The sequence below is a fragment of the Gavia stellata genome, chromosome 31 (genome assembly GCF_030936135.1).
Source record: "Gavia stellata isolate bGavSte3 chromosome 31, bGavSte3.hap2, whole genome shotgun sequence".
In the NCBI taxonomy this organism is placed as follows: Eukaryota; Metazoa; Chordata; class Aves; order Gaviiformes; family Gaviidae; genus Gavia; species Gavia stellata.
This window is the reverse complement of record NC_082624.1, coordinates 3,758,803-3,828,947: the sequence shown is the minus strand read 5'-3', so window position 1 is coordinate 3,828,947 and position 70,145 is coordinate 3,758,803. Positions and strand designations below refer to the sequence as shown.

General features: G+C 48.4%; 3 protein-coding genes across 6 annotated transcripts in view; 1 reads left to right on the top strand and 2 right to left on the bottom strand.

Annotated features, from left to right (window-relative positions):
- Window positions 1-13,603, bottom strand: part of LOXL2 (lysyl oxidase like 2) — a 41,559-nt gene extending 27,956 nt beyond the window's left edge. The window contains exons 1-2 of one of the 2 annotated variants that reach the window (XM_059831435.1): window positions 13,224-13,603; window positions 10,541-10,722 (exon numbers count right to left, since the gene is read on the bottom strand). In XM_059831435.1, the coding sequence (XP_059687418.1) occupies window positions 10,541-10,722; window positions 13,224-13,584 (543 nt within the window). In that variant the 5' untranslated portion in view covers window positions 13,585-13,603. The remainder of the gene's footprint in view (window positions 1-10,540; window positions 10,723-13,223) is intronic. The other variant, XM_009819242.2, reaches the window with a different exon arrangement.
- A 21,633-nt stretch (window positions 13,604-35,236) lies between these two features.
- Window positions 35,237-43,191, bottom strand: ENTPD4 (ectonucleoside triphosphate diphosphohydrolase 4). Of its 3 annotated transcripts, XR_009484540.1 has the most exons (13): window positions 43,083-43,191; window positions 42,613-42,810; window positions 41,956-42,161; window positions 41,275-41,425; window positions 41,085-41,188; window positions 40,401-40,460; window positions 39,992-40,146; window positions 38,258-38,424; window positions 37,704-38,028; window positions 36,902-36,987; window positions 36,516-36,677; window positions 35,717-36,228; window positions 35,608-35,622 (listed from the first exon to the last, which is right to left on the bottom strand). XR_009484540.1 is itself a non-coding variant. In XM_009819243.2 (12 exons), exons 1-12 carry the CDS (start codon window positions 43,088-43,090, stop codon window positions 36,000-36,002), a joined length of 1,851 nt encoding a protein of 616 aa, XP_009817545.1. In that variant the 5' UTR covers window positions 43,091-43,191; the 3' UTR covers window positions 35,237-35,999. The 3 variants fall into 3 exon arrangements, 2 of the variants coding, with proteins under 2 accessions (XP_009817545.1, XP_009817546.1); XM_009819243.2 differs by having other exon boundaries at window positions 35,237-36,228; XM_009819244.2 differs by having other exon boundaries at window positions 35,237-36,228; window positions 40,016-40,146.
- Window positions 43,192-54,227: 11,036 nt separating this feature from the next.
- On the top strand, window positions 54,228-66,209 carry SLC25A37 (solute carrier family 25 member 37). The gene is made up of 4 exons (XM_059831462.1): window positions 54,228-54,437; window positions 62,102-62,330; window positions 64,201-64,257; window positions 65,443-66,209. The coding sequence occupies exons 1-4, from the start codon at window positions 54,228-54,230 to the stop codon at window positions 65,961-65,963; spliced, it is 1,017 nt and encodes a 338-aa protein (XP_059687445.1). The 3' UTR covers window positions 65,964-66,209.
- Window positions 66,210-70,145: the final 3,936 nt, after the last annotated feature.

The window sequence follows — 70,145 nt, the reverse complement described above, 5'->3', positions numbered from 1 at the left end:
AAGAAGAAAGGACTGCTAAGAGCTTTCTCCTGAGAACTCTTTACAGATTTTAATGGTTTCCCTTTCATTACAGAGTTTTTGTCACACTTTGAGTATTCAATAATGCAAATACCCGCAGACTTATATTTTATCTTCCAACACCAACATGTAGAGGAGCTGGGCTAATGGTGAAAGCAGACTCCACATAAAAATCAGAAGCAAACAATACTTAATAGCTAGAGCAGACCTTTTAAAATCACCCTCTCCATATTCTATGTACACGTGGAGACAAACGCCTACAACAAGCTGTCATATCAACAAGGAAACCTCATCTCTGTAAGCTTTACTTCTTCTCCCTTTGTAGCCACACACTGAAGCTACAGGTTAGACCTGGTAGATCCTCTGAAGGATATTTGAGGACCACAGAGCAGGTATCCAACCAACTCAGAAACTGAATGCATATCTGCCAAGCTCCCTCCTCAGGTACCAACCATAAAGCAGAGCCTTCAGCCATATTTCAGGAGCCAAGCAGCCATTCACCAAAGAGCAATGCTACCTCTAGGAAATAAAACTGGGTTGGCTGCACCCCACATCATAGGAAGGAAAATAGAGGCCCAAGCCCCAAAGCCAACGGGATACAGCTTGCTCAGCCTAAGGCTGAGGAACACAAAGCAGGGAGGGACAAAACCGTGCACAAACCCACATTTCAGCTTCCTCAATACAAGGGAAGAATGCTGCTGAGGATTTCTACCCACAAAGCAAGAGGAGATACCAAGCCCAGAAAGAGTTAACTCTCATGGCTCAGGCATGACAGTCCTCCCCTTCTCAGCTAGCCTTGCGCAATTTCCACCTATTTAGGCCAACAGCTGGGGAGATGTATGTGCCAGCCCTTTTCTTTTTTTATTTTTTCTCCCCCTAAACTCCAAGTCTTAGAATTCAGCTACTAGCATAATTCAGACCTGGATCTCCAACCTCTCCTTTGCTTATGAAACAATTCCACCCACATACTTGAGGTTGAATTGGCTCTTGCCTTTGCTTTCTGCTCTCCAGAACGCTGCTAGTTCAGAGGACAGCGCATCTTGCATTGCTGACCCCGTGCACAGAGTTTGCGGGTCTGCTGCGTCGCCTCATTCGTCAAGCCGCAGCTTCGCTTTCATCGAAGTCATCCATTCTGGCACAGACAAACTCCATTAAGGGAGTAAGCACATAAGCAATAAGAAATCCCACGGCATTTTTCTCCTGCTTGAGTTAAGCCTCCTTAGCCTTGAAAGGTGTGAAGAAACAGAAAGCGAGATAAAGCTGGGTATGGAGGGCAGGGGAGGAAGCGTAGGACGTCTATTCCTAGATTCGATGCTCTGGCTTCCACATCAACCTGCTTTTCACTGGAGCCACTTGACTGCGTATAGCGATACAAAAATCAGACCGAAGCTAAAATAACTCCGCAGTCTGAGGCTGAAGAGATCCTGCTCAGGTCTGCCACAGATCTCCCATGTGAGTTCAGCCACACCAACTCACTTCCCCACCTCCTTGCTCTTGCTCGCAGTTCCTCACCCCTTTGGAAAGGGAAGGCAACGCTACGCTCATCTCACCCGCTCTGAATGGCAAAGTCTCCACAGCAAGGGCTTCACATCTGTATTTGCCCGAAGCAAAGATGTGATTTCTGTTGGGACTGCCAACGTTACCACAATACAAATTAGTATAAAAACGAGGGGGGAAAGAAAAAAGTGTCAAACTATTCTGGGTTGGGCCACATTCCCCTCCACCCCGCTCCTTCCCTCGCACCAAGAGCCACGTCCGAGAGCCGCACTGCTGCTCCTCTTCAGTCCCGGCCACAAAAGCCCACCGCAAACCAACACGCTGCGCTCTGTTATGAAACCAATGAATCTCAGCTTCAGAAAGCCGGGGCCTGCCCGGAGACAGCGAAAAGAAAGGGGTTTGTTTTTGAGCTTTCACAAAAGGATTCCTGGCTCGGAAAGTTTTCACATGAGCCTCAGCTGCTTTTGTTTCCACTCTCTGAACCAAATGCTTCCCCACAGCTTCGGATCTGATTGCAAAAACCGACACAACTTTCATAACATTTTCTTTCACCTTTTGCCATCTGTTTTGTGTTGGCAGAACGATTATGCCCAGGACAGCATGCTTGTGCCCTCCTCCACTGCCCAAGCTCGGTGATACCCTTTCTTCTTGCAACAGCCCTGAGGATGCAGAGTAATCCATACAGGGAAGAAGATCCCATTCCTAGAAACCCGACTGCTACTTCGCAGACTGCAGACACTACCCTGGTTCTGAATCACCGGCTCCTGGCTGAGAGCAAGCCACAGAGCTGGGATTTCAGAGGGGCTTTTCTGAAGAGCGTCTCAACACTCACTCTAAACACATGCCCACTTAGCAACGACACTAAGAAAGCAGCTAGAGAACTGCATGGCGCAAGCAGGTCTGAACAGCTATGGCTGTGCGTCTCTCCCCTACGGCCAGCGAAACTGCTCAAATGCAGGCAGAAAGGGAACCGGAATGAAATTTTGCTTCTGTGTATTTTCCTTTTTTTTTAAAAAAAAAACCAAACAAAACCAAAAAACCTCACCAGGAGTGATGCTAAGGATTGTGGAGCAAGAGAGTGGAGGTATTCAGTACTGGCTTTGGCAGCTCTCTGGTCGCCAGGTGATCGTACGAGCTGACAGCTTAGGCAAAGGTGCACTTCTTGCCACAAATCCTTGATTTAACAAATGCGAGGAGCCTGTCTCCTATCTCTGGCTAGTCCAGTCCACATTCATTGCTCTTCTGCTTTAGGATTCCCCGTAATCCGCTCCTTCCCTATATGCCTGACCTATCCCACTGCCCCTTAGATGCACAAACCTATTCATATCGTCATTTTTCATTTACAGTGGAGCCCCGGAATTTCTTGGCTTCCCAAACACCAAGACACTAAGGCTGCAACTTGGACAAGAAATGAATTCATTTTTTTTCTATTATGAACATAACACGAAATCTTCCCACGTAGATTTTGTTCATCCCAGAGGCATCTTCTCTCCTGCATTTAAACCCTTCACTTACTTCCACTGAAGTCTCAGCTACCAAGCCTTTTCCCCTGAAGATGACTTTTTAGAAAGCTATCTCTTCACATACATAAGAACGGGCAAAATCTGTTTTGATTTAAACATCTGGAGCTGTGCTTCTGAGTCACTAACAAGGTCGTGGCTGTTAAATAAACACGGTGAAATAGATGCTGCAAGACAAAGACGGGTTGCCCATGGGGGACAGCAGTCCCCTGGGAACATTACGCCGTATTGGACTGCAAGCACTTTTTGTTCTGGGTTTGCACAGTACAAAAGGGTAAGGGACGAGAGTGCAATTCAGGATTAGGGTCCAGGAGCAAACACAGTGCAGATTATAAATGACAAAAGCCGAGGCCTTTGCTAAGCCATGAAACGCTTCAGTGGCAGCCTTATGATTGCCAATGCAAAGCAGGCTAATGAAAAGCAGTAGAGAACAGAAACGCTGGTGACAGAAGCGAGCGAGAGAAGGCAGGGGCACTGAACCCTGGAGGTACTTTGGCACGGGTGGGAGGCTCAGCTTAGGATAGGATGCTGCTTGGTGCTGCGCGCATTGTGGCATGAGGATTTCATGATGAGCAAAGCTTTTACATTCTCCATTTCCTTTCTACTAAGCTATTTTAAAGACAATCTGGATCAGATGCTGCAAGCTAGCCAAATTTATTACCCAACCTCTGCACTGCAAAACAGAACAAGATCATACTCTGTTCTCAGGCTTGGTTAAATATTGCCTTGTGTAACAGAGAAACGGTATCACATCCAGCACAACGGCTGTCAGCTACTCAGGCCCTGGATGCAGTCGGTGCAAGGAGACAAACAGATTAACTCTGTTCCTCAAGGAACCGCAGCAAACCCAAGCCAGCCTTGGTGCCTTCTCAGCCCTCCCAGCTCTCACCTCCCGCTAGATGACAAGCGCCAGCTCTCTGCCCAGCAAACCCAGCACCCCAACGTGCCACAAGCCATCACAAAGAAACCATTGAGGCAAGCAGTTAGAAACTATCGCACGCACGCACTTTAAAATTATAGCACTAAAGAAAACACGGCAGCTTACCCCAATGGCAGCTTAGTATTTGTTTGGAGTTAGCTCCAGAAGAGATGCTGAGACCCCTTCCAGACACACAAAGTATCTGCATTTATGTTACACACAGGCTTATGTTTAGAGAAGTAAATATTTACACCAAGGGGAAAGAAATTAAAACACTGTTGTCATAACAAACAAGCAAAAAACCTTTTATTGTCAAACATTCTTGAGAACTGGACATTGAGAGACAGAGCTGAAGTCTCAGATGGTGGTGACCTAAGTTGCAGCTCCCCATGGTACGGAGAGAGTCTCCACTGATTTGCATGGCAAAAAACTAAGTAAGAGGAAGAATCATCTGCATGCCAAGCACAAACAATGACCCTGTCCTCCTCCCCTCCTTGCACCTTCCAGTTAGAAGCAGCTCAGCATACGAGAGCATTTTATATGGCCTTATCCACAGAGCCCAATTTAACTGAAAGCTCCTGAGCAGGACTTAGCAATGCTCTTTCCCACCGGTTAAGAAACTTGGACAATATAGTTCAACCCACTTTTAACCTGGCATAACCAGAGCCTTTGAGCCACTGGGCTTTGAAGGGAGATTTTTTTTTTTTTTTTTTTTTTTTTTAATACTTCACATACATCCGGAAGGGAAAAGAAGGACAGAAATAGCAGCACAGCCTGGTATGTTTAGCTAGACCTTGTCTGCCCACCGTCTGGCCAAAGCTACGGTCTAGGCTTGGGCACCAGATCTATTTGTGAACTTGTAATGGCTGCAGCCATTTGATATATTTAGAGTATGTCCTATTTGAAGGCTGTGTGTGTGCACACAGAGGAAGAGGGTGGACAACAAATATTTTGTTAAGGATGTTTTGGGGGATAGGTTAAAAAAAAATACCTATCGTGCATTTATTTAAGAAATATATTAAGGGTAGGAGTTAGTTACTGTGGTCTTAAAATTGCTGGTCAACCCAGTAAGGCAGTTGCAGGTGGGCATGTGCTGCCTTGGGACAACACGAAGCGGCTACATGTACTGTTTGAAATGCCTGCAGTCCCTGCTCATGGTTTTGTGAACACACATTAAATCATTTTGATTTCAGAGCTTCTGGCATCCTGCGAAGACTTAGGAAAACATTTGAGACCGTGCACACATTTAAGCTGCAGGCTTTGGCACCCTATGAAAGAACCTTAAAGCAGGTCCACGCTGCCCACCCGACCACTTTCAGACACTTGTGACCTGCAAGACAAGAAACAACCAACAGTCACAGTGCACCTTCCGCACCAATTTTATCCTGCTCTTTGCACCTTTTGCCATAGTGTATCAGCAGAAGGAGGAGTGCAGTTCAGAACAGTCTAGATGCACAGATTCTGCTCCCAGCTTTTTTCCTCCACTCAGCTCCTAGAGCCTGGTCCTTCCCCTTGCTGGCTTCCCCCGCCCCACCTGCAGAACAGACACAGAGCTTACTTAGGGCAAGCAGACAGCACAAGGTCCCACGTGCTCAGAGATCTTTGGCTGAAGCAGCAGATTCCACATGTTATATTTTACAAAGCTTGAATTATTGCAGTTCACTGTATATATTCATAGCACTTACTGCCCGTCCCTCCCAAACTCCATCAAAGAGTCAGCAAGCAGCTTCTGTGTTCTCAGATATGCTTCGAGCACTTAAAACCAACGTGATTAAACTTTTCTTTTCCTTTGAGCTCCCAAGACACCACTCACAATGTGCCGGCCACACTGTAATGCCTACAAGAGTTACCATTATGAATAAAGTGGGTAACGTGCTCTGCCATCATGGTTAGACTCAAGTTGTACATCAAGCCACTAATGTGAATTAGAGTACGCAAACCAGAGCTTTTACTCTGGGCTGTGGCTAAAAAAGAAGGAATGCAAGCAAAATCAAACTCCGAGTTAAACAATGGTGCAAGCGCGGATGCCTCAGCGGAGGATCACAGCAAGCAGGTTTAGCATCAACTTCCTCGTGTTCCCAACCATCCGTACAGGTTGTGGGCAGCCTTAATGTTCACATACAATTACTGGGTTAAGCCATGCTCATCCACGCACTTGCAGTGCTTCCAAGCACAGCTACTGCTTTTCTTAACCCTTTCGGCATGTGCGGCTTACTCTCACAGAGCTGGAGTCTGCAGGAGGGGAGAGAGGATGCGATCCTGGTGGTACCTGCCTTTCCCCTCCTAATGCTCCCAGAGGCAAACAGGTAATAACAAAGTCAAACCACAACCCCTGCTCTCTCCATCAACAAGACACTGAGTAAGTAGTCTACACGCTAAAGAGGAGGGGGAAAAGCCCCTGTGTAAAATGCATTCAGTGTCATCACGCTCACGCCAGCATGGAACAAACACTGCTCTCCTAGCTTTGAAAAGGTGAGCAACCTTCAGCGTGTACGCAGCCACTGAGCTAACGGGCTATCGGGCTAATTCTGACCAGCCAGCAGCCCATGAAAGGGCCATCCTGCTATGCACATTCATCACTCTCCAAGAAATAATCCTTTGAACAAGTCCCAAGGCTAAAAAGCTGCAGTGGCTGCGGAAAATAGCAAGCAAAAGCGATGGGAGTTTCTCTGCCCTTTAGCAACAGCCTGATGGATTTCAGACCTGCCCAACCTCGGTCCTGTTAGAAGAGTTAACCTCTTCCTGCTTGTCTCCCGTCTTCTTATCGCAGATCTTCCATCACCCACCCGAGACTGAAACGTTTCCCTTCGGCCTCTGACTGGCAACTCGTCTCACAGAAGCAAGGGTCAGGCACTGCCCCTTCCCAACAGGGCAGGGAATGGAAAGGCTCAGGGACAGGAAGAGATATGATGTAACCCTCAAAATACGAGCTGTGACGGGAAAAGAGCCGTCTGAGCATATATATATAAGCCAAGTGGTTTATGGTGATGGAAAACTTCATCCTATACTACTTATCTGCAGCATTTCCAAACTGGGAAATGGAGGTACGTACGTTGTCCAACAAAAATAAACTCTGCTCGAGGGCTATCGTGTTGCTTTTAAAAGAGTGTGAACTCTTTGCCTGTCAGGTTTTAGGAAGCAAGGCCAGATTTCAGCAAATGTCAATTTGCACAGCCCCTCCGAGCTGGAGCCCCGTCAAAATGAAGTCAGATGTTGTCTTATACCGGCTGGCTTTCCACGTTAAATCTGAGCTGCACTTGGCAGCCCCAGAGAATGTAGCACTAAAGGGTCTTGAAGACACTTCCTAAATGATGAATTTAAGACGGTCCATCTGTCCCCAGCAGTGGGAACACACAGAGCTCCCTATTACAGGCAAGGGAGATCAAGTGCGACGGCATGCGTTTGGCGACGGGTTAACCGGGCTGCGCAAGGCACGTATTTCCCCCGAACGCTTGCGACAGGAACGCAGAACAAAACCGCGGCTCCCACCCCGCCGCAGCTTACACCCTGACGCGTGAACGTACACTGAAGCCAGCGCTTGCTCCTGTTAATCTGCTGGCTGTCGAAAGATCAGCTTGCAGATAGTCGGATCCGGTTGGGAATCGTTACAGTTGTTACTGAGTACTGTGGGAAAGCATCACTGGAAGGTGCAATTGAATACATAAGCTCTGTGCATCATCTTAAACCAGGCCTATTTTGAGTAAAGCTTGGTTTTAAAAGCAGCTTAAGGGCAAACTGAAATATCTTCCACTGGAAATCTCGGTGGGAAACCTGTACTGGTTTAGCTCTCGGTGCAATAGCTGAAGCCAGTGGGACTGGTGGAGAGACCCGACCACAGCATTGCTGCTCAGCAGAAAATTCCAGGCCCCTCAACCCCTGATCTCATTCCAGAGAGAAAACATCACTTGGGCAAGCTTTGGGCTACAGACTAAAGAACCCAGCAGCTTACAAAACGATGATGTTTCCTCTGATGAATGCGAGGTTTGACACGCAGAATTCCCAGGCATGTTAGAGAGGGCAAAGACTTTCAACTTGCGTTCACACAAGCCTTTTGACCTCCCTGTTTTGGAGTTTATGACCCTATGAGTAACCCCGCTCATCATCTTTGACTCAAACTATGTCACGCCAGCTGCTAATGAGATAAAGCAAAGATTAAGAAAAGGAGGAAAGCTGAGAGAGGGGGAAAGAGTTTAAACATTTGACAGCTGGCTGTCACTGAAAAGTGCTTCCACAATGGCATCTTAAAAATTTATAGCACATCGCCTTAATCCTGCTGCAATGAGACCACCAGAAAAAGAACCCTTCAGCTGCCAGTGATCTTATAGGGAAATAAGAAAAATGAGCTTGGTTTTGCAGAGTAGAAGCAACAGTACAGTACTAAGCTGTTCGTAAAATTCAGGCAGCGATAGGGAGGAGAGAAGCACGCACACATAGAGCTGGGGTTGACAGTGGCCACTGCCCAGAAAAATGCAACACTGTTTTCTGCCACCAGGACAAAGTCACAGGGACAGCCAGGCTGACAGCTCTCAAATTAGTGCAGGTACTTAAAAATAAAGCTATTCTTCTATTTTACTTCCCCCCCCAAAAAAAAAAACTCAGTGTCTTCAGTCAACAGTGCCCCTTAGCAATTTCTGTGAATGCTGTTACTTGTCACATCAGCGGATGCCTTCATCCATACATAGCTCCCAAGAGCTGCCAGGAGATGGGGAATATGACTTCTCTTATACCTATTTTTCCTGAGTGATCCTGTTGGTGAGTCAGGCTTCTGCTACGTGAACTGCTTCAATATCATGATTCATTTTACTTATTACATGTAAAGGTTCAGCACCCACACAGCACCAGCACAAGCTAGCTCTCAATTACCTAATGTGTTCTACTCATTAGTCAATCTCCAGCGCTTAGCTAATGGAAAAGCAAAGCCCTCCAAAGCTTTTATGATTAATATCTGAAGCATCTCAGAGTGAAGTGACCTCCGTCTAGACTAAAGCATCTTTTCTTCCAGGCCTCTGTTTTGAGGATTCACTGTGGCTTTGGGGAAGCACGCGTCTGCCAAAGCCATCAGTGATGTTCCATGATCTCGCCTTACTCCCTGAGCAACAACAGTGCCATTGACAGAGGCAGCTTGGGATCCCTCCGGAAAGCCTCCTTCCCCTCCTTAGCCTAGAAGCAAGGTCAAGGCAAGGAAGAGACTTTCAGCTCTCCTATCCTTTATCCACACCCTTGCAGAGGAGCCTTCCATGAAAGTGCTGGATGCTGCCTGCTCACCCATACCATGTTCCTCCTAAAGCCTCAGCAGGGCAATGAAGGGTTTGACTGAGTGTATTATCCTCCCTTGTCCAATGTGCTGCACTGCATTAACCTCCAATGGAAAAATATGGTAGAAGAAAACGCTGGGAGACCCTTTCTAAATCAGCAGCTATGAAGCAACTGCGAGAATAATTTTCATTTAAAGCAATAAAGACAACTGTATCTATTGTTTCAGATCACAAACAAAGCCAAGATTCAGCCATGGAAACTGCATTGTGGTATGCAATACATCCTGGATTCCCTGTCTGCTTAAAATAAGGTTCAACTGTAGTTACTGGATAGGCTCTTTCGATAAATTTTTACCAAGGGCAACCACTGAATTCCTGAAACACCAGAGCATCCAAAACAAGGGAGACGTTAGCTGAGTCACCACAAATACTTTCCAACCTGAAAAGCTGAAGGGAAGGAAAAAAAAAAAAAAAATCATCACATTTCTTTTCTTTGAAGAGCTCAGCTCAACTTCTTTCCTGCCCAGCATTCCCCCGGCTCTTTATTCCACAGAAATCTAACAAGTCCACTGGAAGGCGATTCAAGCATTTTGCTTCTGTCATTTCCCCAAGTCTCAACCTCAGCCTAGCAGTCTAACCCAGTCACAATCCAGAACCTTTCCCCCAGCGACCAGCCCACGTTTTCCTCTCTTCAATTCCTTTCATTGCTTCCAGCACTAATCCCCCATTCCTGCAAATATTTCCATACGGTTATCATGGATACTTTGTCATTGCTTAGCCAAACTGTGCAAAAATCTCTTTAGATCTTTCCTTATAAATCGACCCATTTTGAGCCATGGTTGTAAGCCTGATTCACCTCCAAATCCAAGCCTACCTGCTGACGCCCACTGTTATACTAGAGCCCTCCAAATTGCTCCCAGGCCCGAAAGGGAGGCATCAGGGGACGAAAACTCAGTAGTTTAGTACTGTGAACAAAGTCACCCAGGTGTAAGGTCTATGAGCACAGCACACATTCTGTCTCTCCAAATTCATTCTTAGAAATAGAATAAACCAGTTTTCCATTATGAAAATTGATTGCTGAACAGGAGCAATGTATTTTCTCCTTACTTATTCTTACACTATTAAAAAAACCTTTCAAATTGTTATTATACATATAATGCTCTGAACAGCTGAAATTCAAATCTGAAAAGTGGCGTCTTTAGCCAGCATCTGGAAGCACTGGCAAGAGCTTGCTTTAACCATAGCGTGCACCTGGGATAACCTATAACATGTAGCAGCAGACACCCCTGTCCGCAGAAAGCTCTTGATCAGCAGCTTGCCATTGTAAGTACGTTTACCTCTATTTGGTTAAGCAATGAGTTGTCAAACTTGAAGCCAGGGATTCTCTTTTCACTGCAGACCACTCCCACGTCTTCGGTGTGTTTGCAGTCAGTTACTCCCCAGCCATTTGAAGTGCACGCTGCCAGGGTGGTCTCCTTGCCATTACAGTGGACATTGTCCATCCAAATTTTCCCTGAAGGGGAAAGAAAACAGAACTGAGACTCACAAAGAGGGTAAATCTAGACCGTATCGATAGCTGACAGGAAAGCAAGTAAGGCTGCTGTGCTCTTAACTATGTCAGGGGAAGAGATTACTGCCAAAATAAGCTTGAATCAACAACTAAGGAACATCAACGATCCACCTCAAGTACTTACTAACTGCAAACAGCTCTGCCCCACAGCTTTCCCTTTCCCTTATCTGCATGGTAATAAAAGAATAGCACCAGCCTGAAGCAGCTCTCCGCTGCAGTCCTGCTCACAGTGATAACTGACCTGCTCTGATGACAGCCACTTCAAAGCACACAGTGTCACCAGGTCCCCTCGGTTTGGCTGATTAGACCCTGCCCTCTAATCATACTCACCAAATCATTCCTTCTGTATTTAAAGCTTCTCTTTACATCATTTCTCATTTGTCAAATCCTCGTTAAATCTTTTGTAGGAGACAGCTCCAAATTTTGATTAAATGCCCTAACTTTTCAAAAGCAGGTTTTTACAAAAGCCTTAACAGACCACTATTGATTGGAACCTCCTGTTATTTGGGTGCTCTTTGAAAACCAGTTGCCAAATCCAGTTTCCAGACTGCAGTTACCACTTTCCCTCCAGCAAAAACTGCACGCATATGCACATGAGCATGCATGTGTACATGCATATATACATGTTATATTTTTAGCAAATTGGGTCCCTCAGAACTCACTTCTAAGCTGAGCAGACAAAAAGCAGTAGGTGTCACCTCCAAACTTTAGGTCGTGTTTTCCCAGGAGCAGCTGAGAGCAAAAGACCCAACAGCATCTCCAAGATTCACCTTTACAAAGTGCCCATTTTCCCTTTGGAAATGTGCTGGGCACAGGCTGCTCCCTGTGATTTGCCCTCTAAATTGCAGGGAGCAAGGGCCAACAAGCAATTCCCATATTTTGGGATCCCAAATGCTTTTGCTTGTCTGAAGAATAACACATCCTTTGGACAGAAAGGACTGCCTGACCTTCAGAGCCTTCAGGAGATCCCGTAGCTGTTTTTCTTGGCCGTCCCAGCTTTGTTCCAGCAGCCCCAAGGGGTTCAGCTGGTGGATCACCAGACGACGGATCTGCCAGCCCTCTCCTCGCTCCCCAAAAAGGAGAGCAGAGAGAGGTCCTGCAAAGCCTGGCTCTACGGTTTGAGGAAGGCACGATCCCTGCTGCATGGGCTCGCTGCATCCGGATTTACCCAGTGCTATTCTGGCGTGCAGAGAACACTCGCTCCAGTTAAATCACCTGGCAATCAGTTTCTGGTTTGTTTTCAAATGTCATGGCCTCTTTCACGCTCGGAAATCTCCTACTCTACCCCAGGAGCCAAAATCCACAGCTTGGGACAACATTGAAGGTTTTGCATTTCAGTCAAGTCACTGTTAAGGCCTGCTTGCTCTTTTACGGGCAAGTTTATAGGTGCGAGCACTAACGAGTGGTGCTAAGTAACAGACACACAGCACGCTTAGCCCCGCTGCAGTGGAAGTAATCTGTCTGTGAGTTACATCAACAGTGTGCCAGGCTTCAATGCTTGCAGAAAAAATTCTCCATAGGTCAACATTTAACCAACAGCATATCAAAAGACAGCAATTAAATCTGTTAATTTATATACTATTACAGAGCTATTCTCTCTCAAGCATTGTGATTTTAAGAATTTGTTGCCGTAACACACAAACATCCACCTTTCCAAGTCTTTGTTCAGCACATATTTGGGAATGAGGTGCAATCCGCAATCATCCACACATCCATCACGTACAATTTCAAAGAGCAAGAAAGGATGTACAAGCTGGGGTGAGGGTGAATAGCTTTTCCCCACCAGAAACAGCCTGAGAGCGAGCAAGAGGATTATTATAAATACAGTCCTATATAGGACACGAAGCGTGCAGGCCCCTTTGGGGTTTTATAGGCTAGTCTGCATTGCAGAATGCGACGCACGTGTTTCTAGAGAGGCTAACAGGGCAAAGGAAAGATTTGCGTAGCATCGCATAGGCAGTCTGTTTAGAGCCTGAACAGTTCAGAGGGAAAAAAGCATAGGAGGAAGGAGTGCTGAGAGGCCCTATTTGACCCACTGCAAGGCAATGGAAGCATGAATAGGGAAATGGACAATCTATACGTTACACTTGTGGGTGCAGCTGCCCTTTTGACCAGCCATACCAGCTGGTGAAGAGCCTCCTGCTCTTACCCACCGCCAGCTACTCCCAAGCATCCCCTGCCAGAGCTCACACATCGTGATCTGGTCCTTCAGCTCTTTATCTCATCATTCCTTAATTTGTTTCAGTCAAAACAAGCAAACACCTATTATTTAAACTGTTGAATCCAATAGAACCCTGATTTAAAGAGGCACTGCTTCACCTGGAAGCTATTTCAGTTACATCCATAGGAAATATCACTACATCTTCAATTCAACTGACAGGTCAAGAAGTATTGGGGGTTGGAGAGACAGCTGGTACACCACCACTGCTCCCGAGCTACCTTACCTTCTCCTTTTCCATACTTGGAGCTGGGTAGCCAAGACACTGCCTCCACGTAGCCCAGCTCCCTGCAGACCACGTGCGCGGCATGGATGGAGAAGTCGTCGTCGCACACCGTGCCCCACTCGCCGCTGTAAAACACCTCCACTCTGCCTTCGTTGTGCTTCCTCTTCTGCCCTGCAAGCCGCAGCTGGATCTTGGGAACGTTTGCGGGTCTCTGGGGGGGCTGGTACACTTGTGGGGGTGGCTCAGGGTAACCGGGGAGGTAGGGCCAGTGTTCATACTGAGCAAAGCCCAGCGGGCTCAGGGAGATGAAGAACAGCGTGACGAAACAGTGGTTATGGGTAAAACCCAGGAATCTTTCCATTTTCAATGCTCACAGTTCTCAGAGCCAAGGCCTCTGCTAGCAGCTGCCAATCAGTGCAGGTAGGTACCGTGGGGCTGTCCTGAAAGGGAAGGAAAGTTTGAGTAAGGCTTGGTAACGACACGGACTTTATATCTATTGCTTCAGCAGGGGATAAACCTATGGAAGAGACTATGTCCAACGCCGCCTGTAAAAACCAAAGTCAAGAAAACTATTTCTTGGGGGGTGGAAGAATAAACTGAAAAAAACACCCATAAAAATAATTTGTAAGTTTAGGACAACTCGCCAAATAGCTTCAGCCGGAAAACACTTCTTTCCAGGGCATAACTCTACAGGTCACAAGTGCTAGCAATTGATTTTCCTGTTTCTCTGCAAAGCCAGTGGTTCGGTGGTTTCAGCAAGCTACAGCAAATCTTAGTTCAAATCCTACCAGGACAAAACCGAAACATTTTTCTCCCATACCTCCTTCAATAAAGAAACCAAAACCATCACTTAAACAGTGAAAAACCAGAAGGGTAATGAAATGTATTATAATATGGTCAGAAGGGAGGTATTTATATTGAAGTCTGTTTTCCCAATACGACGACAGAAGACTTACTTCTGTCACTGCATGTCCGGTTTCATCTGTAGAGAATCAACTGACATTACCGTACACAGACACTTTGCAGAAGTAGCCTTGGCTAGCCTTGTCTGTCCCATGGAGTAGTGGCTAACGGTCTCCAATTCTTGGTTCCCACGTCTGGATAGGGACTGACTTATCATACAACTGCTACATCATTGTATAAGCCAGTCGTTTAAGGTACGAATCAGCAACTTTTCGACTGAGGAGAGGAATTTCATCCAGATGCTGTGCAGCATTTAAATCCTGGTCCTTTTCCGCCCGCTTCCCGCTCACGTACTCCCCAGCCTTCACTCAGGCACCCAACACACGCAGCGGTCAAGCAGCACACGTGGGGGTTGATGACTGAATAGTTTCCAAATGAAGGAATGCCAGAGCACAGTGGGAAAAGGCTCCCCAGCCCTTTAAAGCTCCATTCCTTCCTGGCATCCACCAAAGGGGAGGGAGAAGGGGAAAGGCTTAGCTCCAAAAACAGATGTCTAGAAGCTAAAATCCTCCAGTTTTTTTGCCAGGTCTTAGCTATCCCTAAAAAATGACCAGAAGATCACATACACGTATGAAGACACAGCAAAACACGTTAACCAGCCTTTCAGGCTGCTTAATGAGATGCATCAGAAATCCCAGGCAATTAGCCTGAAATTCAAGAGACATCAGTTCAAACCTCAGCTCTGGCGCTGACCTGCTGCATGACCTCAGGCAGGTCACTTCCAGGACTGTGCCTCAGTTTCCCCTTGTGTTAAACAGGGCTGGTGATCGCAAGCTTCCTACTGAAGTGCTTTGAGACCTGGGGGTGAAAGGCATTTACCTAAGGAATAGGCAAATGAAATAGAAGCACATGGGTTAAAAGTCTAGCATTGGACATCAGGGGAAGACACAGGAAAAGGAAGGGGAGACTTTACAACAGGTTTAACTAAATGAGGGCGGGGGGAATATGTGGAAAAAAATTCTTGGAAAATAAACATTTGGTTTCAAGGAGCCACGTCCTTTCACAGTGGTTTTACAAGACTGAGATTTGTAAATTTTCATCAGGCATTCAGAGAAATACTGCTATGGAAACAAGGTGGTTTTCAACTTTTTGCAGGTCAGGAGGTGAGGCTGAGAGAGAAGAATGAAATAAAGTCCTGCCCCACGTCAGAGAGAGTTGGAGGGGAAGAAAGGAAGGAAGTACAACTGCTTTCACAAGGCTGCTCCCCTCCAGCAGCGACCAAAGGGGATTTCCCAAAGCAAATGCAGTCGACAGGGCAGGATACACGCATTCCGTAAAAATAAAAGGCTCCTGAGTCAAGGCACATTCGTACTCGTCAGACGTGCCCGACTTCAATACCTACTAGCACTGGTTTCAAAAAAAAACCTCTTGCAACATTTTTCATGGATACAAGGTGGTTTTTAGCCCAAAGGATAAACACACAGGCAGAGCAATTGTTGTGAACAGTATAAAAAAAAATTCGAGTAACCCCCTTAGTCAGGTCATAATAGAGAAGAATAACATGCATTAGTTACAAGTAAAAATACCGAAGCGAGGGGGACATGCGTCTAACTTCAAGCCCAGCACAGCTGCAAGGCTGGTGGTCTTCAGAAAAAATCTGGTTTTCAGTTTTAATCTTCTTTAAACATCTTGTTTTGACCTACTTCATTTTCTGTGGCTGTTGTTTCTTGCTACTGCATAAATTGGATTTTAAAAGCCTCAGCAAATATTAATCAAAAAACCTAAGTTGGACCGAAACAATCTCTCTCCAAAACCCAAGGTGAGGGGTAGCATGGCCCTGTCTTAGCCGAAAGCTACACAGTCACGTTTCTAAAGAGGTCATTACAGTTTTCCCCCAGCCGTCCCACGTGCACGAGGACGCAGTGCTCTGTGTATATAATGCTGGGACCTTCTGAAGCGTCTGGAGGGTCTCACTGGGTAGCACGCAGCCACATGAAGGACACTTGAGAGGGCAAAGGCAGATAACACGGGGTGAGTAGCCTTACAGTCAAGTCCTGAAGAACCTCCAGCTCTCAAAAACTACGAAGGCACGTCAACGTAATTAACGGAACACGCCAAATTGCCCTCTAGGTTGAGCTTTCTGGAGTATCATAAAACAAAGCTGTAATAGTAAATTAAGTAAGAATATTTTACAGGAGAACAGGACCGACAAACGGCGTGTAACTAGCAGGTCAGCATGTTTCTCTCGTCCCTCTTGTGCCAAGGCAAACAATGGCCAGCGGTCAGCTCTGCGCTCAGGTTAATAAGGGTCTTTTGAGACCAGAGGCCAAGGAATAGCTAAAAGCTGTGCAACTCCAGTTTCCAGGACTGCCTTCTATTCAAACCAAAGCTCTTGAGTCATTTTACTGACGGCCTTCAGCCAAAAGACACAACAATTTGGGGAAACTGTTCAGAGGCAGGATGTAATAGTTACCAGCTGAAAGCGGTACTCCCTGAAGTGTTAATTAATAAAGCAGACAGACCACTGCAAGATGCCAGAGCCTTCCAAAAAGTCACAGCACTGGGAGACCTCATGGTCCATGAGCAGCTGGAGGGGAGGGGAGGGTCACAACAGACTTCCAGGTTGCTTTAATTGATACCAAGATTAGTCAGGGAGATACTAATTTAGATTATAGTAAATATAGTAGGTGGAATTTGCACTCTTGGCAAAGCCTTGCTGAGTCAGACACCCCAGGAGCCCCAAGACTCCAAAAAGCAACTGCAGGGGGGTTTGCTTTTGTTCCCCAAAAGCTTAGAGACTTTTGGAGTCAGGCGAGACTAAGAAAAAACACCATTTACCATAGAACCATAGAAGAAAACCTGATGAGGGAGGATAAAGTTGCCTGAGAGCCCTCTGCTCCGCAGAGTGAAGTCTGACTAGCAAAAAGGAATTTTAACAAGCCTGTATGAACGCAATTCCAAACCTTCGCTACGGAAAATGACTGGGGGCACACACATTTTGTGCTCAGGTCACAGAGCATCGTATGTCCTCTCTGTCAGGACCCTGCGAGAATCAGGAGGGGCTCCTCGAGGGCCCAAGGAGAAGGTACTGGAAAAACATTCAGAAATCTCCCTTCTAGTCACATTCCACCTGCAGAAGCGAATCCCAGAGGAATTCTCCATAAGACCAGAAGAGCAGCAATCCTACACGCTTCAGGAGACAGCGCTGCAGTGTGTACTAGCAACCAGTCTGCTTTTCCTTCAGGTCATATTACCATCTGCTTCAAAATAGTTACACAGTCAAACGTTAAGAGACAAAGCTTTTACAGTGTTTGCATCGCCCCAGAAATAAAACTGGCCATGCCCAGAGGTCTTGTTTATTGAGGTGCTTAAGAGAAACTATTCAGACTAAGTCACGATGTCAGGAAAAGCAGAATCCAGTGGAATTTGAACACAGGCATATTTTAGTACTTCCACAAGAAACAGCAGCCCAGGTACAACGGGGAAACTTCAGGAGCTCAGCAGCGTCCAGGGAAGCCACCCAGCACGGCAGTACTGAAAAGGGCTCTCAGCTTTCCATCTCTTGTCAAGACTGGTCCACAGGGACAACGGGGAGTTACGGCACCGGAGGGGCTTGGGCATCTTCTGGCATGGGCATCCATCCATACCATCCGGGGCAGTTTTCATCGGGAGGCAAGACAAGCAGTAACACAGGACTGGTCTAGAGGATCGATAAAGCAGCACAGAAAATTTTACACCACTTTTTTCAGTCCACAGCTCAACAGCCACATGAGTCCTGGATTTATTCTTTCCTGGCTCATCCTGAAATTGCTCTCCTTAGCTCCAAGATGATAGTTTTACTGCACCGGTATCAAAGAAACCTATCATTGCTCTTCAATTAGAACACCGATGATTCAGCAACAAACTCCCTCAAGAGCCGCAAACACGGACAGTATCAGATAGGAGCCAACTGCACGCACGCATTTATGGTGGCATCACTGTAAGCCACAATAACAAAATTTAATAAGGCAAATATTCAAGTAAACCCACTCCTCTGCTGCTGCGACCACAATTTGGACACATTTTTTCCCCAATCTCAAAGAAAGCTGCATGCTGAACTCCCCAAGAACAAACCTAGGCTTAGATTTGCAGGACGTTTGGTTTGCGCTGGCTATTCCCTTTATTGGAGGGCTCATTCCTCCCCTCACACCCTCTCTTTAATAGCCTCCAGATTTATTAATGATGTAATCCTAAAAGTATATATTTTGGTCTCCCCATTCAAAAGAATCCAAGACAGACCATTAGAAACCTATTGAATAAAGTCAGTGGAGAAGCCAGGAAAATACTCCAGGTCTCCTGGCTCTCCATCCTGTATTTCAGGCCATAAGATGATTCTTCATCACCACATTAACGTGTAATTTAAGGCTTTAAGGCATGCTGCTGCTAGCTGCTGACTCAGCCCTTTTCAGGACTCCAGTCTTAAGTCTTGAAGGGAACAGAGAGACGCAGGCTTACAAGGAAACAACAGTTTCATTTCAAAATAATATTGAGCTCTTACTTCTTCAGAGGCTTCACCAGGTGAAACTAATAGGCTATTCATCTCCTCAAATCAAAAGCTTGCTCCCACCAGCAAGGATTCCTTTTTTAATTTCACCAAATCATCCAAACAACAGATCAGCTCAGAGAAAACCAGAAACACCAGCTTTTCTGCTCCCATCCTTATCCAGACAACAAAAGGAAAACCTGAGTGGTTGATTCGAGTCCTTTGTGACTGGAGATCTAGCAATGCTCCGTTTGGCTTGGCATCCATCAGGAGGAAGAGACAATTAGCACTCTGACCACTGCTGGCATGCCTGGGTCGCAGCCAGGAGCACCAAATAGTTGGTATTCAGCCACTTGAAACGGTACCGCCTGAATCATACGCCCTACGTTTCCAATTCCATGCCCCGTCGCCCAAAGTGCATTCCTCAGGCACGCTCACACATCCTGCAGCGGGCACAGCCGTGGGACAGGAACAGGAATTCCCGCTACTGTGGAAGCAGTTCTCCAGCCAGCGCAAGCGCAATTCACACTGGGCCCCTCTCCAGCACTATTAAAGCGAATAGAAACGCTACCGCTCGCTGGGGTAGTTGCTCAGGTACGTTCTCCCGTTGTTCTAGGAGACTCAGCCCTGCCACGGGCACTAGGGCTAACGCTTTCATAGATTGAATCTTCATTGATTATAATGCCAATGTAAGCCGTGAACGAGAGCCCCCTCGTTCGCACTCTTAAAACACTAAGCCATAAACATCACTGGCATGACCAGATACACCAAGCAACAGCAACAAACCCAAATCTACAGCAGAGACCCATTAGCTAGAGGAACAACGCAAGATCAGTACTTACCTCAGTGGATAAGGAGCTCTGGAGAAGACCACATGCTCCCCATGAAAGCCCACACCCCACTGCATAGCAGGAAAACATCACAATATATCAACCGGGGTGACCAGAAAAATCACCGTCACTCTTAACCCTCTTCCTAGAAATCCCCAGACATCCCTCGGATTGACTTCAGTGTAACTGAACCTGCCTTGGAGTAGAGCAGAACAGCATGGGCTTGATAACAAAACTTGTGTACAGCGTCCCGTGACTGGGATGGCCTCCTCAGGGACGAGATGCCATTGTGCTACACCTGATGGGTCCCACAGGGCCACTTTTAGGAGAGGCAGCTAAGGCTAAGGCAATCCAAAGAGCGTGCTGAAGGGGGAAGGTGAATGACTGAAGGAAGCCGAAATGCTGCTAGGGACATCTAAACCAAAAACTAAAGGGTTTTTTTATCAGTAAAATGCTGTGTGGGATTGAAGGCAGAGCCCAGAACAAGCAGGACAGCAGAAACCATTTCAGGATAACAGAACTTGATGATCTTGGTTGGACTTTATGATCTTACAGGTCTTTTCCAACCTTAGTGATTCTGTGATTTTGATATGTTACAAAACCAAAGACTCTGCCAAGCCAGAAGGATGGCAATAAAATCTGTTAGTGATCACTTCGAGGAACATATTTCCTCTGGATTCCTCTTCGCAGTTGAGGAGAAAAGAACCAATGCCTATTAGCCAGTACCACTGAGCTGTTGCCATTTGCTCATCCCTTTCACTCGGGCTCCCTGGATTAGCGTAGGGCTTTCATAAGTCACTTCAGAGAGCTGTCGCTGCTCGGGAACTGAAACCTGCTACCAGGGAGCTGAGAACTACCTTAAGAAAGCAAATTTCACATTATTGCAAACTGGCCAAGGGCAACCAGTAGGAAATTCAACAGTTGTTTACATCAGGGAAGCTACCAAATGCAATTTGCTTCTTCTAGTCTGTTGGGATGCTGCAGGGAAAGAGAGAGCAAAGTCCCAGTATGTCCTCTCGTAGCAGAGGTAAAGCTCACACAATCCAAAGCTATAGACTTGCCATGACTCTACCAGCCACAAGAGCTCACTCAAGAGAGAAACAACATTATTTAATAATTACTAAAGAACCTTCTGGCCTCTGCTTCACATTCAAACATATGTACATACACACCCACTTCTTTTATTTCCTCCCAAAAGCTTACTGAAGCATGTACTATCTGGAACAAAAACCAGTTTGGAGTGTTTGCCAACTGATAAGGATAAACTACAACAGGCAGCACTTTGAACAGGCAGCAGAAAAAGATGTACATAGCCCAGGAATGTATGTTGCTTGTCTAGCTTCAATAGCAAGTGATGGCAAGAGAAGAGAAGCTCTGATGGACAAACACACTAGTTAGGGGAGTAGGAAAGAAAAGGAACTTGCTTGCGTTTTCTTTTAAAAGACAGCTACAGGTCTCACGACAGAAGAATCAGTGTTTGTGGAAGTTGCCTAACCAAAGCCCTTTGCATCATCATCTGGCTACATCTATGAGATCCCAATGTTTAGAAGTATGCTGCTCTCCAAAGTTGCACGGACACAGCAATTTTTGCAGGGCCAAACACCCGGATCCATGGTCAGCGTGTTTCATGAAAGGGCTCAGCTGAACGCTTGTTACAGCTTCCAAATCCAGGCTGCGGTCTCTTCTCAGACCTGCTTCTTCAACTGAAGCAATTCACATTTCCTTTCCGTTTTAGCCCCTTGATGCATTCATTTATCTTAAAAGGCAAAAAAACTTGCCTGGGGATCAGACGGACACATGGAGCATCTTCTTTCCATGTCATGGTTGCAAGTCAAACATACTTAATTTTGGGAAGTTCTTTATTTTCCTTAACTCTTCCCTTTGCCTGGTGTCAGAGAACGAAGACAAATAGAGATGTGACTCATGACAATTCTCAGGCTCCTGGCCAGCGCCGGCTGGCTGTTCCACAGACCTTGTGCTGTACTCTTAATAGGAAACAGAACTTATTCCCAAATATAATTCCAAGACAATTAAACAGAAAAGGTTTTGTTGTTTTTTTTTTTAACCTAGTAGTATAAATTCTTTAATTTGCAGCTAGTGGATGCGATTACGATGACCAAGCAATCTGTACTTCGCAAAAGCAGCAGCGGCAACTAGAGCTATATGATTCACCTCCTCTTTTCATGAAACCTACACAATCAGTTCATGACATACACAATCACTTCATGAATAAAGACTCTACAAAAGGATGCCACATTAAAATCCACAGTTGACACACACACTCACAGAACCAGAACCCTTTAGTGCAAGACCTAAGTTTGAAGCGCGTCAGCCAAAACTAGATATCCTCCAAGAAGGAGGTCCCCCTCGTACCTCTGCATAACGCTGTCTTAATTAACACAGCGTAACCCATCAGCAGTGCAGACGCAGGACAGGTTGGCTTCAGAACAGCATGTTGGTTTTCCTATGAAATATCCCTTGAAATAACAAAATTCCATCAGTATTACTACAGATTAGGAGCGGGACTTTTCCTCCTCAGTGTGTATATTTGCAGACATTCATAGCAAACATGTATCTGCACACACACACGCTCCCAGAGGATTTCACAGAAGGTGCTTCGCAAACCAATTGAGTGGTTGATCTGCTACATCATTCCATCCACTGGAGTTGCCATCTCCAAGAAAGGACATCACAGTGTTTTTAAACAGCACCAAGAATGTTACGAAACAGTTCAGGAGGAGAAAGAATAAAAGGTTAAAATACACATAAAAGCAAGAAAAAAAAAAAAAACAGGGAAGGGAAGTTAGCGGTACATTAAGGTAAAGACTATGAACTTGGGAGTCAAACTGTTGAAAAAAATCCAGAGAACATCACTAGGCATGCATTTTGGGGTCTCTGCTTAACTTGCAAAAAGGATAGCACTTTCAGCAAAATGCATGGCTTCTCTATTAAATCACCCTGCTGAAGACAAAGGCATTGTCTTCTACTACATCATCAAGACTCTCTTCGGTGTTGGTGGCTTTTCCAAGCTGCTAAAACTTTATTGAAGGTTTTTCTAAAGACCTCATCTCTGCACTCCTGCCCCGGCACTCAGCACCACACTGGATTTGACTGGAGAGAAGACAATCTTAGAGTTAATTCGAGCCTCATCACCACCTGCCTGAAGTATTAAACTTCATATTAGTAACCCATTTTTGGGGGTGCTTTCCAACATCAGCCTGCACTTACAATTAAGATCCCAAGAAATTAATTCCTGCAGCAACGAGCATCCAGCACACTACATTGAAGATGTGGTTTCTCCCTATATGCTTTGCTATTACAGTAGTTCAGGCTAGTATTTCATTTTATGTTTTCTAACTGCTCTCTAGCTTCCAACCAAGGAAATTCCACCACTGTGGGTGGTTCGATACAGATGAAATGAAACTGGCAAGTAGGAACCCTAAAGCAATTATTTTCAGCCCCTATGCAGTACAAATTTGAAAGCACTGCAATATCATCTTTATGAGCTGATACAGAGATGCTAAATAGTTGCTCCCAGACAGCTAAACTCAGATCTTTCTCTATATTCTTCTAAACAATCTTGGTCTTTAGACCTTTTTTTACCCACACACAGTAACACCTGTTTAAATTAATGTTTAAATTTAACAAAAATTAATTTAAAAGAAGGCAGAGTTATTTGTGTGCATGCTGAATAATCAGAACTCAACCCGGGCTACGTTAATTCCAGATAGAAACATCCCATGTTTCTGTGCTGCAACTTTTCAGGTGGATACCACTGCATCTCCAGGAGTCATCCTGAAAACTACTGTGATTGCTGCATGACAAAGCAGCCTGAAGAAAGTTGCTGGTAGGCAACTGAGGGCTGCTTTGTGAGGGGCTGCGAATCCCAAGCAATGACAGAAGAAAAAAGTTTCTTAACTAGGGACATAACTGTTTTGTACCTTCTGCCAAGGGGGAACATCTGCACTGACGCCTTTTCCTCTGAAACAGCACAGCTATTCAGAGAGGAGAATTTAAACTGCTTCTGAAGTTTAGCTGGTAACATTTACACAATGTTGATGGCATGTACTGTAGCTTTCTGGTCTAAATGGAGCATTTTTTAGTAATATTACAGAATACGCATTGCCTGAACTTGTAGACAGTTCGCAACGTGTCCTTTTTTATATTTCATCTGCATGCCTGTAAGCAAGCAAGGGGAGAAAAATCTTTAACTTGGTCACGACATATTTGCAAAGTGACGCTGAGCATCTGTGTCGTCCCACCCCTGCCAAGTCAAGTCTCAGGACAGGAATTAGAAGAAACATCTACCTTCTTCCCAGCTTGCTATGTCTAAACATCATACTTTGTAAGAAACTGATGGGACAGAAAGAAAATACATTCACAGAGAAAAGGGAAGAAGCGAACTCAAACTTTCAGCCCTGAAGCAAGAGAGGAGAGGGTTAGAAATGTTTGAACTAATTCATCAGCCCCTTCATTTCTAGCAACAATGCCTCTGTGCTGGCTTGCAGTCTCGGCAGGACCGCATTTACCTTGGAGTTAGTGGTAGGCTGTGCTGGGGATGACCTCTGTCTTGTCAGGCTTCATGAAGTTCTTTCTTCTGGGCTGAGCGCACCGTCTGAGTGGTCCCCTCCGCGCTGGAAAATATCCTGCAGCCAGTGAAATATGCTGCAAGAAGCTGCTGCTTCCTGGCAAATTTCACTAGAGCTAGTCAAGCAAACCCCTCCCAAGAGCCAACCCCTTCAGCCTCAGCTCATAGCGGGTGATATGGGCTTGTCTTGTAATCTGAGCAGAAGGACTGCTTACAGAAAAGAAAGGGGGGGAAGAATCCAGCCAGGGTTGCAAGGAAGGAGGTGGATTAGGAACGTGAATGCTTTCTCGGGACGTTCCTAGAGAATGAATACTGAGAATCACATCAGTACCAGTGTTAAATAACACAGTGCGATCACAGCAGTTTAAGCCCCCCAATTTGATTCAGAGCCTCACAGTGCTAAGCACTCTACAAATAGAGGGGTGCGGGGTCTTACAGTACAGGATCTTCAAACTTACACCCCTTTCTATAGTTTGTAGAGTTTGCAGCTTGCCATCTGCCCAGATATTCAGGTATCACCCACCTTAACCCTTCAGCATCCAGCAACTGCTCTTCCAGCAGCTCGATGCTCTTACAGCTCGTGACTGCAGCAGCTCAAACCAAGGCACATACCTAAAATCCACCTAGATCTGCAGCAAGAGTTACTCCTTGATGTCCCGGGGACTAACCAGATGCTAAAAACATTCCCTCATAAAAAACCCCACAACAGACCAACCAAAAATCCCAACCTCTGCTGTGTCAGAAAATTCAGAGCGTCTGTGGTGCGAACAGCTAGCCGGGAAATAGTAACGCTGGTCTGAGCTAGTTGAAACAGTTCTTCTATCAACAAGAAGTAGCTAAATCAATTAGACATTATTCTGAGGCGACAGTAAACTTCTGCAATCTTTTCAACCGGAAGGGGGGGTGTGTTTTTAAAACTATCCTTTTTTTTCATTTAGGCTTTTAATGCCTCATAACAATTCTATTAACTTCTATTTTCTGTAACCATGAAAATAACAAGAAAACAGCAGCTTTAAAATCTCTATTACTGAGAAGACCTTGAAATCTTGTCTTCTGACCCAATTTTAGACAGCAACACATTCTGAAGTGTCAGCATTTCCCAAAGAATGGAAATTAATTTTCTCACCAGCTTTGACCTTGGGTATTTAAGTGTATGTTCAATGGGTTTTTCACACAAGTCAGCAGAAGGTTGATAGGCACAGGCAGAACAGCAGATATTCCCAAAGGCTAACTTTCAAAGGAATATCCCCATTTATTTCAGTATATTCATAGTTGTAAAGGACTTTCTAGCAAGCCCTGCCCTACCACAGGGCTGCTACCTATAGCACACTCTTCCAGGTTAGTCCTGCCTGGTTTCGCATCAATTCTCAAATTAATTCTGTTAATTATTTTGAAAAGTTCAAGTGCTTAATCCACATCTCTGGATACATTTCCAGCAATGTAACACCAAAGCCTACAAAAACATGTCTGTCATCAGACTTCCCCCTTTTCCCAGGCTTTTCATCACTTCCTAAACACAATTTACCCACACCAAGTACGCCTGCTGCCCGCTCAGGGAACAACTCCATTTTCTCAACCCCAACCACAGGAAAAGCAGCATCTGTTCTTAGTCCCAGCTGCTCTGGCACTGACGCGCAGAGCTTCCCCACTCTCTGATGCCACCTTTTATTGGAAAGGGATATTGCACTGAACTGGGCACCAACATTAGAGGAATCTGCAACGTGCTGGCAACAGAAAGGAAGCTGGTTTGGAAGCGTAATGCAGCCCTGAATAATTTAAGCAAGGCCAGAGCTCTTCACTGAGTGAAGTGACGATACCAGAGAAGCTCAACCTTGCTTACAAGAGACTGTAAGGTGTTCAGCACGAAGTCTCTCTTGCTCTCTGTTTCACAGACTCTACATGAAGTGCTCTGGTCCAGAACTGAGGGTGCAGCCCAACACAAGAACGGTCCCGTTACTTACTGGCATAGCAGGCTTCTGAGATGATACCCACCCAGAGGGGACTACACCAGCTGCTATCATCGGTAGGGACACGACAACCACATTCCCACGAGCTGGCAAAGCCTCCTGCAGGCAGTCCCCCAAGGTCAATCATGTTGTTAAATGAGAAAAAAAAAATTAGAAAGATATCAAGACTTAAACCCAGGATGCCACTGAAACAGGGCTTGGCTCCTCCCAGGGAAGCCAGCACGAGTGGTCAGCAGCAGCAGGTTTTGCACACTAGTCCACAGTGCCCTTATTCTCCCGTACCAGGAACGCTCATGAAAGAGGCGAAACGCTGCAAACTGCAATTAGCATCATGCCTATCAGCAGAGCACGACCTGGTAGGTCAAACTTGGCCAGAATCAGGGACATCAGGGGTAAAAAAACGTGTCACAGCAGAAGCTCTGCAGAACAGAGGTATTTCAGACTGGCAGAAGCTGAAGGCAGCTCAGGCCAGAGGGAGAAATGTGCGGGCGTCTGCTGATCAGGGCATGGAGAAATATGACAGCCTGCCGAAGGAATGTTTGCCGAATGCCCGGGTCGGGTAAGGATACAAGCAGCAAATGCCATGCAGGCTTCCAGCTGATGGAAGAGCTTTTGCTGGTTGCATAAAGCAAAACATTCAGCAAGAATTCAGCAAAGCTCTTCAAGGTAACGTGCTCGATTCAGGGAATTTGCTGCCCCCTTCATATTGCAGCTGGTTAAGACCAAAAGAAAAGCACCTAGACAAGAGAAATTAGAAAACCTCTCAAAATAATATATTCTACAGAAAAAAACGCTGCCCAAACTGGATTTGCATCATCTGATCATGCGACCAGGGAAACCACTTGCCAGGCCCACCAGCCATCCTGTCACCTCTCAACCTCTTTAACCATCACCTCACCGCTCTTTGGGCTCTGTGGAGTTTGCCGCCCTTCACCGGGGGGAAGCACAGATCTACCACCCTATATCTTACCCTCTCCCCATCTTTCAGCTTCTTCCAGCAAAGGGGCAAAGATGGTCCCTTGTGGGCAGCGATACCATAGCTAATAGCGGGCAGCGATCTTCTGCATTCGGTGACTCCATGCAGAATGGATATTTTCATGCAAAATACTCATACAAGTACCAGCTACAGCTGAACCTGTCTCTTGGCCATACACACAGCCACCATTTCAGGTCCCCATCCCTTGCCTACGTATTTTCTTCTGCATCTGCCTGAAAGACACGCCTTGCCACATGGGCAAGTCAAGACTGGTTTTGACCAAGTAGTCACAGTCACGGTCCGTGCTCCCAAAAATTAGGTACGCACTATTAGGTTCTATAATCTCTCTTCTCCAATTTTCAGTTCTTTTAAAAAGGGAAGGCTCATTGCCTCCGCAAACCTTGTGTTTTCGCCCTGTAGACTCTCTGGAGCCTCAGGTTGACTTGACCGTTCAAATTCACAGAGCAGATACGCTAAGCTCCGTAAAGGTTGCTCCGCACAGAGATAATCTAGGCGATACCTAAAGAACTGAAGGACCTGACTGCTCTGTAAGAGCGTTAATGACACGTGGCAATTTTCACACCAATTGGCCCTAGTGGAAAGTTCCTGCAACGTGTAATTGGAGAGCTACATCCCTGCTTTTGACCTCATAGGGTGGCTAACAAACACCAGTGATTCTGGAGAAGTAGGTCTATGCATCCCTCAAAAAAGGCATGAACCAATTTATATGATGTGTTTAATCCCTACTGGAATTTCTACGATTTCCACATCAGGATTTTGGTAGTGACTGAACTGACCTCCCAGACTCCCATCCCCTGCTATTTGCTGTTGAAAGAACCATAAACTTGCCTTGCTTCTATTCGGGGAGGGACCCTTGCGTGACACAGCTCTTTTGCAGCCAGCAAAGCTGGAAAAAATGAGATTAATTTTCTGTAAGTAACTTCAGTCCTTTGAGATCTCTCTTTCTCCTGCTCTGTATGTCTAATGGTCATGACTGGTCTAATGGTCATGACTAGTCTAATGGTCAATGGCATGCAGACAACGACCACATCATGCTTACTTTCCACCACCCGCTTGATTTTCCATGCTTTGCAGAGTCACACCCTCAAATCTGCAGGCCTCATAACTTCTCAGTCCTGCTCTTCGTGTGAGCTCACTAAGGCACAGCTGACCTCAATGCTCTACAAAAACATTCCGAAACAAGATCTCTGCTGAAGTCCAGACTCTTAACAAATGGCCCATCCGAACAGAAGTGCAGATCAGCCTCATACGAGATCTGTGATAGGCCCATGTCTTCCAGCTCTGTTTGATGCATCATAGAGAGTAACACACCTTCATTAACTACACCTATCTCTGAGCAAGCGAAAGGCTTACGCACCAAGGTGAGCTAAAACCTGAAGCCCCGTGAAATACTCGCAGCAGATACGTTTCTGTAGCAGGCACAGGGGCTCAGAGATGATGTCTGTTCTCGCACTTGACAGCGTCTGTTCCTTCTCAGTCCCAGGTGGCTCGAACAATAGAGCAGCACATACGCAGAGAAAGGACGTACATCTTTCTTGTATTTCTCTCCTTAACCTTTCAAGAAAGGGGTGGGGGAAGGCCAGTTAGTACTGAAATCTCCCAACTGGAATGCGAGCTTCTGGTCTTCCTAAGCCAAAGAAGACTCAAGCACAAGGCACTTTGCAAGTACTTTTCATTCTCTATCTGCACAAGCAATTACTCAGAGATCCTAGCTGTCTTTGAGCACTGATTCAAGGAGTCAGCTGTTGAAAGGCAACTTCCCCCAAGCAATCTTCTGACAAAACACAGGTGGCGTAGAGTATCTGACCAGCACACACCAACATCCTTCCCCACACATACAGGTTCCTGACAGATTCCCTCTGCGCAACTCGGCCATCAAGGAAATGAGTACAGAAGGGTGTAAACAAAGTTTTGCCCCTAAAAAAATGTGAAAAGAGATTTCTAGAAAGGAAAAGAGTTTGAGAAATTCAGCTTCACCGATTCAAGGCAGTGGCAACGCTGTGGTAAAGCAGTGGGAGCCAATCCCACACGTGCAGTGAAATGACTCCCGCACCGAAAGTCCGGGAAGGAGGGTTGCATTTTGTCTTCTTGTCCTGAGGGATGGCAGAGGTCCTGGAGGCTTACCATCCCCTCCCACTAGATGGCAAGAGTCCCCCTCCTAATAGCAGAGCTTCTACAAGCACAGATTTTGCATCCAGGGGTCAAGAGCCAGAGGAGGGACTTCTGGCTCTGAAGAGCACGGAGCAGATAGAACTGGCCTCCCATCCAGTCTGTCAGGATTTATTTTGCTATGATTGGAAAGCTATGTCCAGGAGAAAGGGAGAAGAGGGGAGGAACTGAACAGAATAAGGCCGTTTGGTTGTAAAAGGGAGAGAATGCTCAAGAACACAGTGTACTGGTCTCCATACTCCCAGGCAAATGCAGCAAATCCCTCCTCATCCTTGAAAGGCGTTATGGAAACATCTGTTTTAACATCTTTTGTGCTGATTCACTGTGACAGGCCAAAGAACATGTCCTAACAAGGACAGTCTCTGCTAGCGGTTCTGTTCTTAGGCAGAAATGAACAATTAGTTCAAGGACAGAGACTCCAGTTGCTGAGTTTGCAAGACAGCTCACTGCAAGGCCAGGACATAGGATGCAGAAGGGAACAGCTGTGTAGGAGATGCATTACACACCCTTGCGTCTGATCCCACCGTTTCATTAACACCCTTCATGTCTACATCATCACCTAGGAGCTAAGGACTCTCAGCTCTCATGGCAGGCAATGCCCTAAGAGTTACCCAAGGTTACTGCCTTCTACTATTTATTGCCGCCTGCCAAAATTTTGGCCATGGCAACCTAGAGAGCCAACCCAATGGGGAAAAAACTGGCACTGTTGGAATCTTGTTTGCAAGTCACCACTGGAGTTATCAGCAGAAGAGAAATGCTGGTAAAGCGCTATACCCATGAGACCTAAGAATAGAAAACATCTGCAATCTGTAAGTTCAAATCCTGCCCTGCTCTGCACATGACTTGTAGCAGGGAATGTAGAGCTAGTAACTTCCAGGACCCTGGAAAGCATCTGGAGTTCAGGAAAACCTGGACATCACATCTGTGTCTTCAGTGCATTTGTATGTTGCCTGGTGTGCTGAGCACTGCCTTTTGAAGATCAGGGCTCTAAAAAGTATGTCCAGCAACACACACCACTCATCATCTAGGAAGACACCGCTAATCCAGTCCCAAGCAATTTCCCAGCACCACTTCCTACCAATCCAAAGACCTTCAAGCACAAGGAGGAGAGAAAGTCCTTGTCATCTTCCTATTCTTTAAACGAAGGGAGGGTGACCTGAAAAACAACTGTCAGGACCAGGTCCCCTGAACACTACACACACAGAGGCTGGTGCCCAGAGAGAGGGACACAGCAAGTCCTCACGAGGCTCATTTCGGCTTTCAATGAGCTTCATGCGTTATTTAGTAGCAACAATGGCAGAAACAATGGGACAAGAAAGAACAAGGTGCCCCTGATCAGGCATGCCATCCAGTCACTACTATTGACTGTCCCCTTCGATAAGTGCTGCAGAGACAGAAAACCCTTTTGTTTCCACAAGCTGCAGGGCTACCTCCGTAGGGCTGGTGCTCCTGGAGGAGCCAAGTGCTTCCTCCCTTCCCCTACATCCCCTACCCTGCCTTTCTCATAACACACTTTTGTCTCCCAACCACTTCTTCCATTAGGGCCCACATTTGGCCTTGTTTGCTTTGGACATTTTCCACACACAAAAACAAAACAACAAAAAGAAGAGTGATAGGTTTAAGAGGCCGTGAAGCCAAAAGCTTCAGTATCATTCGCGTGTACATTCCAGGTCACTGGGATAGGTCAAAGAGCAGTGCCCTTGCCTCCCCTCTGTGCTTTTCTGCATGCCATACCTGTCCTTAATGGACCTAGAGAAAGGACAAGGTGAACAGGAGAAGCAGAAGAAAGAAAATAAAGCATGTTAATGCAGAAACAGACACAAACAGGTAAACATTACCATTGTGACTTGGGAATCCGAGCCCAGGAACGGGCACTGAGTGAAAACAGGTATTGCTAAGTCTCTTAAAGGAATCATGTTTCCCCTGGGTGTTGTTGCTCAGTGTAGTCTCTTTGGAACAGGCTTGTCCAGGGGTGGGATGGAAAGGCTTCCCTTTTTTTTTTTCTCCCCTTCATCTGGAGCTGCAACAAGTGCTGCAAGAATAACATAGTTTTAGTCTCCTCCTCAGGAGATGTCACAAACTTCTTCCTCCTCTTCCAGAGCCCCTGCCCCATCCTGCAAACCCCTATGGGGTAGAGGAAAAAAAAAAAGAAACAAACAATCACCACACACACACACGCTGTAATTCTAATTATTAGGGCATTACAGTCAGATTTTCAAAGAAGCTAAGAGCTGAATTTGCAAACACTTGCCACAGGATAGTTCAAGCATTAAAAAGTACAGCAGTCTTGTAAATCCAGGCATTTAGGTTTGGCACTTAGCTGATTGCTTTTGAAAATCTGGGCCTCCTCCCCACACCTTGTGTGCTTTAAGCTCTTAAAGCGATTAAAGGCACCCGCATATCTGTCAGCCTCAATATAGCAAACATTAACACGCAATGAACTCACACAAAATCCTTGCAGGAAGGGCCTCATGCAGTCCATGTGCCGAGATCTTGCACTGCATTACACAGAAGGATGGTGCATGGCTCAGGCTCCCCCAGTACTGGGGACTGGACTGCCAAAGCCTCATTACCCATTAATCAGCAGCACCAGGAGCACCCCAGAGGAGGTGCCCATGAGGAGCGGAGTGTTCCCCAGTCCTACCCCACAGGCCATCCCATTGGCCTCACAGACACACCAGCAGCGAGGCTATGGGAGCAGGGTGATCTGCAGGGTACTCCAGTCGCTTCCTCGCACAGACACTCTCTCTGAGCACACTACAAACCTGCACATACATATATAACCTGGCCAACATACTCAGCACAATTTTTGTTGCCCTACACTGCCCTGATGGTCAGGCTGGTACTCAAAGCTGGTTTTTAATGTCCTTTCTTCTAAACTACGCTTTCCCAGGACAAAATCCTACTCTCTTCTATACCTAAAACCCAAGCACATCCCAATTACAGCATTAAAACCACCTCCTGAATGAAGAAAAAGCCAGAGGCTCTAAGTCATTGGTGCTCTACTCTTTCCAAAGGTACAGACCAAGGACAATCAACCTTTTTAGATCCACAGCCTAAGAATCTGCTGAAATTCCTCTCCGCACACTCACTTTTCTCCAAGCAACAGCAATCTACCCCAGGACTGCTGCTAAATCAATCCAAGCCCACCAGTCAGTTTTAGGCTTGTTTTTCCACTTCACAGTTCCTCACTGCAAACCACTCTGCACACTTTGCTTCCCTCCACAGCATCGTACCACACTTTTACTGCACATTCCCCATGGTGCCACAGCAATGAAAACACAGTCCCATTCCTTCTCCAACAGGGCTAAAAACCTTAACTTTGAAGCTAGAATACCTCAGATAAGCAGTAACACATCCAAAGAGCACCAGGCAAGAGCACAGCACCATCTGTTCTTCCTTAGCCCTATGTTCTCCCAGCCCTTATAGGCTCTGACTTCTAATGAGTACAATGGTTTTCTCCTGTGCACCTTTAGGACACTTAATTAATTCAGCTGCCTTGCACTGTGCCCCCTATACTTGTGTGAGATCAAGGGGCCTAACTCCCAGCTTGCTGGAAGTAAATAGGGTCCTAGTGCTGCTTTTGCACAGCGTACTCAGCTCCCTGAAGCTCACTGTACTCCTACCAGGGTGTGCGACATAATGGATGAAATGGCCGAGAGTCAGGGTTTGAAGAAATTCAGCCCGTTTCCCCTCAAATCTTTCAGTTAGCATTATAGCTGTAACGACCTAATGCAGCAGATAACCTCCACAAAGGAATACAAATCCAAGAAGCAATTGAGGGAAACAGTTTATTGGAAGAAGAAAAAAAGTTGTGAAAGTGAGGATCAATGACTAGCATTACCATGACAAATTGACCCTTCTCATGCACAGGGAGGGGCAGCTGAGCATCTAATGAGATTTCTTAAAGACTTTAGGAAAGCAAGTCCCCAAGCAGATAGGAGCCAGCTGGTTTTAGTTTCGAAGATAGTGTTCACCCCCACCTCACTCTGAAGCACCTTGACACCTGCTCACCTTATCAAGCAGTTTAGCACCTGATAGCTGAATGAGAGGGAAAAAATACAGATATAAAACAGGGCTCTGTGCACTATCTTGCATGAATGAAGAAAGCTTGTTTAAGTTTCTAGGCCTTACACTTGTTTGAATTTAGTTTTTCATGAACTGCTTAGATTTTTCATGAATAGCAGCTGCTCGCACAACCAATTTCTGCTGGCAGTATCTTTTTACCATTACAGGAGGAAATTGTGTATATGTCATCTTTATTCTGCCCTTCCTGAACCAAACCAGTAGAAAAAGCAGGACAATAGTGCTAGGATCCTAGAAAAGAAAAAAGTCAAAGGGGAAAAATGATGCTGTACACTGCTGAGCAGTCACTGGTATGTCAAAAGCTTCCTGCCCATTCATGCCCCATTTCCCTGATCACTTTCTCACCACCATTCATCATCTTATCTTTCCTCACATTCCAAACACTCCTGCTCCGTATCTTTCATTCTCCAGTGTGCTGCTTTCAAAAAACCAGAGTGGAAACCCTAAAGCTTTATGTAAGCACAAGAGCAATGCTGTACCTGTCCTTCCTGTATTCACCAAGCTTGCTAGCTGCAGCTTGTTCTGCCAAAATCATCTTAAGCTCTGGGGACCATAAAACACATATGTCATCGTGCACAGCCATAGTTCGTCCCTCCTACAAGACAAAAAAGCAGTATCGAAATCCTGCACTTGGTTCAACCATGACATATTACATAACTTTAGACAATTGTTTTTCATGTCAAAAGTGTTTATACCACCTTAGTTAAGGCCAGAATATTAAATAATGGACAGTCATGGAATAATACTAGAATCAGAAGCTCATTTTTAGTTAAGAATCAATTTTAAAGTTATACATTAAGATGATTCTCTTTTTTTTTGTGTTCCCTTAGTGTTAAGAACATCGCTAAAAAGAAAATGCTGCAGCATCTAAAAGGAGATTCTATTTTAGATCTGACACATTCTTCCTTCAACTTTTTCATCTTTTTATGATTTTCTTAAGTTTGTTATTGGCCTATTTTTGCTTTTTTTGGGGTGTTGTGTTTTTTTTTTTTTTTTTGCTTGCTGCATTTGAGACACTATCTCTTCTGCTAAGAGACGCTTGGCATCTGCCTGGATTTTGCCAAGTCACACACTGATACTTCCTCTCCACTTTAGCACTAACATCAGCCCTTGTCCAAAGAGGGCCGCTTTATCTAAGCATGCAATTAGAGGCTCTGCACTCAGTTTTGGGCATCTCAGAAACAGGAAGCACAGGCTCTATAACAATTGGCAGTGTCACTTTTCCGATAATTCTTATCAGCCTACGAGTGCAACAAGTTTGTACCACAGTTCCAGACATCAGGAGTGAGAGGTGCATTATCGAAGCACCCACTCAGATGGTGCTCAAAAAAATAGCAAAAACAGACTCTCAGCTGGTGAAGTGCTCAGGTTTGTCAGGTACATAGTGTCCTTCATAAAAAGGGAGACACTATTTGTTATTTCTGAACATTCAGTTAAGATTCTGCTGCAGTTTCAAAATTTCACCACTTATCCAGTTAACTCTTATGACTGCAACACAGCAGTCTACCAGACACTGATGGAAGGAGCAGGAAGTTTAGCACCTAAATTTAGCTGCAGTTCAGCTGATCAAGCCTGAATTCCCTACACAGCCAAAGGCAAAAGCAAGCATAAAAGGAGACAATAAAAACAATTCAAAGTATCTAGATTTTTAGATGAATAAACTGCACCTTAAGTATGACAAAAATGGTATCAAGGTGTCTAGCTCTCCAATGCTGAAAACAGCATCCAGTTTCCCAGCATATTCACACCCACTAGAAGAGAAGAAAGTTTTGCCAGTTGGATACAAACAGTGAGAACAGAAGCGATACTGTGCAATAAATACCCATACACCGCAAGTTCATATAAATCCCACTTTTAATCATGGACAAATTTACTTTCAAGTAAAATGAACAATTTTAAATAAAATATAAATTAACAAATCAGAGTATTCAAAAACAAAAAAGAGACACTGTGCATGTCTACTCTAGCAGAAACAAAAGAATAGGCATATTCCAGTGCTCTTCACCTTACTGGAGTTTCAGGGAGATCTCTGAATGATTATGAAACAGAAATAAAGGATTAAAAAAGTAGTGACTTTTGCCACTATGAGGATATAGCTTTCAAGACAAAAGGGGAAACTCTGACACATAAACAAAACTGATTTAAGCAGTTTTGTGGAAGCACAGCATTGGGTGCAATAGATTTTTCTTCTCCATCACAGTACTTAATCCAGAATATAAAATCAGATTAAACTGTCCTAAAAGGCTGTTTTCTTACTGCTTTTGAAATCCCTGCACTTCCTTTTCTTTGACTGAGGAGACTCAGAACTGAGAAGTCAAGTGATATCAATCCTGGAATCTGGAAAAGAAAATAAAACCAGTCCTTGCTCATCCTAACTAACAGGATTTCACAATCTCACCCAAAGGATGAGAATTCACACTCATTCTCTTACCATACATAGCTTAAGCTGCTGCTGCTCATTTGCTGACGAGTCTTTGCTCATCCCATTACACACAAAAGTGCAATATTTAAAAAAAAAAGTAATTTTTGGCAGGTATTGTCTAATGAGACTAAGCCAAGTTGACCCCATTCTCCCATGTTTCCAAAGCCTAGCTGTATTATACACTCTAGGCAATCTGCTTCTTCAATGGTTTAAAGGGACAAAAAGGAGGAACCCTGAGGCAAAAATGGCTTTTTGAGTAGCAAGTCCAATAAAAGCTCTCCCTCACAGCATCTCATAAGGGTCCTGCGATCTTCTGTGGTGGGAGGCCTTCCTCGATCCATAGGGAAGTAGATGAGCTGTTATGCAACATTCGCCTGTGGATCCGTCTGAGCCTCAGCAGGTAAAGCAGGATGGAGAGCAGCACAATCAGAAAACAGACAAAAAACAAATAGTGATTGTAAACAAAGGAGAAGCTCCTCCAGTGGGAGTGACTTCCACGAAAGTTTTCTTGCTGGATGTCTCTGAAAAGAATCAAAGGGATAACAGACATAAGTTGCAAATCAGACTTTGCCTCCAAACTATCTTACCAAAAGAAACAGAGCCCGTTTTAGTAGAATAGTCTTTATGAAGCATTACTTGAGCTACCTGAAGTATATACTGAGATTATATATATAAGGCGCTAAAAACCAACATCTTGTCTCCCCCTATCTGTCAGCTGCTTTGCTGTCACCGTACTCTTTCCCTTTACAGAATCCCTGTAGCTTCCACCAGAACGCTCTTTTCAGATATTTGAGAAAACAACTGGTACCTTAAAGGTAAAAACCGTGTTCGGTAAAGAATGGCTCCCAAGGTCCATTGCACCTCTTTATCATAAACCTGCAGAGCTGTTTTCAAATTGCTGTAACTCACGGGAAAAGAGAAGCCACTATGAAATACTTCATACATCCAGGCAGACTTAAAACACTGGTACCTACAGAAAGAGTGGCATAAAGTCAGGCCAGCAGTTACAGAGTCACAGAAGACTGGGAGCACAATTAGACACATAATTATCAGTAATCTTTTATGGCTGATGCAATACTTAAGGTTATATTCACACTTTCCATGATTGCATTAAATGGATCATTTGGACATGACCTCGACCTCTCCCTGGCAACTCTGCATGAATGAATTTGCTGTACAAACACAAATACTTACTTCAATCTGTGGAGATCAGCATGTGATGCATAAAGACCACGGTCAAAACGTTCTCGTAGGACAGACCACTTAGTGGCACAATAATCCTTCAAGAAAAAAAAAAAAGACAGACTTCAACGTTGCTTCTGCCTTGAGAAGAAAAAAATGCCACTAGACAAGATGCTCTGTAAATACCAAAAGCTAGGAAACTCAAAAATAATGGCTTCCCTTGCACTGCTAGTAAGGTCACAAATTTCATGCTCTTTTCTGTAACACTTTGATCCATACTTGGGGCATTTGTGGTTAAATTAGTATTCAGTAGCACTTAAATTCTTTGGTCATGTACTTGAAGATGAAAAATAGACAACCTATTTTTAAAGCATTGACAAAACAGATCATATTCCTCTACTTTATGTTGTAGCCTGACTTTAAACTGTCCCCAACAGATTGATCCCTGTTAGGAGCAACACCTGAGAAACTGATACAAAATGTATAAAGCAAGAAAAGGAATTATTTTTCTAACAACAACTAAGACATTCCTAAAAAGAAGCAAGGGGTGGAAGCAGCATGGATTTCCCCATTATCAATAGTTCTGCGGAAACTTGACTACCATGAGTCCCAGTCCCTCTGGAGTTGATTTTACTATTGTGCCTTAAAACAAGTATTCTAAAAGAAAACCCAATAAGGAAAAGAGATGCCCTGTAATAGTTCATTGCAGGGTAAAAGGGTTGAAGGAAGAGTTTTGTTGGAAGACTTTCAGAACAAAATGCTTCTAGAGAGTAGTTGTTTTGAATTAGAAAAGTTTCTCTCAAGAACACTTTACCTTTGCGGCTTTAGTAAATTTAGCAGCATTGTAATCTCCTCCCATGCGCAAGACGTCCTCGGTGCAGTAGTAGAACTCTGAGAAACCATAGAATTCACTGTTCTGAAAGTGCACAGCAGGCTGATAGACACCATTAAGAGATGTCTGAGTTTCATTAGTTTTATTCATGAACGGTTGAATAATTTCACGACACAGATTAAAGTCTCCTGTTCCCCGCAAATACATTATCTGTCCGTTCTGCTGGATCTCATCCTGAGCATCCAGGGGCAGACAAGGATCTAGGTAGGGCGAATCAGAAGTCATGCCAGTCTGTTTGCCCAGCAGTCTGTATAAAAGAGCGAGCACAGTAAAAACTGCCTATCAGAAACATCAAGTTGAGATACAACAGCATCAAAACAAAGCATCCTCATGTAAAGAGACTTCAGCACTGCATGCAGCACGCTGCAGAAGTTAAGTTTTATGTCAGGACACTTTACTAAATATATTCAAGTTAGGGGGTTACTGAGCCTAGTGATGCACAGAACCCATATCCCCAAGCAACTGCAGCCAGCTACCTGTTTTTAAGCACTGTACTGGTAAATAGACTGTCTTCATATCTCTGGCGTGCTGCATTTCCTCCAAAACCGAGGAACGTTGCAACGTAGACTCTATACACGTGCTCAGTTTGATGAGCATCACAGCCCAAGTTGAATTCTGCAAGTAAGTTTTTAGCTACTTCCTCCTGTAGGAACACAAGCATCAAGATGAGGTATAAACAACATGAACCAGAACCTAAAGATGAGTTCTTGGGACAACTGGATGCCCTTGACATCTTTAAGCTTCACTCCTTACTCATCTATTTTGCTTTTCACAGGTCCATGTTACATTCTACTTGATAGGGAGAGCAAAGCATATTGATTGCAGAGAACTGCATTATCATGACTGATACTCAAGGAACTGTAAAGGACAGGAACTGCTACTATGGATGCTAAAGTATCTTTTCCTATGAAAAAGTATGTGCTGTGGCTACTAATATCAATGCTACCATTTCTGACTGAGTCCCCGCACTACCGATTGCTAGGCTAGGTAGACTTAACAGTCTGCCCAGCAGAGCTGTTCTTCATTTTCCAATCTGAATTTCTCAAGCTTTTCAGGAGACCTGTCAGTCACTCAGCTCTCCTCACATACCATACATCAGTCACTTGCAGTAGCTTTTCAGATATCCAAGAGCTGTGTAGCATGAGCACTTCATGTAGAACACGCTCAGAAATGTAGCATGACATTGCATGGCTTCCAACTGATGTTGTAAATGAAAAACAGCAGTAGGACTGTAAGCATCACGGTCAGTTGTTTGACTCTTGTCATTCTCTGTCTGGGAACCTGGACAGGCTCCATGACCAGAATACCTATTTTATATTGGCTTATGTTCAGATAGAGCCATACAACAGTCATCATGTTAATTGTCTGCAGCTCTTCCTATTTCCAATTCATATTTGACTGGGGCAATCTGCTGTGAATCTGAATGCCCATACTTTTGTTTAACAGCCCAAACTACTTGTTACACCATCTGTCTGAAAGGCAATGTAGTTATTAAAACCTGTAATAATGAAAACCCGTAATTTCACAGGAAGATTTTAAAAAATAAATATAGACATCATTATAACAGTGCATTGAGAATCAAAACATAGGGCTTTTATGCTATTCTTACTTTAGGTAATTTCTCAATGAAGTTGATGGGAAGTTATCCAACTTCAAAAATTCAGGAATTACTCTAGAACTCAGTGGATTGAAGTTAGAGCAATTTATGTTCCATTTAAGACTTGTAACAAAGAAATTTGTTTCCTACAACAGATGACCTGTGCTGAGGATGTAGGTGATATTTAAACAAACTGTACTGTTACTGTCATGTCCTGTTAATTCAGTTTCTACCCACCCAACTTAAAGGAAAAAGAAGTACTTATATAAGAATCACCACACAACCTTTGGTTTTTTAACTCCAGAATACAGTCTCTTAAGTATAACAAATTTAAAAATTGTACATACATACATGCACACACACAAAGAATGCATGTCCACTTAAACTTACAAGTTAGTGGCAAGTTACACTAACTGAAATGAACAAATGAAATGAATGAACAAAATACAAATTAATTGCTTAGCTGATGAAGGACTTGTATTTGCCATCTTCTCTTGCCTTGGTTTTGGAATGTGATGTAATGAAGAATAGGACTCAAAACAAAGAAAACAAAACAACAAATACGCATTAAAATAAACCAAAAGGAAAAGAAGAAAGTTGCACAGATAATAACCTGCTGCGAAGAGGCAAAGCTTACAGTTTTAGGGACTTCGTATGCTATCTGAGTCGATACTCCGCCCATGTCAAGAATACCCACTGTCCTCTTACGAAAGATGGCCTCTTTGTTTTCACTGCCTGGGACATGCACCTCCACAATTGCTTCATCCTCTGAATAAAACAATGAAAAGGCATTAAGAAACACAACTAGGGTGGGCCTAAAGCAGTAGTACACTACTTCTAGTTAACTTCTTTTTTGTAGCAATGCAGATCACTGAAATTTCACATACAAATTAAACCAACAACAGCATCTGCACATGCACTATTCACTAACATCTGTGTCTAAAAACATACCATGAACAGTGAAGGCACAGAAATGTACTTGGAGTCCTTCCTAAAATCCAATTCACGATTAAGATACTCACCGTCATCTGTGTGTTCAAATCTTCCAAGAACAAAGTTGATGCCAATCCATGCATATACTCCTACATGCATAAGAAAACATATTTCAGGAATATCTGGTACATATCATCTTAAAAACAAAGAGGGATTTTTTTGCATATGAGTTAAGATATATCACTGCTCATATTTTAATACATAAAACACTTAGAAGTTAAACATTCCTGACAAGTTATTCTATTCCTTCTCTCCCAAGTCAAGGCTATGTTAAAAATCCTAATGCAAGGTATTAAAGACAGTCTGATGTGTAAATTTCAGAAAAAGTAAGCACGTTAGCTTTTAAAATTATTTTAAGCCTCTAGGGAGCTGATCACATCAAAACATTGCTCCTTTAGAAACCACTTCTCCCTGCAAAGTTTCTTCCATCAAGAACGTTGTGCCTTATCCTTACCCCTCCCTCCCTAAAGCCAGAGAAAATGGACTAAAATTCCTGCTAAACACAGATAAGTTATTTTCACTGCTAATTAGAAAACATTTGGACAAGTTAGAAGACCACAGCAGATGATCGTCTCCACACTCCATATGTTGCTACTGAAGAACAAGGTCTCTCAACCGAACCAGAATTTTAAAAAGCAACAAAAAACAATTATCCAAGTTGTACCGTGAAAGTAATAAACATTTCAAAGATTATTTTCCCAACGTTAACCTACCTTCTTGTTTCCCTGAAATAACCTCTGCATGCGAGTCCGAAAACAGAAAATCAAAATGCACAGGAATATCAGTGAGCAGATCTTCAAGTATTGCCTTCTGCTGGCTGCAAAATTTTATTTTGAACAGTTAAAAATAGTCAGACACACCAGGATCGCTATTCTAAATGCTAAAAATAAGACAGCCAATAACCTTTCTGGCAGAATCCTCATTCCTGCAGTACACAGAATATAAAGAGGAGTCTCTTTGTGCTTAGCACGTGGCACATGTTCTGCAGCAAAGCTCAGAAGTGGAGAAATATAATCACTGACCTTTTCAGGAGAGCTGGCAAACTCCGAAATGCCTAGTGAAACAGATAAATATGAGAATGAAGCAACTCAAAGCTTTGGGTATTTCCCGGAAAATCTTGATAACCAACACACAGAGGAGAAATGAACAACCCAAAGCCAAACCCAGGACATCAACTACAGAAATAAGAAAACAGGAATGAAGCTAACACTTAACCATAATCCAAACATTAAACAAAAAACTGTATTAGGTATACTACCTATTTCTATAATTGGTTCAAATAGCTTTACAGAAAGCCAAATATTTATTCACTAAATAAACAGAACCAAGTTAACTGACAACTGAACCGGCAACTGTCTTAGTCCACAGAGTAACCTCTCCCTCCTGCCCGTCAGTGTCATGTTTCAAGATTTAAAGCTGAACAAAGCTCTCCGCTAACCAAAACCAAAGAAATCTGGAGGAGTGCCATGCTGACAGCTCGCAAGTGTCCTTTCCCAGACACTTTAAATACGGGGTTTGAAAAAGCAAAGTTAGGATAGGCAGCTATCTAGAAAATCGCATCCAAAATGAATTTCTTTCCGGTACCTGGTTTAATTTTCATAACCACTGGTTTTCGGTTTTTGTCCCTCATTTGCTTGATGTCCAACAGATCATGCGGATTACCATTATGCCTTGGCCAACAATACACAAAAATCCTAGAGCCGCTGCTGCCACAGTCCACAACAATTCCATAGTTCAGGTTGGGGTTGTTTGTATCTGTAGCTTCAGTGTCAGTTACTCGGGCAAGATATCTAGAAGAAAACTAGACATTACTATGTGGCAATTAAGTTCCATACGGAAGTCTTTCTCAACATCAGACTCCAAACAGGACAACAGTTTCCATCATAGGAATCACAGAGTTTTCACTATTGTACTGTTGCTAAAGAAAAAAAGTGAAGTTACATCCATATGAATCAAATTCCCAGAATAAATACCAAAAGTAATTTCCGAAATAATTTATACGCAATATTTTTGCACCTATAGTTTTACTGAGCTGCTACAGATACATAAAATATTAGAAAGCTGAATTATTGATAAATCAAAATCATCTCAAATAAGGAAAGTTTGATAAAAAAGCAGGAAGTTTTACTCATACTTTTTCTGCCCCATTCACATATTTTATAGACACAATCTGTCAGTGTTCTCTCTTTCACACCAAAACTACATTTCACTCCTTTTCACAAAAGTCTTTTCAGCTCTCACCTGTGGAATCTTTTGTCCCTGTATGCACGCCCATACTTATTGCGGATGACTACCAGAGAGTAGTAAAGCAAAGAGACAGCAGCAGCAAGTATTCCTATCACAACGATCTGTCGCAAAGTGGTGTTGAGAATACGTGGACAACCCACTGGAGAGATGCTGAAGTGCCAAGAAGCAGGAAGCAAACATGAGATGCTGATCCTAAAATTCAAAGAGGATAGTCTGCTTTAAAAATGGACTTCATTACCAAAAAGAAGCACAATGCATTCTGAAACAAGCTAAGGATAAACAGATGCTTCACAGAACTTTTTACTTTGCTCTAGCTTTGCTTTGCTCATGCTTTGGCTTGAGTGAGGTCAAGACACTATTCCCACCTTTAAATTCATCAGTAGCCATGAATTAATTATTAGGTTCCCTGTCCTTCACTCAAAAAATACCACAATTTAATTTGACAGTTCCTCGGGGATTCTTACCTCCCCATTTTGGGATATGGCCAGCAGACAGAAAGACCAGCTGGTGTTCAAACATCAGCCGGTCACCTCAGACTGACAAGGCACATCAACCATTCTCAAAGCCATTGCTCTTCTGTTCCTGAATTAAAAAGAAAACATAGATGATCTTCTAGACAGCGTTATGAACACCATTGCCAGCAGGTCGAGGGAGGGGATCCCTCCCCTCTATTCAGCACTGGTGAGGCCACATTTGGAGCTCTAGGTCCAGTTTGGGGCTCCCCATGATGAGAAATACAGAGAGCAAGTTCAGTGGAGGGCCACAAAGATGATGAAGGTACTGAAGCATCTCTCACATCATGAGAGACTGAGAAAGCTGGGCCTGTTTTGACAAGAGAGGAGATGACTCTCATCAGCGCATATAGATATCTGACTGGAGAACGTGAAGAAGGACGCAGAACTCTTTTCTCAGTGGTGCCCAGTGACACGACAAGAGGCAAAAGGCACAAATCGAAACACAGGAAATTCCATCTGAATGTAAGAAAAAACTGTGAGGGTGGTGGGACACTGGAGCAGGTTGCTCGGAGAGGCCGTGCAGTCTCCATCCTCAGAGACATTCGAAGCCTGACTGGACGCAGTCCTGGGCAATCTGCTCTAGCTGACCCTGCTTGAAGCACAGCTCTCACTGCTCTGCGCTGGGAGACGGAGAGAGTTAGGCACAGACAGCAGCATACCTGCTACACGAGGTCTTGACAAACAGAGCATCTTCAGCTCTGCTACCACCTGCAAAGCCAGTCCCCAAAACGCGAAGACTCCAGACGTCATAAAACATCAGCAATGCTTAAAAAAACCCCACCGTACAGACGCCGACACTTCAGCACAGGTCAGGACTGTCACTCTTCCTCCACCACCCCCAGCCGCTCTTACAGCCCTGCCGCACACGCCCCGCCCTTACGAAAGCACCTGCCCGAGGTGCCACGAAGTTCCTGCGCGGGTGCCAAACCGCAGCCGCCCACTCCCGCTCTCAACGGCGCCCACAAACCCGCACGGGGCGGAGGCACAGAGCAGAACGGGCAGGGGGACAGGCCCCAGCAGCCCGCGGGGCAGCGCGGCGGGCTACGGATGACCCCCGCCCGTCCCTCACGGCCCCAGCAGCAGCCAAGCCGCAGGGACCGGCCCGGTCTAACCCCCCGCCCCGCTCCCCAGAAACGCAGCAGCAGCCCCGGCGGCCGGGGCCTGTCCCGGGAGCCCAGAGGCTCTCCACCCGCCCCGGAAGGGCCCTCCCCGCTGCCGCCCGTTCCCCCACTCTCTCAGCCGAGAGTGGGGGCAGCCAACACCGCACTCACCGCACTCACCTCCCGGCCCGCCGCCGGCCCGCCGCATAGCAACCGGCCACTGCGCCACTTCCGGGTCCTGCCGCCGGACGTGACGCACGCACGCACACACGTGGCGCCGAGGTTCACGATGGTGGGCTGGGAAGGGATTCCCCCGGGGGCGTGACCACGCAGGGAGAGGCGTGGCCAGAGGGGAGAGGAGGCGTGGTTGCAGGTGAGGGGCGTGACCAAGCGTGAGGAGGGCGTGGTCACACGGCGGGGGGCGTGGCCAGGAAGGTGGCGGGGGGTCCCTGTTGGTTTCCAGTGCAGCTGCAGTGCCCAGGGCCTGGGGACAGGCGCACGTTGCACTGCTGCTATCAGCAGCCAAATGTCACTATACAAACAGCGTATGAACATATAAACTGAAATTTTTAAACAGAAATACACATATTTTAATATATTATCAATATACAGTGGTATTGTAGCACCTATGTAGTATATGTAATAAGCATATAAATATTTATAAGCAATAAATAACTGAATCTGGTGGAAGAAAACAAGCAAAAAGCCTCTCCCTGCCTCGAAGGGGCTGGCAAAGCAAGGAACCCTCCTGCGCCTTGCCACTGAGCGGCAGCACAGCTTGTGCCCATGCAGCTCCAAGATCCCTTCGGAGAACTGGGAAGAAGTAGTTTATCCTGGCAACTCTGACGTATTGATAACAGGAATAACCATGCGGAAAGGCCGAGGAGCTTTGCGGGGGCCTCACCTCTCCCTGCGGGGAGCGGTTCCCGGGGTCCCAGAGTGAGCTTCAGCCTCGTCCCGGCTGCGGCGGTGAAATGGAGCGTGGCCGCGTGAGCGAAACCACCGGCTTGGCGATTAATGCGTGTCCAGGCGCAGGCTTGGAAGGTGTTGCATAAAGCTCTCGTGGGCTAAACGCTGCTTTTCCAGGAGGAGGGGGGTAAGCGATACGCTGGGTGACTTCGTAAGGTCAAAAATTGCTCCTCTGCGGTCCCTATTCACTTGCAGAGAAGGAGCTGGACCTGCGGGGCTGCTCTGCCTTCCCCACTTCTCCTTCCTTCCGCCATCACAAATTGTTGCGTTACAGACTTCGCCTTCATCCCTGGGAGCCCGGCAGGAGGGAACGGGGACAAAACTGATCACCCAGCCGGATGGGTGCTGTCAATTCCTTAACGCCCGCCGGGTACCTGCTGTCAGGCCGTCGGTCCATCACACGCCCCTGCAGCCACTCAGATGCAGTGCTGTATTTTGGATGTCCCAGCTTGAAACACCCCGGCGAGGCTGTGCCTTGGACAGTGCGAAGCCCATAAGCGGAGGAGCGTCGAGCCTCTGCCATGCCCAGAGCTACTCCTGGCTTATGAAAGCCACGGTCACATAGGGAACGGATAAACCAAATCTGGCCCGGGGTGAAGCAGCAGAGCCGGGATTGTCTGTCTGATGCCCTTATGAAAAGCAGATGTGACCGAGGAGCCGCACTGCTCTGAGCAGGATTCTCCGCAAGACTTCTCCGGCTGGAGGGGAATGTGGAAGGTGGCGGGTTTTCACGCAAGATTGTTTTCTGCCACATTTCCTCTTCCTCTGCTCATATGACAAACTTTCATCTTTGCCTCTCGAGCCGCTGGCGGTGCTTCTCAAAAACACTTTGGCTTTCGCTTCCCCACTCGGCGCAGAGCCACCAGCACAACCAGCTGTCCCCAGGGACCCGCCATGCCCACGCGCTGGGCTTCGCATCTATCTGGGTTTTTATGTGCTGGATTTTGCATGACGGCTTTTGCATGATGGCTTTTGCAGGCCAGGTTTTACACACCGGCTTTTACACACCAGATTTTGCACACCAGATTTTGTATGCTGTGTTTTGCATGCTGAGTTTTGCACGCTGGGATTTGTGCAGTGGATTTTGCACGCTGGGATTTGCATGCTGGGATTTGCGCACTGGGTTTTGCACACCGGGTTTTGCACGCTGGAATTTGCATGCTGGGATTCGCGTGCTGGGATTTGCACGCTGAATTTTGCACGCCAGGTTTTGCATGCCGGGTTTTGCACGCCGGGATCTGCACACCAGGATTTGCATGCCGGGTTTTGCACGCTGGGATTTGCACCCTGGATTTTGCATGCTGGGTTTTGCACAGCGGGTTTTACCGTCGGATAACCAGAGTAGGGTCAGGGCTACGCTTCCCACCAGGGCTCACCGCAGCTACTGAGAACCAAGTCGCTTGTCTCCAGTGTGTTTTTCCACAATAGTTAAAGCACTTTAATGAACTTCTCATGGAAGCAATGCAGAAATACATTGACTAAGCCAAAGCAGTGCACGGTGCCCGGCGGAGCGAGGGCAGGTCGCCCAGGCAGGGCAGGAGCGAGGGCTTTGCTGGGGGCTGGAGGGAGGACTGCAGCCATGCTCCCGGTGTCCGGCTCTCCAAAACAGCCAAGACATTGGGCTTCTTTGGGATTTAAGCATTGCAAATCTTGTCTGTGGGTCTATATCCCTCCTTACTTTGGACCAGAGCGGAGCAGAGAGGATTGAACTTGCAGGGAAAGCTGTGCTGGGTGTGCAACCCATCCCCAGCACTGCTGGATGCGGCCCTGGGCAAGAAAGCGGGTGCTTTGGGATGGCAAATTACGCCGAGCTAATGACAAGACCTCCAGGGAGAAGGAGCTCTTAGACCTGCTCTTGCTTTGCAAGAGAAACGCGGAGCCGCGGGGCAGCCGCTGGAGCTGGTGTCAGCGCGAGGGCTTGGAGGAGAGAGCAAACCTCTCCCAGGAGGTTCAGCCCAGCGAAGGTGCTGAGCCTGTTGTCCCCCGGGGTGAGAAACATGTGTCCCCTCGGGGCTTCCCTGTCCTCGCTCAGCAGGGTGGACATTCAGCCATGGGCTGGTGGGACCCATCCTGGCATTGCACGGGCTCCCACCGGCCACGCAGCTAAAAACAGAGCTGCTCTGGCCAGCCCCTCCGTCCCTTTCCAAGCTTAATTCCACCCAAAAGCAGTTGTTGCAACTCGTGACTGGGGGGAATGGCTGCAGGGCAGCCGGTTCCCGCTGCTGCCGTCATCTACAGAGACGAAGGCACAAGTAGGAGCATGTCAGCGGCGGCGAAGGCTTTGTGGAGGGGGGGAGAAAAAAAAAGAAAAAAAGCCGGCGCTGCCATCAAACCATGCAAACAAAAAAGCGGCGCTGGGGGGTGGTTTGCCGGGGGCCGCGCGCGGTTTCTGCGTCACCGGCAAGCTTTGGGCAGGGGTTGGCCTGGGCCGGACCGGGTGTTGGGAGTATTGAAAAATACGCAGAAATTGAGAGCTGCCGATAAAACGGTGGGTGCCAGAGTCTGCAGGCGGCACAAAATGGAGGCCTAGGAGGAATGTGCAAGTTGTTTTTGTGCATGTTAATTATTTCCAGATGCATGCTCTTTGCAGCAATGGAGAAAATATTAGTTGTTTGTGAATATATTTCATTCCACCGTTAACAGTATCACCAGCGGGAGGAAAACCTTCCCCACTGGCCGTTGCTCACGCTGGTGATGCGAACCCGGACTCCGGCTTGGATGCTCCGCCGAGGAGAGCTCCCAGCTTCGGATGTCCCAGCTTGAAACACCCCAGTGAGGCTTTGCCTTTGACAGCGTGAAGCCCGTAAGCGGAGGAGCATCGAGCTGGGAGAGCTCCCAGCGTTTTGCACAGGAGGAAGGTTTCCTCCAGGCACCAAATCCTGCTTTGTTCCCCCCGTGCAATTCGGAGGAAATCTGGGATAAAGCCACGCCGCTAAAATCATCAGGCTCGCTCTGAATTGGTGCCTGGAGAAAGGAGCTTGGTGGAGACCCAGAGCAGCGGCGCAGAGCTCGCCGTGAGCGGGGCGTATGGGCATCAGCCATTTCCAAAGGAGAAACCGCCTCTAGGACACGCGCAGGTCGACCCCGACAGCCCGAGCAAGGTGTGTGCCGGGTGCCCGGCCCCTATCTCAGGGGTGCACGTCGCCCGTCCCACCGCACCCTCCCAAATATCAGCCCGCGGCGTGCACCGGGGCGAGCAGATACGGGCGCAGCCGGGGCACGCGGCGGCTGTTGTTGCTGATCAAGGTGGAGCAGCCCCGTTTTTTGGCCGGTGGGGGTGCGAAGGGGGATGTGGAGGAGGAGGCAGGGCTGAGCCCTGTCTCCCAGCTGGACTTTTCTTCTTGCATTTCTGTGCTCATTTATTAAAACACCCCTCTTCCCATTTCAAAGCCGGAGAGGCGTCCCCGCAGCCCGACCTCCCCAGACAACGCTGGCTGTGCTCGCTCTGGGGCGAATAATGCTGATTTTTTTTATTTGCTTGCACTGCAGCGGAAGGCTAGGACTGCCTGCCAGCCACGGCCCCATTTGCAGAACCCTCATCTCATCCTTTTTTGCTCACCGTCTTTTAATTACACAAAACCCTGCCCAGAAGAGGTGGTGAAGCCCATCAAAATTAAACGACTTGACCAAGGCCATGCGAGGAGTCGGTGGCAGAGCAGGATCATCTCAGGCTTTAAACATCCCCTGAACTACAAGCCAGAATTTTCTCCCTCCTTTCTGGATCTAATTTTGCTAAGTGCTAGAAACAAAGCAAAAAAAAAAAGGAGAGCCATACCCAAACCCAGCAAACCCCGTGGGATCCTTTCAGCCTCCTCTGCCCAGCGCCACCAGTCAATCCCGAAAGCACCAGCAGCATGTGCTTCGCCTTTCCCATTGTTTCCCCAGGGCTTCAAACCAGAAAGGCAAGTTGATGAAAAAAAATTTGGTCCAGGAAGTAATACAAAAGGCAGGCTTAATTATACACATTGGGTATTGCCTCTCCCTGTTCCATTAATCCATCGAGCTAGGTAATGGTAAATTAGGTCAGATTATGTGAGCGCTGAAATAAAAGCCGGAGGCCAAATTCCTCCCGTCCACACCTCCTTTACCTCTGAGGTTGCATAAATGTTAATGGGCGCTGGATCCGTCTGCATTGCTTCGGTGGAGCTGCAGTGCTGAGTTTTCAGATTTCGGCTGTTTTGGCATAGGAATAACCCCGCAGCATCATTAGGGCTCAATTCTCTCTAATTTTCTTTGCGTTCGTTTTCACGGCCCTCACTGACATCACTGCGGTTGATCTGTTACATCTAAACCTGTTATGCGCACACTGGCTATGAAACGAATACCTTGGTAATCTGGAGCGCTGCCCTGGCGAATCGAGGCAGAAAGAGATGCTCTGAGTTTGTACCGGAGCAGGGATTAATGTTATTGATTTTCCAGTACTAATCTACCTACCGGCATCTCGGTCTGCTCAGCAAGGGCTTAAAACCAGGGCATGCCTTACGCTGATGTTCAAATAAGTGGGTCAGTCCACCCTGAAGACAAAACAATACTGTTTGCTTATTTTTGTGGTGTTTGCTAATATAGAGATAAAAACTAACTAGAACGCGTTATTTCCCCGTGGCTGATATTTCCCCGCGGCCGCCTCTTCCCAGGAGCATCGCAAAACGTGCCCGGGTGGGCAGGAAAACCCAGGCTGGGGTCAGAGACCCTTTTCCAGGGATTCTTCTGAGGCTGACGCTGCCTTTGACCTAAGGACAGCTCTGGGGAGGGAGGTCCAGACTCGCTGTTTAAAATTTATTTCGAGGCTTTGAACATTTCTAAGGAGGGATGGGGCTGGCAGTGGCCACGTGCCGGTGTGCCGGGAAGGGACTGTGTCCACGCCATGCGGGATGGGGAATCGGCATTCTGGGGGATGCTGCTCGCTGAGCACTGGCAATTCCCACGTGAAAACCGTCCTTCCTCCAGCGTAAGCATCTGGCAACACAAGCTAGCAAAAAAAAAAAAGGCTGTGGGGACATAAAGTACAGGCTGGTTGTACTGCAAATAAGATTGAAAATGTATGCCCTTAGCGACACACATTTGCTCTGATCCCTCTTCTAAAGTGAACGCTTTACCATGCCACAAATGGGTGCCTTTTCCTTTCCACAATTAAAAATACAATTACCTGCTGCTGAACGCCTAAATTAAAAAAAAGGTCCTGTAATTTGCTGCTATGTGGCATCGCGTCGCTGGAGGTGAAGTAGCGTTCCCCCTCCTCACCCCCAATTCAGCGCCCACAGCTCCGCACCGCTGCCGGCAGCCCCATGATGGTGGCGGCACGTTGTGAAAAGGATAAAACCCACCCTAAAACAAGGTGTTGCTCAGCTGTTAGAGAACTTGTAGATTTGGAAAGCGAAAAAAATATATATATACCACTGGATCTCATAGATAAGCCACAATTTCTGTGGTTCCCTGAAGGTGTCCGCCTCCAGCAGGACACTCCTGCCTTATCAGCGTGGGTGCAGCCGTGGTGTCCTGCACCTCCTGCCCGGCGAGAGGCTGCGATAAGCAAAACTGGGTCCTCATAATCAGCTGCGGAGTGCCAGGCAGATGGCCTGGGGGCTGCAGGCACCTTCTGTGGGCAGGGACTTAGGAAAGCCAGGAGCATTTCACTTCATTTTGCAGGTTGTTTCTTATTTTTCTTTATGTTGCTGGCGGTGTGTTACACTTCTGCTGTTCAAAAGCTGTCCTGGGGTGCAGAGGCCCCATGAAGAAGGTTACATACCAGTGAGGACTCAGATCTGTGGGTCTGATTCACCATTTTATTTAGCCGCTCGCAGTGATGCAACGTGCGTGCAGATTGCGGCGGTGTATTTCGCATCGACTTGTCAGTATAAATGAGTGTGCTCTGTGCAGCCTGCAGCCAAACTGCGCTTTTAACGGCACAGATGGCTTTGCCCTTCGCTGCTTCTCTGCCGTGATGGAGTTTGGGGCTCGTGGAGCATCTGGGGGAGATGGTAACCCCAGGGGAGCTCCGGCTCCAGGATGGGGTGCAGCGGGAGCCGTCATGTTCTGGGAATCATTGCACAAGACTGAGTTGTTTCAAAGGAAGGTTTTGTAAATCGAGTTGAGGTCACTTTGTCGATGACCTGTGAGGAATGACTCTTACTTGCCACGCCAGGCAGGGATGGCAGGAAACCATCCAAGAGACACAGGTTGCTCCTTTTCCTGCCGGTGGGATGTGTGACACGACAAAACCACAAGCCAGACCAGACTCCCTGTCCCATTTTCCCTCCACAAATGATGAATAATTTTGTCCCTTCCTCAAATTTTGTCCCTTCTTCATGAACATGGGGAAAATCCTCAGTCAGTGCACCTCTGCGTTAGCACCTCTGGCTGCAGCAGCTCCCTGCACCCCGGGGTGGCCCCGGGCACGGGGCACGGAGCCGAAAGGATTCCTTGCCAGTGCTCCTCAAGGTTAAAATATAACCTGTTCCTGGAACCAGCACCGTATTTCAGACTGATTCATACTATTTCTTATCAGGGAGCGAGACCGAAGACTGTAGGGGAAAGGGCTCATTAAGGTAAGTGACACCGTAATTTCCCTACCCTCCTCTGCCCCGCCAAAAGCATTGGAAGGAGATTAGGTGCTCTTGACTGTTGTTTGTGGAGTAGAAAACCTAGATAAACTACATGGAGCAATACTGGAAAGTGCTCCTCTTCGAGTTTTAATTCAGGTATTTCCTTGAATAAGGCTGCCTTATAGAAAGGAAGTTCTCGTTTGATTTACGTCTTGCAGATACGGGTGATCATCGGGAGCGCTGTCTGCTGGAATTACATGTATGCACATGGCCCTCCAGCTCCAAAACAGCATTTAAGCTGGCGAACACAGTGTCAAACCACCTGTCAGCAACGTCTATTCGGTTTAGTCTCTTTTGGAGGAAACAAAGGTGTGATAACCCGGTGGCTTCTGCCAGCAGGCAAGACGAGGGGGAAAGGAAGGAGAGATTTAGCAATTGCTGTGTTAATTTGCATGTTGTTGAAGGACTTGTCAGAGTCCTTGCTTTCTACAGGTTTCGGGACGCCTGGTCTCATGGGACAGTGTGATGGCTTGGGCACACCAGGACGGTGGCCAGGACTCACCTCCGGCTCTCCCACCCCCTGTACAAGCGCTGCTCCGGGTGCAGAAAACGCTGCCAGGTACCCAAAATCAATCAGGTGTGAGTCACGCGCGTGACGCTGTTATTATTGTGCTTTATTCCAGCGGCGCCGTGTTCCCACGGAGAACTGAGACTTCCCAGCACAGAGGGAGGAGGAGAGCACGTGCGGCTCCACCGCAGCCCCTCTCCCGGTACCCACACGGGCGGCGAGGACAAGAACAGACCAGGCTTTTCTCGCCTCGTCTGTATTCATTTTGTGGTTAACGGGAAAACCAAGCACTTTATTTTCCTGCTTTTTTGGGGCCTCGGAGGATGGTTTTCTTACTCGCTTCCGAAGGCTCAAGCAGCAATAAATTGCTTTGCATTATCATGGTGCTTCATGCAAACAGTTAACCTTGATTTCAGTACACGCTACGTAACGCCACCTTCCCAGCAAGGTCGGATCCCAAATAAACCTTCAAGGAGAAACAAAATAAAGTCGGTGCTGTTCCCGGAGCCCTGGGCCGCAAAGAGTTAGCCTCCAGCTCCCTGAGTGTGTTAAATTGAATTGTGTTGGGTTGATTTCGTGGTGGAACAAAGAGAACATCCGTATTGCAAAGCGCGGGGGAAAGCGGAGCATTTCGGGGGCGCGGGGGAGCTCGTTCCTGCTGCAGACAGGCCAGGATTAACGGCTCTGCGGTGGAGCGGGAGCTGCGGCGAGGGATGGTGGGTGCTGTGGATCCCATCTTCCCAAAAAGCCTTTGCAGGGAAGGGTGGAAAGCTCTCCTAAGCCCTTCCACGAGCTTTCTTCCCCACCCCGAGGCTCAAGCCCATGCAGAGGAAGGTGTGGACGTGGCACTGCGGGACATGGTTTAGTGGCTATGGTGGGGTTGGGGTGGTGGTTGGATTTGATGATCTTACAGGGCTTTTCCAACCGTAGTGATTCTGTGATGGGGCGCCTCGTCCTGCTCTCCTGGCCCTGCCGGACGGGGTGACGGGAGAGGGCAGCGGGCTCTCTGCGAGCCGAGGCACCCAGAAACGCCCAACCAAGAAGAAACCCTGTCGTAGGCAGAACTCTGAGACAAAGCGGTGGCAGCACAAGACCTGAGCCGGCCCGGGGGCCTCGCCTGCGCTTTGGGGAGCATTTGGGGCTCTTCGGGGACGTGGAACGCCCACGTGCCAAAGGCGACGCCGTAGTCCTCCGGGAAAAACACCGCCTGCGCTCCTGCAATGCTGCCATTTCTGCCTCCCCCACTCCCCGCCAGCCCGGCCTCCCCCCGCGGCACCCGGAGGCGCGGGGCTGGGTGCGGCCGGGGGTGCCCACCCCAGAAGCCCCCCAGGGCTGCAGAGTGCCGCAGGCCCCGGGGGGCCGGAACCCCCTCCTGCCGTGCTTGCACGGGGGGCAGACGCTTGCCCCGGCCGTGCCGGGGGGTGCTTGTGCGAGGGGCGCAGGGACAGGCGGGCTGCGCTTGCACGAGGAGGGGTGCGCTCGCACCGCGGCCGCGAGCGCAGACGCCGCCGGTCCGCCCGCACGAGGAGCGCGCGCACGCCCGCGGCCCGGCCGGGCGCTGGCACGGGAAGCGCGCCCGCCGCTGCCCTCCCCGCGGGCTGCTCAGCCGGCCCGCCCCCGCCGGCACAGCCAATCAGGCCCCTCCACCCCGCCGCCTCTCTTCACCATTCGCCCGCCTCCCTGCCAATCCTCCTCCCGGTGCCCGGCGGCCTGTAACGTCACGCCGCGGGGCCCCCGCCGTGGCCCAACGGCGCGGCGGGCGGCAGCGGCGGCGTCTCGCGATTGGCGGGTACGGGGCGGGGCGGGGCGGGGCGCGGGCGCGGCTTTAAAGCGGGGCCGGGGCGGCGCGCGAGCCCCGTGCAGACCCCCCCCGCGCCCCCCCCCCCCCCGCCGCCCCACCGCCGCCACCGGGCGGATGGAGCTGAGCTGCGGAGTGGGGGGCAGCGCGGCGGCGCCCCCGGGGCCCGGTCCCCCCCCGGCCGCCCCCGCCGCCCCCGCGCCGCCGATGGAGGGCGAGGAGTACGAGAGCCTGCCCAGCGGCGCCTCGCTCGGCACCCACATGATGGCCGGAGCGGTGGCGGGCATCATGGAGCACACGGTCATGTACCCGGTGGACTCGGTCAAGGTGCGTGGAGGCGGGGGGGGGCGGTGCCCGGGACCTCCGGGATCCGCTCCGACGGCTGCCGGTCCCGGGGGAGGCGTGCAGGGGGGTGCAGTGGGCTTACGCGCACCGGGTACCGGGGGTCTGCGGGGGTGCACGGGGGGTGCACGGGGCTGCACGCGCGGGGTGCCGGGGTCTGCGCTGGTGCGAGCGGGAGCGCACGCGGGGGGTGCGGGGGGTGCAGTGGGGCGGGGAGGGGGGGGGAAGCGTGCAAGGGGTGTCGGGGTGCAAGCGGGGGGAAAGCGTGCGATGAGTTGGGGTGCACGGGGCTCCCGGGGCGGGGGGAGCGTTGCTCGGGGGGCGCGGAGCCGTACCGGCCTGTCGGGGAGCGTGGGAGAGGTGCTGGGCGTGGGTGCGGAGCAGGGTGCTGCGGCGTGGAAGCTCCCCGAGGTGTCACCCCCGAGGTCTCCGATGGAAGCCGGAGCTGCGCACCCACCCTGGACCCGTCGCTGCACCCCTCCGGTGCCATCCCGGACAGCCCCAGCGTCCTCGGCCCCGGCCAGCTTTGCGCGACCCACGGCGCGAAGGCGGGCACCGGGCCTTGCCGCCTCCCGCTGCGGCGAGCGAAGTCCTCCCGCCGCTCCCCGGGGCGGGAGATGCCACCGGTGTCCTCCGCCGTGGGGCCGGAGCAGGAGCCCCACCGGGTGCCTTTTCCCTCCCGTGGTGTCGGATCCCAGCCCAGGCGGGAGAAGCCGGTGGGCCGGGGCGCTCCGTCTGTCTGCGCGCCAGGATGGCTGCGGTGGCGTGTACCTGACCTACGCGTCACCCCAGCCCCGTGGCAGCGGTGGCTTTACCGGGGTCGGGGCTTATAAAGGGGCTTGCGCTGCTGCGGATGCCGGCGGTGGTTGGGTTTTCACGCGGATGAACTGCTCGAGACTAACGGGTGTGCTCTCAGTGCTGTCGAGTACACCCGAGGGAAGACTTTGCGGCGTCACCAACACGGTAGGAAGCGTCGTGAAGGATATTTCCTCCCTCTGCCCTGCCAGCGTGCTGCTCTGGCGGCTTAAAAAAAGAGAAAATAAGGTTGGGAGAAGCCAAACGCCCTCGATATCGCATTGCCGGCGCTGATAGATCCTCCGCGGTCCGGTCGGGAAGGGCTGCAAGCAGATGCTCTAATTTCTCCTCTTTTCAATGCAGGGCTCCCTGAAAGAGTAGAAAGAGGAGAGGAAATGCCTTCGCTTTGAGGCACTGGAGGTCTTGCCAGTGTGCTGCAATAAGCCCTCAAAGGAAATATTATCGGCTTTTTTCCGTGTTTTCCCTCTGGGTGTGTACCTGCTGGACCTGGCTCATAGGTTTGGGCTGCTCCGCATCGCGGGTCCCCCCGAGGCGCGGGGTCCGTGCCCACCCCGAGCGCCTCCGCACCGGCTCCTTTCACAAACGAGCCCGGTATTTTCTGCCAAGTCACGGTCAGAGCAGCGTGTCATCACTCTAGACTTTATGGCGTTGTTTAAGAGGGCATTTCCTCTGCGGGGAAAAGGGAGAGGGAGAAAACGAAAGTCGTGCCCGGTTTCCCGGAGCGGGAGGTGCTTTGCAGGATGGTAGTAGTGCTGATTTCACCGGGCAATGAATTCCCTGGTTGCTTCACAGCCAGCAGCGCCTGTGCTAGGAGAGTGCCGAGGCAATGCCTTACGCTGGGAATAATCCCGCTCAGCCAAGTGCCTTGAAGTGTTCAGGAGCAGATAAAATACTCCGGCTGTTGGCCGGCTGCAGGAAAACTCCGGCGGAGCATGGCCAAGGTCACCCCGCGTGTCGGGGGCAGAGCGAAACCCCGAGCTGCAGGCTTTGGGTGCTGCTCCCGCGACAGGCGCCTGCCGCTGGTGTGTGCCTGCTCTGTCTGTCTGCCTGCTACGGGAAAAGGTGAGAACTGACCCCAAAAGGGCTTTTTTTTGTAATGGGAGTAACCAGACAGTAAATAAGCTTGTAAGAGCAGCTGTCTTTCACTTTACCGTGGGAAACGTGCTGCTCTCCTCCTGCAGAAAAGCAGCAAAGCTCCTTCCTTAGTCTGACCCTCTGGATAATAATTCCTGGGATCGGTGACGGCTGAGCATGGCCCGTGGAGGAGGTGGGGGGTTGTGGATGCTGCAGAAAGAGGCATTTTGGGCACCTGGCTAGATCGTGCTGTAGAGGAAACGTTTTGGTTCCAGCAAGTCGTTTCCTCTCAAAGAGAAACTGAAAATGCTGTAATTTGGGGAATTGTTTGCTTCGCACGCTCGCACAGCTCCTGAGCTCGCCGAGGTCGGGGTAGGGCAGGCTGCGATGGTGGTGTCCTGGTGAGGTGAGCCAAGGCAAGCAGTTAACGTAGTGCCCTACAGACCTCTGTGAAGTTCACAGATACGCCTGCGTGACAGCGTAGAGAGCACCCAGAGGTGCTGTTGGCGCTCGTGGGGCCACACGTGCTGGGATGTGAAGAGGGAGGGTGTAAATCCGTGATGCACGTGCCCGTGGGCAGCCTCTGACAGCACCTGGCTGCCATTCCCCTGCCCTAACTTAAAGCATTGCTAGTCGTACGTGTGTATTTTGCAGCAAAGTCGCGATTGTTTAGTGGGGAAATGTGTTACAGGTTGTGTTTTACCACTAAAGCTGCAGCTGGAGGCTTGGGATTATTGAGACTTGCTTGGTGTCTTTTCCTTCCCATCCTTTTTCTGATGGTAAAGACCCCCTGGCAGCTTCAGCCTTAACTACGCGTTGGCCTCTGCCTTACCCGCTCAGCGCTGCGGCCCTAGTAAAACACTGGCTTGAGCTGTAGGTTTGCAGATGTGTGCCGATGGTGTTTCTCATAGTGCTTAGGCTTGTTTTGGTTTGTAGCTGCTGAAAACACAGCTGCCCTGGCAAGCCTGATCAGCCTCCAAATGAATTTGAGAGATCAGCATGTCAAGGACTTCTCGTGATGGCTGCAGACTCTCCTGGAGCCTCCTCCCTCCTCTTGCTTAAGCCATTTAGTGGATCCAAATGCTGCTGGAGCTGGTTTCCCAAGGCAGGTAAAGTAGCTGCCTTGAGGATGTGAAGAACAGCTCTTGTCCTCGCTTGGAAACTAATTGCTGATGTGAGACAGCTCAATGAGAAACTGGAGGTGTGCCGGGCTTGAACCTCCCTTCCTCGCAGTGGATGGCAGTCGCGCTAATGACAAAAAGTCCTTGCTCCAGCCCTAACCACATTGCGGTCCTCCATGACAACCTGAACCACTCCTAACCAAGTTGGTGCAACAAGACGTCTGTAAGTTGACTTTGCTGTGGCTGTGCATGGTGTCTAATGGTACGAGAGGTCCCGTACTGTAATGGGAGCTCCTGGGGTGAAGAGTAGGAGAAACATCTCGCCTACATCTGCGATGCCAGAGAGGGGAGCGGGAAGGAAAGGAGGACGAGTGCGGTGGGGCTTGTTGGGAGGAAAGGAAAGGAGGATGAGTACCATGGGGCTTGTTGGGAGGAAAGGAAAGGAGGATGAGTACAATGGGGCTTGTTGGGAGGAAAGGAGGATGAGTACGGTGGGGCTTGTTGGGAGGAAAGGAGGATGAGTACGGTGGGGCTTGTTGGGAGGAAAGGAAAGGAGGATGAGTACAATGGGGCTTGTTGGGAGGAAAGGAGGATGAGTACGGTGGGGCTTGTTGGGAGGAAAGGAAAGGAGGCCGAGTGCGATGGGGCTTGTTGGGAGGGATGGAGCAAGCGTTCCATTGGCTCCAGCTAGGACAGTCAACTGTGGGTGACCTGCCTGGTGCAAGTAGAGTTTGGAGCTTCCCTGCTTGTAACTAAGGTCTTGAAAGCACACAAGTACGAGGGTGGCGGGGCAGATGAGCTCCTGTGAGCTGTTCTACTGTGGTTTCTTCAGACTTTGGGGTTAGGGATCCTTGCCTTGGCTTGGGTTTGGTGGTAGGAGGTTCTGCATCCACCCATCTGGACACAGCTCCAGGAGGAGCAGTTACTGTTGTATCAGCTGATAGTGTTGGGGTGCTGGAAAGTCACGGCTAACCTGTTCGACTTACCCTACATCCCTTCCCGTGGGCCTTTTCAGAGTCGGGTGGGTACCACACCAAGAGTGTGGTTTGTCTGGGGAGCTGCTCTAGCTGGAAAACAGCCTAGCAAAAAAAAATGGGGCGTTCAGAGCTGCTTCTCTGAGCGTGGCATGGGTCGTGCAATAGCAAAGCCTTCTCTGGCCAGTGGAATCTGACCCGATCGCTGAAGAAATGCTGCTTATTTCCTGGTAAAAGTATATTGTGTTCTCCGTGTCTTTTGTTAGCTGCAGGGAGACCAGGGTGGTTGTCTTTCACATGAACGTACGGGCTGAACTTTGAGAAAGCATGCCGTGTTCAGAAAAAAAACCAACAAAGGCAAATTATATCTGAGCTTGTTTGTACAGTGGCATGTCAAATCAGTGACCCTTTGCGAGAACGTGCAGGACTAGAGACCTGACTCTTGTTTGTAAAACAATTTTAGCTAGAAGACGACCCTGGACTATTCCTGTGCTCCTGGCAGTAGGAAGGCTGGGTCCTCTCCCCCAAACAGCATCCGTAAAGACGGCGCTGGTCCCCAAACAGCCGGTAACCTGCTGAACCTGAAGCTGTGACTTTTGGTGTTGCTTCTCATGCCCAAGCTGAAACCAGGACTACCAGGACGCTTGCGGTTGTCAGTGCACTCTTGCCTTATGCAATGAGGATTAATCTAAGTAGGTGGAGAAGTATTTCTTGGCTGGTTAACAACAGGGGGGTGAGGTTCCTGGAGGAGCTTGCTGGCTTCAGATAGGTGACAGGAGCTGGGGGGGTGAGGACTGCGTAGCTCAGAGCAAATCATCAACGTTCACGCCATGATAAACTTATCCTGGGTGAAACAGAGCTGAACCTGTTTTCAGCTCTGTGCCTCTTGCATTGCAGCGGCCACGCAGGAGAGCCTGGGTTTGGCTACTCCTTGGGCTGTTTGTCCTGGTTTTACGTCCGCAGCGTTAATGAAAGGTGCGAGCCTGTGGACCGGGTGATGCAAACTGCAGCGTGCGTGGGTTAGGTGGGGACAACGTACACTTTCTGCCCGCTCCGCCGTATGGTGTGAGCTTTCGAACCTCTCTAGAATGGCTCTGATGATAAACAGAAAAATAGAAATGGATATTTATCCACTCTCATGTGAAAGCAGCTGATTCTCAGTAAGGGTGGAGATACGTGGGGTTAGTTCTCGACGCCGCAGCACCATGTGCTTTGGTCTTGCACATGCCAGGCTGATAGTTTATTGCTCTACAGGAGCACTTACCCCTGATTACCTTTCTGACGCGATGACGCTGCTGCATGTTTAAATTACACCGCCTGCTTCGAAGGCATCCCGGCCGTAGACCGGGGTGAGATCGAGATCTCCTGGGGTCAGGTCTGAAGCAATGCCTTCAAGTTAAAACTAGCAGGGCAAAAAACCCCAAGAAACCAAAGCCCAGCTGGATGCGACCTGCTCGGCAGCGGTGGGTCGTGCTGAGTCACGCTGACGGCGGAGCGGCTGCCGGGAGTTTGGGGCGTCGGGAAATCCAGCCCCTCCTGATGAGCCTCCGTGGGATGGGAAGGAGCAGAGACCCGTGGGGGGTCACAGGACCCTTACGCTCAGTGGGGGCTGAGGGCCGGATTTAAAACCTGTTTTTAAATTCCAAGATAATTCAGTGCCGTTGCTGTATTTACAGGAGGATTTTTCTGAGCCTTTGGGTTTATTTCCAGCGCTGTTCATAGGTTACAATGCATTTAGTGCTCTGAAACAGGAAGTTTCGCTCGAGGCTGCTAAATTCCCTGTTGTAGGGTGATGCTTTGTCATGATCCCTGGCCGATGCTTAAGTCTGAAATTCAGGTAGCTGCTGAACTAAGTCACTTTGCAAATGTAATTCCTGTGCAATTTTTTTAGAATATTTACTACAAATGCAAGAATTTGTTTGGCTTGGCCTCACGTATTGCTTTGCTGCTTTCATAGCTTGGTTTTATTACACTGGGTTAAAGTCCTGAATTCAGCTCTGATCTCTTCCTCGGTCTCAGAAAGTGCATGTGAAGGTGCTCTTCAGTTTCCAGCAACTAGAGTGGTTTGGGGAATCAAAGGTCCAAACCTGAAACCTTTTTATTGGCTTAATCTTGCCTGAAGCTTAGCTGTAGTATTGTCTCCTGGCTAAGTAAGTGAATCGATAAGCTCGAAGGGCCGTGTCCTGGTGAGGAAGGACGGAGGTGGCATGGGTGAGCCGTGCTCTTTCCAGGGCTGTTGAATCTCTGCCGAGGACGGAGCCGTTCGTGTCGCTTTGCCCGCGAGGGCAGCGCCGGTGTCTGCACGCTGCCAAATTGTTTGGGGGAAAGTTTATTCTGAAGATGGGGTGTCCCAGCTCACGGGGTGGAAAGCATCCTTCCCGCCAAACCCGAATGACCTCTTAATTGCGCTTCTCCTTAAAGGAGCATTAATTTGATGGTGCCTGTTGCAGGTTGCTAAACACTCGTCTCCTGTGGCTATGCCCTTTCCCAGGAGCCTTCTGTGTTTGTGTTTCGAGGCATGAGGCTGCCGCCGAAGGCTGTATCCCTTCCGACCGGTTTCGGTGTGCTGGGCTGTATCAGCCGTCTTGCAGACCGGCAGGACCTGTGGGCTGCTCCGCAGGAGCGGCAGAGCCCTTTGCATCTTGATGCTCTAGATTTGCTCCGTTCTTGCCGGGACGGTTGCAGAGGTTTAAGCCCTGCCAGTGTCTCTTCCCGTCGCTGGTGGGAGGTGGTTGGGGTCTGTGCCCTGCAAACACCCATCGCAGGTTGGCATCATCGTTGCACGGGCTTTGAGCGTTGCTGGTGTGTGATGGCATCAGTCTGCAGAAGCCTGAAACGAACTAAAAGAAGTGATTTTTCCCACGGTGCGTAATTAAGTGATGGCAGTGAGTTTAATAGGGTGCTTTGGATGCCAGAAGCTTAGCTGGCTTCAAAAATCCGTGGAAGAAAAGCCCCTCGAGGACTGTCGAACAGAGATGCGGATGAGACCTCCTGGCTCAGGCAGTTGGTGGCTGCCGGACACCGGGAGCGGGGAGGGAAGACGGGGCGAAGGGCGGCTCCGTGCTCCCCCGGCTGCTGGGGGCCATAGGCACCCGCTGGGTCCTCCTTGGGTCGCTGTGCAGGAGAACGGGGTGGCCTTTGCCTGTCTGTCCTTCAACGGGGGGGTTGCTGCAGGTACCCCACTTTCTCAGCTTGCCCTTCTAGGAAACCTGTTTGCCAATCGAGCGGGCTAACTCTGCACGCCAAGTGTCAAAAGCAGCTGAGCAACTGCAGGAGAAACAAGCTGGGGCAGAGAGCTGGGAGTGTTGTAAGCAAGAGGCAATTAAAGACCTAACTGTATTTCTTCATCGAGGCTTTTGAACAACTCCATTAGCTTAATACTTTCCATGCATAAACAAGAGCAGAGGTTACACTTCCCTCCGCCGAGCACTTGTCTGAGCACTCTCATAAGGTTTTGGTGTTGCAATGGAAGCGTGGAGTTCATCTCGCTGGTCTGGCAGGCGACGTGTGGATAAATAGTGCCGTGGCCCCGGCGCGGGTGCAACCGGAGAATGAATTATTGACCCCTCTAATGATCTTGGAAGTCTTGTAGCTCTTTATGGCTTGTGCTTGTTGCATTAAAGATGGGTAACTGAGGCCTCTCCCTTCGTGTGCTTTGTTGCAGACAAGGATGCAGAGCTTGCAGCCGGACCCCAAAGCCCAGTACAGGAGCGTGTACGAAGCTCTGAAGAAGATTGTCCTTACAGAGGGTTTCTGGAGGCCTTTACGTGGGATTAATGTCACCATGCTGGGGGCTGGCCCTGCCCACGCAATGTACTTTGCCTGCTATGAAAAAATGAAAAAGTCTCTAAGTGATACTCTCCAGCATGGAGGAAACAGCCACTTGGCCAATGGTATTTTTGTTTTTTGCACAAAACCCCCCACGCTTGCAGTTAACAGCCTGTCCCTTGCTTGCTTCACATGCTTAGCCTGGCATCCTTCACTGTGCTCTGCTCCTGGCGGGTCTGCTGGAGGCAGCCTGCGTTCAGACTGCTGCTGCAAAGACGCATCCGGGAGGATGCAAGATGCAAACGTAACCCCAGGCTTGCAGCTCTCGGCACCTGCTTTGGGAGTGCTGCAGAGGCAGGGGGAAGTCACGTAGGCAAGCGTGGCCTCTAGTTGAGTGCTTCGTGCTGGTCACCACGCTCCTCTGAAACCTGTGCCCTGCCTTGGGACCGCTGGGCACTTGGTAGATCTCTCTTCCAGAGGGTGTTGAGCTGGTATTGGAGGTCTTTGCTGCGGTAGTGTCTAGCCAAGGAGTCACAGCTGTAATATGGCATGCAGAGGGGCTCTGAAGCAACTTCGGATGTTTCCGCTTCAAGCGGGCTCTTCTGATCCCGGGGGGAAGGTGGGGAGGCTGCTTATGTACCCACCTAGCAAGGGGTTAGAGGTACTACCCCGAGCACTCAGAATTTGGCTGTCTTGCATGAAGAGATGCTGGGGAAAGGCGAGTTGTGCTCACAGCTAGCCATCCAAGCCTGCTGCGCTCTGTGCCTCCCAGAAGATCACACATGGCTGGGCTGGCTGTCAGGAGCAGAGTAGAGAAGTCCTTCCTGGCCTGAAACACCTGATGGCAATGTGGTGCACCCTCCAAAGCCCTAGTCTCATCTTTACTTTTGCACGGCATCTTTAATCTCAGATATTCTAGCCCAAGTAATCAATACATTGGACAAGAGGTGTTCAGATGCAGTCGCAGGCTCTCTCTGGCTTTGTTGAAGGCATCGTCTAAACCTCCTGTTTGCAGTACAGGTTGTTCCACATGTCTCCCTTGGAGCTCCAGCATGGTAAAGTGCACCGCATCCTCTGTGTGCTTGCATGCTTCGTTAAAGATTTTGCTTCTCCTACAAGGCTTTTGCTTTTAGGTCCAGCAATACTGCTGTAAAGGCAGAAACACTCTAATTGAGCAGCCAGGGTGGTTACAAAAGGGTTTGTGCAGAAGACGCTTCTGCCTGGTCCTTGACGTGATGTGGTGGTAGGAATCTGCCAGGGCAGTCACTTGACTTGACTCAACCAACTCAGTTAAGGGTCTATAATACCTTTCCGGCTTGCTGCTTTTTGCTAGTAATGTGCTTCCTGTGTCTGCCTTTCAAGTAGCTACAGGCTCTCAGTACCAGTGGGAGAACTGAAGCGCTGCGTTAATGAGAAATGACCAAAAGTCATTTGGGCAAGAGAGAATTTGAGATGGAAACCTACATCAAAGGAGAAGGTGTGGCTCGAGAGGCCCATCCTAGAGCCAACTGCAGAATCATTAATGGCTGGCTGGATGTTTGCAGAATCCGTGCAATTAGTGTTTAAAACGAGACTGCGTAAACAGATGAAAATGCCTAATTATGGATGTGCTGAGGCAGTTCTAAACATTGCTCATTTCTCAGTCCTGCGCAGGCGGAGTGAAGCCCATGGTGTCTATGTGAAGCCCGTGGTGTCTTGCATAGACAAAACCTCGCGAGTTGTTGGGAATAGCAAAGGCGATGGCTGCGATCCTGATCCTGGTTTCTGTCAAGCTGCTCTGGATGGGTTTTTCTCCCCTGGGAATGAGTCGTGTGGCTGGGTGCTTCCCTGGGCTTGCTGCGGAGCTGGGCCGCAGCTCCCCAGGCAGCGGTACCCGGGTGCTCGGTGGCATGCAGGCTGCCTGCACCATCGGCTGCTGCCTCCGCGGCTGGCAGTGCCCGAGCGAGCCTCTGACTTCTGAATCGTTTTTTATAAGGATGCTCTTGTGTCTTGCAGGTATAGCTGGGAGCGTGGCCACGCTACTCCACGACGCAGTGATGAATCCCGCTGAAGGTAATGCCCTGTGCTGTTGGGGGAAGCGCTGTACCCCGTTAGCCTGGGAAAGCACCGAAGACACCCTGTGCTATCTCAGCAGCTTAAGTCCCTTGCTTTAGTGACTCTGCCCAGCTTTTAATGAGCTCAGACAGTGTAAAGGGATAAATTCTGCCTGGCTGTTTTCCCTTGCTTGCCAAGGGGTTGCACAGCATCTGCGTGGCGTATCGTGACTTCCCGGGAAAACGGATGTCACCTTTACTAACCCAATGCTGTTACTACTCTGCCAGTGCAGTGGTGGTGGTTTTTCTGAAGCTTTGGACCACCCAAACAAAACTGAGCTCGGTCATGTTGTTAGACAAGTCCAGCAGCCGGTGGGACCGTTGCATAGCCTTCCCGGGTAGGTAGAGTCTGGCATGAAGAGGACTAACGGTGAGATGCAGCTAAAATGAAGACAATTAGCTGGGCTGCCAGCTAGTCAGTGTTAATGTATTGTACTTCTGAGCTGGCCCGAAGTCGGGTTTGTCTGAAGGAAGAAATGTCTCTAGTGTTTCAAATCCTTTTAGTCGTATACCGATTAAATGAATTGGCCTTTTGCTTCAGTCAATGGAAGTTGTTCCATTTCAGGACTTGGCACTGTAGGTGGGGTCTGTTATGCTTCCCAGGTGATGTACAGTTATTTAATCACCTTTCTGCCCTTGTCCTCTTGGTATGTCAGTGTTTCCGCACAACAGCTCTGCATCCTCACAGATGCACCTGAGGGTACTTATCATTCTGTCTTAATGCCTTTCTAGCTAGAATTAAAGGTTCCTTAATTAAGCTTGAGGAGAGGAGTGCATTAGCCCATAGAAGTGGAGAGCTGTTGAACCAGGGCTGAGCTCTGACCCGTGTCCCTCACTTGTTGCGTTGAGTTTCTTGGGGGGCACTGGGCAGGTTGGGGGAAGCAGAGGATGTATGCAGCCTTTTGGGTGAAAGCCTGTCGATAAGGAGCTCATCGCTACAGAAATGCCTGGTTTATGTCCCAGCAGTTGGGGTTTGGAAGGGGAGGTTGGGCCTGGGTGGTTGGGACTCGGAGCAGGGTTCGGTCTGGGTGTGGTGATGACCAGGAACCATGTGCCTTAGCTAATAAGTCTTTATCTCCCTGCGTCTGTCCTGCCTGGTGCTGCCCGCCCTGCCTTCACCCCCTGCGGCCGTCACCTGGACCAGTGGTGAAGCAGCGGATGCAGATGTTCAACTCCCCCTACAAGTCCGTCCTGGCATGCATAAGGACAGTGCAGAAGACGGAGGGGTTTGGTGCCTTCTACCGCAGCTACACCACCCAGCTCACCATGAATGTCCCCTTCCAGGCCATTCACTTCATCACCTACGAATTCACGCAGGAGCAGATCAACCCACACCGGGAGTATAACCCTCGGTCCCACATCGTCTCCGGTGCCATCGCGGGGGCTGTGGCCGCCGCCGCCACCACTCCTCTGGATGTCTGCAAGACGCTGCTCAACACCCAAGAGAACATGGCCTTGAGCTCTGTGAACATCAGCGGACATCTCTCGGGCATGGTGAACGCCTTCAAGACTGTCTATCAGCTGGGGGGCATTTCGGGGTATTTCAGAGGGGTGCAGGCACGCGTCATTTACCAGATGCCTTCAACGGCCATCGCCTGGTCGGTGTATGAATTCTTCAAGTACTTTCTCACCAAGCACAAGCTGGAAAAAAGAACATCCTTGTGAAGGACTTACCGAGAGTGAACGCAAGGCTCCGTGCCCCCTCTGTGCGTGTCTGTGTGTGCCTGCAAGCCAGCCAGCTCTGGGTCTCTGCTAAGGAACATGCCAGGTTTCTGGTGGATTCACAGCTGACGTCCACTTCTCCCTCCCCAGGGAAGATTAAAGTGGTCCTCAGTCATGTGTTCCCCTCCTTGCTTAAACAATGAAATAGTTTATAAAGACTTATAATAATATATATATTTAATAACTTTATTTTGGAGAAGTGAAATTGCTAACTGATATTTTTCTCTGAATAAGTTTGAAGATGTAGTTTACTCCTCACCTGAAGGCTTAGGTTTTACAGCCTAGGCTGGGGTTTTTTTACAGCGAAGAAGCAAAATATCCTGTCACAGAACTTACATTTTATATAAATATAAAATAGATGGATAATGTTTATCCTTTATTTTTCTATGTAGGCATTTGGGTTTTTTAAATACTATTACAGCTAAATGCTGAGCTGTTTAAAAAGGGCTACATTCTTCCATCCTGTGTAAGGACGACACAAAAGCATTTATTTTTATAGCCAGATTGGCTTTAATTATACAGCATTTAGCCCCCGAGCAGTGGCCTGGGTTCTCGTGTGGGTGTCAAGGTACTTGGTAGCCCCTTGAGACTTGCTGGGATGGGGGGAGAAGGAATTAGGGACACCACTTTGGGAAACTGTAGGACACCAAGGAGGGGCACCCCAAAATACCTGGTCACTTTGTGGGGGAGAGGGGGAAACTATCAATTGCATTTTTTACAAGGAGACTCTAAAAAAAAAAATTTTAAAGAATAGTATTTTTTTTGCAAACACTTTTTTTTAAAGGTACATTTTTATGGTGTGTGATAGCTGAACAGCCTCCATCCTCCCTTAATTTATTCGTACTTCTTTTTCACTGAGGCCCTGATCCTGCTTACAGGAGCAACCGTGCACATCTCCATAGCTGGCGGGGTCGAAGCGGGGTGCACGGAGCTGCTCCGCTCCCTGGGGCGGACCTGGAGCTTCTGTTTACAGTTCGGCTGCTGAGTTGCAAGGGTTGCATCCTGGCAGCACCAAACCAGCAGCAGGCAGCGAAAGCCTTGGGAAAGTCTTCCCTGCGGAACTGAAGCCACCTCCCAGCCCGTGTCTGACAATAAGCTGCTGCTCATCTCTGTTGGGGAGGGGGGAAAAAAAAAAAAACAACGTAGAGAGGTTCCTCGTGCTGTGGGTTTGGTTTTGCTGCTGAGGGATGCTGAGCTTTGCGGTGGCCAGCAAAGCTGTGCCTGCTCGGGAAGGGCGACAGCCTTGCTGTATGCCCTGCTCCTCCTGGGAATGGCTCTTCCAAACCAAAATGCATCTTTTAGCCACTTATTTGGGTGATCAGTAGGTAATGAGGGGTTTTAGGGGCCTGGATGTGTTAATATAAGTTACAGGACACCAACTCGCGTATCTCCATCCTCCCCGGACCTTGCCCTGCCAGCAGCAGCCGATGTCTCGTGCTGGCACCATCTCCTTATTGCCGTGCATGGGGCAGCTTGTGGAGATGGGCCTTCAGCTTGCTGGTGGCACTGGGGGGGTCGGGGAGGGGGAGCTGCAATGTGGAGGGCAGCTTTTGGGCTGGCACGCGTCACTGGAGGTGTCCCGTCGGCCAGGCGCGTTGCGTAGGATGCCACTAAGCAGAGCTGGTCCTTTTGCTCTGTTACTTGGAGAAGGTAAATCAAAGAGCCCCTCTCTGGGTGGTGTTGCATGTGCCTTGTGTAAATGAACCTTGTACCACTGATAATGGTGAAATGAGCTTCTCGATGCCTTTTTGTCGCTTCAACTCAATGAATCACTGTGTCGAATGCACCCTGTGTCTTAAAGTGTAAAAATTGCGAGCTTGAGGCCACTGGTCTGGGTGGTGCAGCTGGAGAAAGCCCTCAGCTCGCTCTGCGCGCGGAGGTCCTCGAGGCTGGAGGTCTCCGAGCTGGATGTTAGCCTTGGATGTCTTTTTCTATTGACTTTAGAAACTGGAGAGTCACTAACAGGAACCAGAACTGCACAAAATATTTCCATCGGAGATGGGCATGAACACTTAGATGAAAATTTTGGGTCACTTTAGTATTAAAGAGGCAAATTGTAGCATAACGTGGAAGGCGACAGCTTTCAATGCGACTTCAGTAGCTAGGAGTCATACTCAGCAAGCGGTCCCCGGTGCATCATCCTCTTCCTCTGGTTGCATAGCTTTACTATTTCTGACTTCACCTTGGCTATTCTGGGAGAACTTCATCTCTTCTTTGGAGTAACCTGTGAGTAGCTGAAACATGAGGGATGGACTTCCCAAGGGGACAGAGCCCATGGCCGTGGAGCAATTGGGAGGGCGGTCGTGGTTTTGGCCAGCTCAGCATCGTACTTGGAGGGGGGGAGGTAGCATCCCATTTCGGTCGCTAGCCAGAAAAATAGAAGCGTGTCCTGAGTTTTGAGCACATAAATAATTATCAGCCAGGTTTTCTTGGGAACTTCCTCTGCCTCAAGCTGAGAGTGGGTGAGGAGCACTTGTACGTTCATAGAGCTCTTTACGGATTACCCCGGGTAGCCGATAAAACCAGACTTCCCATTCTGCAGCTGGGAATGTGCCCAGTTGGTCTGATAATTGCAGAGGTCTCTCACACGTCTAAAATGTTTCCTGCTGTATGTAATGCTGGATCCCCAGGTGAAAGCCCCTTCACCAAAGCCGTTGCTCCTCGTCTTGTCTAGGTTTGAATTTGAAAGTTTTGCTGCGAGTCTGAAGTTTTATTTTAACCTGGTATGTGAAACATGTACTGCTGCTTCGTCTGCAACAAACGCACATATTATTTAAGGGGGAGGATGAGTAACTTTGTCCGCAGTTCTTAATTTTTTTGCCTGCCTTGGAATTTAATGTGTTTCCTTAAACGTGTATTTAACAGTGCAGGAGTTAATTTGTGAAATGCTGCTACAGTTGTATCACTGGAGCTCAAGGAAATAAAATATTCTGATTTTTGTCCTTTTAGGCTCATGCTTGTGGCTTTCCTTAGCTATGTAGCTGGGCATGGAGCTCCAGCCGGAGCCGTGCAGCAGGAGGGTGGTGATGGCAGCGATGGCTCTGCGTGGTGGAGCCGGGCAGGCTGATCTCTGGAGGAATGGTGCCTTCTAGTGTTGCCTGAACACTTGGCAGGCTCAGCACCTCACCATCTGAGTCAGATAAAACCCTTCGTCATCACACTGGAGGAAGAAAATACTTCTGGGAGGGGTTTGGCAGCCTGGCAGGAGCTGACATCTGTACCATGGGCTTGCACTCCTCTAGGAGCCGCTGAAGAGTTTTGAAACGTAGTCCTCTTGGCAATGACTTGGCTGCTGAGGTTTGCAAAGCAAACCCACAGACTGTGGCTTGTCCAGCAGCAGAGCAAATTCCCAAATTGGAATTTCTTCCTCCTGGAAGAAAGTGCGTGGGGTGAAGGCCCTGGGGGAGCTGCTTGTTTGATGAGGTTTCAGTAATATTTGGTGGGGGAAAACCCCAGAATCACGGAATCACTAAGGTTGGAGAAGACCTGTAAGATCATGCAGCCCAACCACCACCCCAACCCCACCATGGCCACTAAACCATGTCCCGCAGTGCCACATCCACACGGTCCTTGAACACCTCCAGGGATGGTGACTCCACCACTTCTCTGGGCAGCCTCTTCCAATGCTTCACTGCTCTCTTGGCAAAGAAATTTTCCCTCATATCCAGCCTGAACCTCCCCGGCACAACTTGAGGCCATTCCCTCTCGTCCTGTCGCTAGTGACATGGGAGAAGAGACCAACACCCCCCTCCCCACAACCCCCTTTCAGGCAGTTGCAGAGAGCGATGAGGTCTCCCCTCACCTCCTCTTCTCCAGACTGAACACCCCCAGCTCCCTCAGCCGCTCCTCATCAGACTTGTGCTCCAGACCCCTCACCAGCTCCGTCGCCCTTCTCTGGACACGCTCCAGCACCTCAATGTCCTTCTGGGAGTGAGGGGCCCAAAACTGAACACAGTATTTCAGATGTGGCCTCACCAGCGACGAGTACAGGGGCACCATCCCCTCCCTGCTCCTGCTGCCACACCATTTCTGATACAGGCCAGGATGGCGGTGGCCTTCTTGGCCACCTGGGCACACTGCTGGCTGATATTCAACCGGCTGTCAACCAACACTAGAAGCTATTAA

What these genes read in the sequence shown, in the direction of transcription:
- ENTPD4 (XM_009819243.2), bottom strand. An exon ending in GCTTTGCCTCTTCGCAGCAG is followed by an intron (nt 38,425 to 39,991) that starts GTTATTATCTGT and finishes GTGTTCCTACAG; the next exon opens with GAGGAAGTAGCTAAAAACTT. An exon ending in ACACGGTTTTTACCTTTAAG is followed by an intron (nt 36,229 to 36,515) that starts GTACCAGTTGTT and finishes GATTCTTTTCAG; the next exon opens with AGACATCCAGCAAGAAAACT.
- SLC25A37 (XM_059831462.1), top strand. Translation starts at nt 54,228, where the DNA reads ATGGAGCTGAGCTGCGGAGTGGGGGGCAGCGCGGCGGCGCCCCCGGGG. An exon ending in ACCCGGTGGACTCGGTCAAG is followed by an intron (nt 54,438 to 62,101) that starts GTGCGTGGAGGC and finishes GCTTTGTTGCAG; the next exon opens with ACAAGGATGCAGAGCTTGCA. An exon ending in AAACAGCCACTTGGCCAATG is followed by an intron (nt 62,331 to 64,200) that starts GTATTTTTGTTT and finishes TGTGTCTTGCAG; the next exon opens with GTATAGCTGGGAGCGTGGCC.